The 54,149-nt window shown below is 51.7% G+C and overlaps 3 protein-coding genes and 1 pseudogene across 8 annotated transcripts; 2 read left to right on the top strand and 2 right to left on the bottom strand.

Moving 5' to 3' along the window:
- The first annotated feature begins 4,334 nt into the window (after window positions 1-4,334).
- Window positions 4,335-12,182, top strand: IL27 (interleukin 27). Its single transcript, XM_003281917.4, has 5 exons — window positions 4,335-4,365; window positions 7,421-7,593; window positions 7,678-7,776; window positions 9,047-9,205; window positions 11,232-12,182. Exons 1-5 carry the CDS (start codon window positions 4,335-4,337, stop codon window positions 11,490-11,492), a joined length of 723 nt encoding a protein of 240 aa, XP_003281965.1. The 3' UTR covers window positions 11,493-12,182.
- Window positions 12,182-17,343, bottom strand: APOBR (apolipoprotein B receptor). The gene is made up of 4 exons (XM_030798963.1): window positions 16,533-17,343; window positions 13,156-16,185; window positions 12,803-13,071; window positions 12,182-12,716 (listed from the first exon to the last, which is right to left on the bottom strand). The coding sequence occupies exons 1-4, from the start codon at window positions 16,776-16,778 to the stop codon at window positions 12,647-12,649; spliced, it is 3,615 nt and encodes a 1,204-aa protein (XP_030654823.1). The 5' UTR covers window positions 16,779-17,343; the 3' UTR covers window positions 12,182-12,646.
- On the top strand, window positions 16,093-34,995 carry CLN3 (CLN3 lysosomal/endosomal transmembrane protein, battenin). 6 transcript variants are annotated; one of them, XM_030798982.1, is made up of 17 exons: window positions 17,586-17,769; window positions 18,946-19,120; window positions 19,297-19,406; window positions 19,560-19,638; window positions 22,599-22,695; window positions 23,323-23,394; window positions 24,239-24,318; window positions 24,439-24,524; window positions 25,332-25,404; window positions 25,492-25,635; window positions 27,851-27,963; window positions 29,303-29,349; window positions 29,430-29,498; window positions 29,593-29,648; window positions 29,777-29,870; window positions 34,398-34,538; window positions 34,640-34,995. In XM_030798982.1, exons 3-17 carry the CDS (start codon window positions 19,361-19,363, stop codon window positions 34,757-34,759), a joined length of 1,317 nt encoding a protein of 438 aa, XP_030654842.1. In that variant the 5' UTR covers window positions 17,586-17,769; window positions 18,946-19,120; window positions 19,297-19,360; the 3' UTR covers window positions 34,760-34,995. The 6 variants fall into 6 exon arrangements, with proteins under 6 accessions (XP_030654838.1, XP_030654842.1, XP_030654829.1 ...); XM_030798978.1 differs by lacking the exon at window positions 17,586-17,769 and adding an exon at window positions 16,093-16,158 and having other exon boundaries at window positions 19,297-19,638; XM_030798969.1 differs by having other exon boundaries at window positions 19,297-19,638.
- Window positions 34,996-43,377: 8,382 nt separating this feature from the next.
- Window positions 43,378-44,628, bottom strand: LOC115831286 (annotated as a pseudogene).
- Window positions 44,629-54,149: the final 9,521 nt, after the last annotated feature.

Genomic DNA, 54,149 nt, shown 5'->3' on the forward strand with positions numbered 1-54,149 from the left:
CATGAGCCACCATGCCCAGCCTGCTCTCAGTTTTCAATGAGGAAAATGAAGTCCAGAGCAGGCCAGTGACTCCCCTGGGGTGACCAGAAGGGGCGGCTACACGCAAGTGTCTACATCCCAGGCTTCCCAATTTCCCTTCTGTCTATCCTTACCCCTCACTGCCTTCCTTCCATTTCCTGCTGGCACTAACCCAAGACTCAGCCCATCAGCCAAGACCCTCTCGGCTTGTGGAACCTGTATTCTAATGAATGGAGACAGACAAAAAAGTAAATGGGGCCAGGCGTGTTGGCTGACGCCTTGAATCCCAGCACTTTGGGAAGCCCAAGGCAGGAGGATTGCTTGAGGCCAGGAGTTCGAGACCACCCTGGGCAACATAGGAAGCCCCTATCTCTACAAAAAGTTTAAAAAATAGCCAGGTGTGATGGCGCACACCTGTATCCCAGCTACTCAGGAGGCTGAGGTGGAAGGATTGCTTGAGCCCTCAGTGAGTCGTGATTGCACCACTGCCTCCAGCTTGGGCGACAGAGCAAGACTCAGTCTCTACAAAAATAAACAAATAATTTTTTAAATTGATAAAATGTAAAAGTGAAAAAAGTTTAAAAATGTAAAAAAATGTAAAAGTGAAATGTTCATTTGAGACAAGAATTATGGCAGGAAAGGATAGCCATTCAGTGGGGCAGCCAGAGACGAAGAGTATGGTACAGGGATTGGGGAGAGGGAACTCCAGGCAGAGAGAAGAGCTTGCACAAGAGCCAGGAAGTACCAGATGGCTCATCACCTTCACACAAGCAGCAAGTTGCTGGAGCTGGCATAGGCTGAGAATGAGGCATGAGGCTGGAGGCACTGGCTGAAGCCAGGTTAAGAGGAGAAGAGGAGGCCAGGCGTGATGGCTCACGCCTGTAATCCCAGCACTTTGGGAGGCCAAGGTGGGCGGATCGCTTGAGGTTAGGAGCTCGAGACCAGCCTGGCCAACATGGTGAAACCCCGTCTCTACTAAAAATACAGACCAAGCTCGGTGGCTCATACCTGTAATCCCAGCACTTTGGAAGGTTGAGTCCGGCAGATCACTTGAAGCCAGGAGTTCGAGACCAGCCTGGCCAAAATGGTAAAATCTCGTCTCTACTAAAAATACAAAAATCAGCCAGGCGCGGTGTTGCATGCCTGTAGTCCCAGCTACTCGGGAGGTTGAGGCACAAGAATCACTTGAACCTAGGAGGCGGAGGTTGCAGTGAGCCAACATCATGCCACTGAACTCCAGTCTGAGTGACAGAGCAAGACCCTGTCTCAAAAAATAATAATAATAAAATAAAAATAAAAATAAGGCCGGGTGCAGTGGCTCACGCCTGTAATCCCAGCACTTTGGGAGGCGAAGGCTGGCGGATCATGAGGTCAGGAGATCAAGACCATCCTGGCTAACACAGTGAAACCCTGTCTTTAATAAAAATACAAAAAATTGGCCTGGTGTACTGGCGGGCGCCTGTTGTCCCGGCTACTCGAGAGGCTGAGGCAGGAGAATGGCGTGAACCTGGGAGGTGGAGCTTGCAGTCCAGCCTTGGCAACAGAGCCAGACTCCGTCTCAAAAAAAATAAAAATAAAAAAAAATTAGTCAGGCACGGTGGCACACACCTATAATCCCAGCTATTCGGGAGGCTGAGGCAGGAGGATCGCTTGAACCTAGGAGTCAAAGATTGCAGTGAGCTGAGATCACACCACTGCACTCCAGGCTGGGCGATAGAGAGAGAGACTCCATCTCAAAAAAAAAAAGAAGCACAAAGGAGCAGCAAGGGATTGGGGTGTGTCAGGGAGCCCTAAGAGAAGATGGGGTTCAATTTTTTTTTTTTTTTTGAGATGGAATCTCGCTCTGTCGCTCAGACTGGAGTGCAATGGCCTGACTTCGGCTCACTGCAACTCCACCTGCCAGGTTCAAGCAATTCTCCCGCCTCAGCCTCCTGAGTAGCTGGGACTACAGGCGCATGACACCATGCCTGGCTAATTTTCTTATATTTTTAGTACAGACGGGGTTTCATCATGCTGGCCAGGCTGGTCTCGAACTCCTGACCTCATTATCTGCCTTTCTTGGCTTCCTAAAGTGTTGGGATTACAGCCATGAGCCACCGCACCCAGCCTAAGATTTTTTTGTAATTAGAGAAGGGGGTCTCACTATGTTGCCCAGGCTGACTTTGAACTCCTGGGCTTAAATGATCCTCCTGCCTCAGCTTCCCATAGTGATAGGATTACCAGCATGAGCCACAGCACCCAGCCAACTGCCCCCTACCCTTTCTTTTTCTTTTCTTTTCTTCTTCTTCTTTTTTTTTTTTTTTGAAACAGTGTCTTGCTCTGTTGCCCAGGATGGAGGGCAATGGCGCGATCTTGGCTCACTGCAACCTCCATCTCCCAGGTTCAAGTGATTCTCCTGCCTCAGCCTCCTAAGTAGCTGGGACTACAGGTGCCCGCCACCATGCCTGGTTAGTTTTTGTATTTTTAGTAGAGACGGGATTTCACCATGTTGGCCAGGCTGGTCTCAAACTCCTGACCTCAAGTGATCCACCCGCCTTGGCCTCCCAAAGTGCTGGAATTACAGGCGTAAGCCACCTCTCCTGGCCTTGTTTTATTGTGTTTTTAATAGCAACGGGGTCTTGCTATTTTGCCCAAGCTGGTCTGCCCAAACTCCTGGCCTCAAGGGATCCTCTCACCTCAGTTTCCCAAAGTGCTGAGATTACAGGTGAGAGCCGAGTCACCCAGCCAGGGTTCAAGATGTGAGAGGTAAGGCAGTTCTGGGTGACAGTAGAGGTTGGGAGGGGCCATGGAGAGAGCCGAAGCGAGGCCCCATGTGGTCAAGGGGGTGAGCAGGTGGCATGCCTCCAGGACCCGCTGTGGGGAGCCCCAGCTGCATGGGCTGCCAGGGAGTGAGCTGCCACCACTGGGGGGTGCTGCAGGGAAAACAGGGGCTGGACTCCAGCCCCGGTTCCCTGTTCGTCTCCAGTGCCCGTGGGGCTGCTCCCTCTGCAGATGTTGGTATTTCCCTGGTGCACTTGTTCCCACGTGGCCTGGTGGGCAGTGCCCAGGCAGGCCGAGGAGGCAGAGAGCAGGAAGGGGAAGCCCCCCCTGGTTTCTATCTCACACCAGGGACCTGGCAGGGAAACCCCACAGGTCCTAAAAAGAAAGTGGCAGCAGTTGTTCTCGGGGAAGACCAAGAAACCCCATCCTCTCCCTGAAGATGGGAAATCCAGGGCAGGGCTGAGGGTGGGGCTGTGCTGGAAGGGAGATCTGTGGTCCATGTGGCCCAGCCCTGACCATGGCCTCTACAGAGCAGAAAAACCAAGATTATTCTTGGACCTGGTTGAGCCCTGATCCTGACCTCACGCAGCTCGAGCCTGGCCACAGGCTGAGCCCTAATCCTGGTCATTGACTGAGCTCTCATCCCAGCCCAAGCCTGGACCCCCTGCTGCGTCCCAGTCCCAGTCAGCACCTTGGCCAAAGACCAAGCTCTAGACCCAACCCTATAGGCCACAAGCAAAGCCCCAGGTCACCAATAGCTCTGACCCTAAACACAGACACAGCCGAGACATTGGCCTGGGACTAGGCTGTGAGTTCAGCTGTACACTGAGTCCTGATCTTGATTATAAACTGAAATCAAATCCTATATCTGACTCAGGTTAAAGATAGAGACAGAGCCCTTGGCCCTGGAAAAAGCCCTAACCCTGGTCCCAGATATGGCCTCGGACCTGGTTTTATCCAGCCCTGACCCTAGTTGCAAAGTGAGCTCCAGTCCCGCCATCATGCTGAGCCTCTGCCTGGCCCCATGCAAAGGTGCATCCCAGCCACCCATTGAGCACTGACTCTCTTTGCGCCACCTCCCTCAGCCATCTGGTAAACCATAAGGGAGTAAGATGACTCAAAACCCCGAATCCCCTGGGGTGGGCAATCCCCTTACCTGGCCATCCATCTTTGGAAAGACAGTAGACCCTAGGATGGTGGTGGCAGAGCCGAGAATCAGGAGGGGGTTTGGGACTCTGGGATCAACCAGTGAATAGGGCTGGATGGCTCACCCAAGCATGGGGCATTGAGGACAGGGCTGGACGTGGGAGCTTAGCAGTGAGTCTGGAGCTTGGATGTCCCGAAACCCCAGCTTCCCGTCACCCCCCATCATACCTCCCACCCCCTCCGGGAAGGGAAATTACATTTCCCCATTTTAGCAAGGGGTGGCGAGAGGGAAGAGTGAGTGAACACAAAGTTGAAAGTACAAGTAGGACGGAAAGTGAAACCGGGCACAGCCCCCAGTATAAGACCCCCCCTACCCAGGAGATGGCTGACCAAAAAGGCTGGGCCCCGCCATGGGCCAGACGGCAGGCGACCTTGGCTGGCGTGAGTTTGAAGCCGGGGTGGGGGGCTTGGTTGAGTTTGGGCAGAGGATGGACGAGCTTGGCTGGTGCAGATGGGGGTCGAGAGCTGAGAGCAGCAACTTGGCCAAGACTGAGGACTCGGCTGGCTGCTGGATGGGAAGGGAGGCTGGCATGACTGGGTGGGGGCCTGGGGCAGTGGGATGGTGATTTGACCCAGGGCTGGGCAGAGGATGAGAAGAAGATGATTCTCGCCTTGGCTAGCGGGAATGGGGAGGGTTGGGCCAGCAATTTGACAAGGACCAGGTCTAGGCAGATAAATGAAGAGTTTGGAGTGAATAAGCAGAAGCCAAACAGCTTGGCTAAGACTGAGAATGGGGCCGGCTGGAGGAAGAGCAGAACGAGGTGCTGGCACAAGTGGGGCGTTGGGACCAAGACGTCAGCAGCCTCACTGGGTCAGAGGTCTTTAGTTTGATGTTGGAAGGAGGTCCAATCTGCAGCTGGTGGCTGCAGAACTCAGGGGCTAGAACCAGAGCAGTAGGCAGAGGAGAAGGTAACATGCCACGTAGGGCAGGTAGGGACCAAAGGCTGGAGGATGGAGACAGAGCCTTCAAAGGCCAGAGCCAATGACCCAGGATCGGCTGCAAAGGGTAAGGAGGGGGTCTGGGGGCTCCAGAGCTCAGGTTGGAGGTGGCACAGCTCACTTACAGTTGGGCTTGATCCACCAGGGCCTGGGGGCACCCACCCCGTCCCCAACATTGAGCTAGGAAGAACCCCACTCTGCCTTAAGTCTCCAGGATGTCAGAGGGTCCGAGTGGCCCCAAAACCAGGGAGTCTGAATGCCAGAGATGTTAGGTTAGGCATTGCCCACCACATCTGGAAGTCCACAAGGGAGGTAGATGTCCTTAGAAGCTCCCCTTCACCTTTATCAGGGGACATTTCGAAGAGCAGAGCCCAGGGCTTAGAGATTGAGAGAGGACAGGGAAGAGGCAGGGAGGGAAGGGAGAACAGGATGGACTTCGGGCCAGTTTTGGTTTGTGTTTCGAGGAGAATTGTGTAACTCTTGTGCTTGCTAGATTTCCTCTCCCTGAGGGGGAAATTGATGAATGCTGCCCTCTTCCTAGAGCGCCCATCCACTGCCCCTCTTTCCAGGAAAACATAGGTCAAGAAGCACATTCAGAATTCAGCCATTCTGGGTGGGCGCAGTGGCTGATGTCTGTAATCCCAGCACTCTGGGAGGCCAAGGCAGGCGGATCATCTGAGGTCAGGAGTTGGAGACCAGCCTAGCCAACACGGCAAAACCCCTGTCTACTAAAAATAATAACAATTAGCCAGGCGTGGTGGCACATGGCTGTACTCCCAGCTACTCAGGAGGCTGAGGCAGGAGAATTGCTTTAACCTGGGAGGTGAAGGTTGCAGTGAGCCGAGATTGCGCCACTGCACTCCAGCCTGGGTGACAGAGTGAGACTCTGTCTTAAAAAAAAAAAAAAGCTCCCACACTGTGGATTCGCCCCAGGCAAGTTACCCTGCCAGGATCCACCTGCCGTGGTGGAAACTGGACCAACCTGTCCTTTTGACTCTCTGGAATAGAGCCTCTGGCATTGCCAGCCCATCCCTGGGGACCTCATGGCCAGTTCAAGCCATCAGAGCCGCTTGGCTGAGCCCAAAGAATCCTTGGCAGAACATGGTGTGCCCACTCCTGGGGCAGGTGGCTGCCTCCCTCTGCATTCTCTGAGGAAAACCCATGGGCTCTGCATTTGGAAAAATCTGGAATCCAGTCCTGGCTTCCCACCTTCTGGCTATTTGACCTTGGGCAAGTCAACCTCACTGAGCCTCATCTGCAAATTGGGGAGAACAATAGCACTGAGGCTGCCACATGTGGTTGTGCAGGTTGCTCACTGAAAAAGGCATTTGGCCAAGGGAGTTTATGGGGGTCAAAATCCAGCCTCTGCCCCAGCACAGTGGCTCATGCCTGTGATCCCAGCAGTTTGGGAGGCTGAGGCGGGAAGATCTCTTGAGGCCAGGAGTTCAAGACCAGCCTGGGCAACATAGTGAGACCCTGTCTCTACAAAAAAATAGAAACAGGCGGCCGGGCGCAGTGGCTTACGCTTGTAATCCCAGCATTTTGGGAGGCCGAGGCGGGCACATCACGAGGTCAGGAGATCGAGACCACGGTGAAACCCTGTCTCTACTAAAAATACAAAAAATTAGCCGGGCGTGGTGGTGGGCGCCTGTAGTCCCAGCTACTCGGAGAGGCTGAGGCAGGGGAATGGCGTGAACCCGGGAGGCGGAGTTTGCAGTGAGCCGAGATCGCGCCACTGCACCCCAGCCAGGGGGGTGACAGAGCAAGACTCCGTCTCAAAAAAAAAAAGAAAGAAAGAAATAGGCACAGTGGTGTGTCCCTGTGATCCCAGCTACTCGGGAGGCTGAGGTGAGAGGATCACTTGAGCCTAGGAGTTCAAGGCTACAGTGAGTTGTGATCACACCACTATACTCCAGCCTGGGTGATAGAACAGAACTCTGTTTCAAAAAAAAAAACGATCAGGCTTCTGGTCTTTTTGCAAAAGTGGGCACGCCATGCGGAGATGCCATATGGGGGCCGTGCTGGCTGCATTGTGGGGTTTTGTTTTGTTTTGTTGTGTTTTTTGGAGACGGAGTCTGGCTCTGTCGCCCAGGCTGGAGTGCAGTGGTGTTAGCTCACTGCAGCCTCTGCCTCCCAGGTTCAAGTGATTCTCCTGCCTCAACCTCCTGAGTAGCTGGGATTACAGGCATGCACCATCACGCCGGACTAATTTTTGTATTTTTAGTAGAGACAGGGTTTCACCATGTTGGCCAGGCTGGTCTTGAACTCCTGGCCTCAGGTGATCCGCCCGCCTCGGCCTCCTAAATTGTTGGGATTACAGGTGTGAGTCACCGCACCCAGCCTCCTTTGTGGTTTTGAGGAGGCAGAGGAATGATGCTGGTGAAAGTGCCTGCACCGTGCTCACAGCTAGCACAGGCTCAGAAAAGGCATGTTCCCTTTCTTCTCCCGAGTTCTCAAGCTCTCTCCCTGTCTTGCCACCCTCTCCCCATCTCTCCAGGGCTCAGCCTGTTGCTGCTTCCCTTGCTGCTGGTTCAAGCTGGTGTCTGGGGATTCCCAAGGCCCCCAGGGAGGCCCCAGCTGAGCCTGCAGGAGCTGCAGAGGGAGTTCACAGTCAGCCTGCATCTCGCCAGGAAGCTGCTCTCCGAGGTTCGGGGCCAGGCCCACCGCTTTGTAAGTCCCCCTAATGCAGCTGATGCTGGGGATGGGCAGACCCCCAATCCCTTCTGGCCACCATTAACAGACCTTGCCCCCCAGGCGGAATCTCACCTGCCGGGAGTGAACCTGTACCTCCTGCCCCTGGGAGAGCAGCTCCCTGATGTTTCCCTGACCTTCCAGGCCTGGCGCCGCCTCTCTGTGAGTGAGGGCTGGTGGAGTGGGGCGGGAAGCTTGTGATAGGCTGGGGCTAGGGTGCAAGATGAGGCTGGAGATTGAGCTGGAGATGCATTGGGGATAGAACCTGAATGAGGTTGAATATGTCATTGGACATAAAGATGAAAGACAGGTATGGTGACTTACACCTATAAACCCAGCACTTTGGGAGGCCCAGGTGGAAGGACTGCTTGAGGCCAGGAGTTCAAGACCAGCCTGGGCAACATAGCGAAACTTTGTCTCTACAAAAAAAATTTAAGTGGCTGGGCGCGGTGGCTCACACCTGTAATCCCAGCACTTTGGGAGGCTGAGGCGGGCGGATCACGAGGTCAGGAGATCGAGACCATCCTGGCTAACATGGTGAAACCCCGTCTCTAATAAAAATACAAAAAATTAGCCAGGCGAGGTGGCGGGCGCCTGTAGTCCCAGCTACACGGGAGGCTGAGGCAGGAGAATGGCGTGAACCCCGGGGGCGGAGCCTGCAGTGAGCCGAGATTGCGCCACTGCACTCCAGCCTGGGCAACAGAGGGAGACTCTATCTCAAAACAAACAAACAAACAAACAATAAAGATGAAGCTGGAATAAGGAAATGGGGTTGGGAAGAGGTAAGAGTGGAGCTGGGCATGGAACGCGGCAGGCATGGGACTGGAATGAGGCTGGAGAGCGATCACAGCAGCATGGAGGGTGGATGGAGGTGGCACTGCGGGTGAGAACGCGGATAGTTAGAGATGAGAAGGTAATGATGAGCGTGAACGTTAAGCAGGGGATGGAGAAGGGATGGGGGTTGCTGGTGGGGAAGGGAATGGAATGGGGTTGGGAATGAGGTTGGAGATGGGATGGAAAGATGGAAAGAGTGAGTCTGGGCACATGGAGGAAGGATGGAGTTGGGGTTAGGAATGGGAATGAGGCTGAAGATGGGATGGAAACACGTGGGCAGGAGGTATGATGGGATGGTGGAGGAGGGAAGGGAACAGGGCTGTGGATGGAGAGTGCTTCAGGGACTGAGAAAGGGTGGGTTAGAGAAGATCATGGGCATAGGAGTGAAAAGGAGGCTGGAAAAGGAGATGGGACAAATGTCCTAGACAGTGGAGATGGAAGGAATGGGGACAGAGCTGGGCTGAGGTGGGGAAGAGCTACGGGGATGGACTGGAGGCTGGAACGTGGAATGGGAAGGAGACCCGGATAGGGAGGGGGTGGGTGTGATATGGCCATCCTTGGCCTGTGGGCCTTTCCTGACCATCTCCCTCCCCTTCAGGACCCGGAGCGTCTCTGCTTCATCTCCACCACGCTTCAGCCCTTCCATGCCCTGCTGGGAGGGCTGGGGACCCAGGGCCGCTGGACCAACATGGAGAGGATGCAGCTGTGGGCCATGAGGCTGGACCTCCGCGATCTGCAGCGACACCTCCGCTTCCAGGTAGAGCCCGGCCACTCTCTGCCACCCCAGACCACGTGGGAAAGAGGACTCCCTGGCTCATTCAGTGATCCCATGCTCTGAGTGTGTGTGAGTGTGAGAGTGTGAGTGTGACTGTGTGTGGGTCCATGAGTGTGAGAGTGAGTGTGACTGTGTGGGTCCGTGAGTGTGAGAGTGTGACTGTGAGAGTGTGTGTGTGTGGGTCTGTGAGTGTGAGAGTGTGTGGGTGTGACTGTGAGTGTGTGTGGGTCTGTATGAGTGTGAGCATGACTGTGTGTGAGGGTGTGGGTCCGTGAGTGTGAGAGTGTGTGTGTGGGTCTGTGTAAGTGTACCTGATTGTGAGAGTGTGGGTGTGACTGTGAGTGTGTGCGGGGGGGCTGTATGAGTGTGAGCGTGACTGTGTGTATGTGGGTCCGTGAGTGTGTGTGTGACTGTGAGTGTGTGTGTGGGTCTGTGTGAAAGTGTGTGACTGTGAGTGCGTGGGTGTGACTGTGAGTGTGTGTGGGTCTGTATGAGTGTGAGCGTGACCGTGTGTGAGTGTGTAGGTCCATGAGTGTGAGAGTGTGTGTGTATGGGACTGTGAGTGTAAGAGTGTGGGAGTGTGTGGGTGGGTGTGTGAATGCGAGTGTTGTGTGAAAGTGAGGTGTGTGGTTGAGAGTTTGGGTATACGTATGTCAGTGTGTGAGGATGAGTGTGAGTGTGAGAGTGTGTGGGTATGTGAACGAATTTTTTTTTTTTTTTCTGAGACTAAGTCTCACTCTGTCACCCAGGCTGGAGTGCAGTGGCACGATCTCAGCTCACTGTAACATCTGCCTCTCGCGTTCAAGCAATTCTCCTGCCTCAGCCTTCTGAGGAGCCAGGATTACAGGCATGCACCACCACGCCCAGCTAATTTTTTTGTGTTTTTAGTTTCACCATGTTGGCCAGGCTGGTCTCAAACTCCTGACCTCGTGCTCTGCCCCCCCTCAGCCTCCCAAAGTGCTAGGATTACAGGCATGAGCCACCGTGCCCAGCCATGAATGTGTTTTTTGTGAATGTGACTGCATGGGAATGAGTGTGGGTGCGTTGTGAGAATATGTTGTGTGAGTGTGTGCGTGTGTGTGCGCGCGCACACAGCCACACCAGGCCCTGGTGCCGCCCCTCAATCTTCGCATTCTCCTGGGGCTCCATCTTGAACAGGAGGCCAATGGGCTGTGAGGTCACTCAGGGTTTGTCCTAAGCACCCAGCACAGTGTCTGCCTCCTGTTTCCTTTCTCCCTCTGATTCTCTGATGTCACCCAGATCCTCCAGAACCTTTCAAAAGGAAATCAGAATTTTACACTTAATGAAATGAGAATGGAAAATGCAAGCAGCAGGGCCGGGTGTGGTGGCTCACGCCTGGAATCCCAGCACTTTGGGAGGCCAAGGTGGGTGAATCATTTGAGGTCAGGAGTTCGAGACCAGCCTGGCCGACATGGTAAAACCCCATCTCTACTAAAACTACAAAAATTAGTCGGGCGTGGTGGTGCACATCTGTAGTCCCAGCTACTAAGGAGGCTGAGGTAGGAGAATTGCTTGAACTGGGGAGACAGAGGTTGCAGTGAGCCGTGATCGCCCCACTGCACTCTAGCCTGGGCGACAGAGCGGGACTCCAAGAAAGAAAGAGAGAGAGAGAGAGAGAGAGAGAGAGAAAGGAATGGCAAGAAGCAGGGAATCTGAGCTATGTCACCCTCTGCCTGTTGCTGACCTAACCCAAGAGCAACCTTCACAGCAGAGAGAAATTCCCTGAACCCCACCCCTCGGGGCAGTCCTTGGGATGATCTAGCTCTGTGAGCATCCTCTTGCTCCTTGACTTCCATTTTCTCGAACCGAAAGATCAGGTGAGATGCGTTAGCAGGTGACATCATGGAAGATCAAGTAGGGAATGTCCGGGGAAATCATGACCTTGTGGTCACTGATGTCACTGGGAGCCGCTGGGCACGAATAGGGAATGAGGATTCTCTCAGGTTCTCGGCCTGGCCCCTCCCTGACCCATGGTCTCTCCTCACAGGTGCTGGCTGCAGGATTCAACCTCCCGAAGGAGGAGGAGGAAGAAGAGGAGGAGGAGGAGGAGAGGAAGGGGCTGCTCCCAGGGGCACTGGGCAGCGCCTCACAGGGGCCGGCCCAGGTGTCCTGGCCCCAGCTCCTCTCCACCTACCGCCTGCTGCACTCCTTGGAGCTCGTCTTATCTCGGGCCGTGCGGGAGTTGCTGCTGCTGTCCAAGGCCGGGCACTCAGTCTGGCCCTTGGGGTTCCCAACATTGGGCCCCTAGCCCTGATCGGTGGCTTCTTAGCCCCCTGCCCCCCACCCTTTAGAACTTTAGGACTGGAGTCTTGGCATCAGGGCAGCCTCCGCATCATCAGCCTTGGACAAGGGAGGGCTCTTCCAGCCCCCTGCCCCAGGCCCTACCCAGTAACTGAAAGCCCCTCTGGTCCTCGCCAGCTATTTATTTCTTGGATATTTATTTATTGTTTAGGGAGATGATGGTTTATTTATTGTCTTGGGGCCTGCTGGTCCTCCTCGGGCCAAGCCCCCATGCTGGGTGCCCAATAAAGCACTCTCATCCACCCCTGGCCTCCGCTTCTCTTTGGGGAAGGGCTGCCTGACACCCAGAGGGCAGGGCATCCTGGAACGGGGTCAGCAACCTCCAGCCATCCTGAACCCCCCTCTGCTCCTACATTTTTGGGGTCCCTGGCCCACCTTCCCCTACTATGTCCTGCTCAGCCAGGCAGTTGCCATCGTAACCAGCGGCATCCTGAGGCTGAGCTACCGTTTTGGAAGCTCAAGGCAGCTCGTCTTTCATTCTGAACAGTGCTCCTTCAGCCCTCCTAACTGCCTTCCTTTGGCCTGGATGCAACTCTAGAGGTTTGTGTTATCCCCACCCAGTTCTGAGGGTCTTGGTGCAGGGAGTTGGGCTGGGAAGCGGAAGTCAGAGAGGAAGGCCTGTAAGGAGAATGGTCACTGTTCCCTCTCAGTCTTCTTTGCAGTCTTTATTTTTTTTATTTTGTTTTTAAAAGATGGGGGTCTTGCTATGCTGCCCAGGCTGGTCTCGAACTCCTGGTCTCAAGTGATCCTCCCACCTTGGCCTCCCAAAGCTCTGGGGTGACAGGTGTGAGGCCCTGTGCCCAGCCTCCTTGCAGTCCAGACAGCTGACTCAGGCTGGGGAGGAACCAGGGCAGGCACCCTGAGAGGTGGTCTCAGTGGGGTAGGTGGTCCACCAGCCTGTGTTGGAGAATCAGACTCCTTAAGTTCCAGGTCTTCCCAGACGTCTGTTGTTGCCTGCTCCATGAATGATATATCAAGACGCTGAGGCCCAGAGGGTGGAGAGGATGTGTCCACGGAGGCAGACGGAGCAGGGCTCAGCGGCGTTGGAGCAAGCCTTCTGGCCCCCACTCAGGGCCTGGCTCCCAGAGCACCGGGTCTCAGTCACTGGGGCTTAGGCCGGCTCAGACGGGCTTGCAGCTCCTGCATCATGCCAGGGTGCGTGAGGCCAAACCTGGAGGCGGAAGTCAGGTCCGTGAGAACGGGTTCCCAGGTGCCCGCAGTCTCTTCCCCACCCCAGCCGAGTTGCCCTGTGCCTACCCGTGTCCCAGGGGCCTTCTCCTGGCTGGCACCGGGGTCCCATCATGCCTCAGGGGGCTTGGCTCCAGGCGTTCCTCCAGCTGGAGGGGTCTCTGCTCAGGAGCTGACAGCTCCTCCTCAGGAGGATTGGGGGCTGGGGGCTCCTTCTGCTGCTCCCAGGCCGGAGTCCGACGAAAAGAGGGCCGGGAGCGACGCTGTGAGGAGCTTCTCGAGAGGTGCACGCGACTCCTTGGGACAGAGACATCTAGGAGGGACCCAGGGAGCGGGGCCTGCAGGAAAGGGGGCACAGAGGACCATGGAGCTGGCTTTGGGATTCCACTCGTTCCCCCCAAGACCCCACCAAGAGCCCTCACCTCACTCCAGCTGTTGGCAACAACTCCTCTGGCACTGCCCATGGCCTCAGCCGTCTTGGCTTCCCCGACTGACTCCGGCGCAGCTTCTGCAGGGGCCTGGTATGTTGGCCGCTCCTCCTGGCCCCTGACATCTTCCAGGCTTTCTGGCTCAGTCTCCTTGGCCTCTGCCCTCCAGTCCCCGGTCACCATTAGACCCTCTGCATCAAGGAGCCTTGGTGCCTCTCCCTCGGGGTGGTGGTCCCCACACCGCCCCTCACTGTCTTCCCTCTGTTCTCTTTCCTGCCGTCCAACAGCCTCTACTTCCAACAGCGTCCACTCTTCTAGAAGCCCCCCAGCCTCCACCATGGCTCCCATCCCCTCTGCCCTCACTGTCTGGGAGCCCGCGCGATCCAGCCCACAGTTGTCCTCTGCACCTGCAGATTCCTCGGCCTCTACCCGCCCTCCCCCAGGTCCTCCCTCCCTGGACTCAAAAGCCTCTACTTGGCCACCTCTGCCAGCCACCTTTTCCTCTGCTGAGCCCTCCAGGCCAAATTCTTGCCCACCTGCGTGCTCTCCTGCTGCTGCCTCTTCCTTTTCTTTCGAGTCCCAGCCTTGTCCAGGCGCCCCTTCCAAAGCTTCACTAGCACCAGCAGCGCTGACATCTAGGACCACCTCACCCCCCATAATCCCAGCAGCCACAGAGCCAATCTGTGCATCCTCACGGTCCTGGAGGCCCACAGCCACCGCTTGCAGCCTCCAGCCTCTCCTGGATGTTTTGTCAGCCTCCGCCTCCCCATCCTCAGTTTCTCTGGCATAGGCCTCTCCCAGTGAGGGGCAAGGCCCTGCGTCTGCCCCTGTGCTTCCGTCCAGCTTCTGGTTCTCTGAGACAGACACCTCTCCCTCCTCAATTCCACATCCCGCGTCCTGGGTTGTCGGCCCCTCCCCGCCTGCCTCTGGGACTTCTGATAGTTCAGACTCTCGGTCTCCTTCGGCCTCAGCCGCCGGGGTCTGGCCTCCCGCAGCCTCCTCCTCCCGCTGCTCGCCATCGGCCGCATCCTCCTGGGTATTTCTTCTCTCCATGTCCCTTCTCGTGCAGTTTTCCCAGGCTCCTGGGAAGGCCTTGGAGCCCTCAGGCTTTACAGACCCCGCATGCCTGGGACCTGCCTCCAGGCTCCTCTCCTGCTCCTCTTTGCTCAGGGCCAGAACTCCCATGAGCTCCACCTCCCCTGCCTCCCTTTCCTCGGGTTGCTTAGTTGGGGTCTGGGTGCCCCCCATCAGCTCAGGTCCCTGGCCTTTGGTGACCCTGTGTGTGAGGCCACCCCATTCCACCCCCAGTGGGCCACAGCTAGTCTGGGCCACCTCACTCTCCTCCCCTGTGAGCTCCTCCTCAGGCCTGGCCTCTGGAGTTGCCTCCAAGTCGACAGCGCCTTCAGCCTCTCCATCTGAGGGCAGCTCAGCCGCTGGATCCCTGCTGCTCCTTCTCTCCTCCTGGGCCTCCTCTGCCTGTACCAGCTCCTCCAGCCTGGCCTGGTCGGCCCTGATCTCCAAGTCCCGCCTCATCTCAGCCTCCTTACCACACAGGTCTGCCTGGCCCTCAAAGCTCTCCCCTGCTTCCTGGCCTCCCACAGCCTCCCTCCCTGCTGTCTGGCTCTCAGCAGCCTCTTCTGTTCTCTCAGTGCTCAGGACCTGGGCCTGTTTAGGGAAAGGGCTCACCTCAGCCTCTCTCCCCTCATCCCCCTCCTCCTCTAGGACCCAGACTTTTCCAGTAGCCTCCAGGAGCCTTTCTCCTGGGACTGCTCCATATTCTGTCTGTCTGACTCCCGGGAGGTCAGCCTCCTCTTTGCCTGAGGTTGTCCAGGCCTCGTCCCCTCCTGAGGCTGTCCCGGCCTCCTCGTCTCCTGAGGCTGTCCCAGCCTCCCCGCTTGAGGCTGTCCTGGCCTCCTCCCCTCCCGAGGCTGTCCCGGCCTCCCTGCCTGAGGTTGTCCAGGCCTCGTCCCCTCCTGAAGCTGTCCCGGCCTCCTCCCCTCCTGAGGCTGTCCCCGCCTCTCCGCCTGAGGCTGTCCCCGCCTCCTCCCCTCCCGAGGCTGTCCCGGCCTCCCCCCATCCCGAGGCTGTCCCAGCCTCCTCCCCTTCCAAGGCTGTCCCAGCCACCTCCCTGCCTGAGGCTGTCTCAGCCTCCTCCTCACCTGAGATTGTCCTGGCTTCCTCCCCATCTAAAATTGTCCTGGCCTCTTCCCTACCTGGGGTTGTCCCGGCCTCCTCTCTACCTAAGATTCCCCAGTCCTCAGGCTCTGCCCCTGGGCCCCACGTCCCCCATGCCCTAGTGCTTTCACAGGCCTTCTCCACCACCACCACCTCTTCTCCTTTCCCAGCGCCTTCAGCCCCGGCCTCCTCAGTTTCCCCTGCATCTGCCTCCCTGACCCCCTGCTCCGTCTCCCAGTTGTCCCCCGCCGCCTTTGGCCCTCCAGCACCAGCCTTCCCCTCCCACTCCCCATGCCAGGTCCACTCTGACTCTGCCCCTCTGGCCATCCCTGGCTCTCTTGCCCTGACCTCTTCCTCCTTCTCCTCCTCCTCCTTTCCCCAGCTTCTCAGCCTCTCCTCTCTGTTCACTTCCTGCTCATCGGGCTCCTGCCTCTCCTGGGCTTGGCCACTGCTGTCTTGGCAAGCCCCAGACCATGCCTTGGATTTCTTTCTGGCCTCCAAGGGGGCGCTTGGCTCCTGGCACCTGGCAGCCTTGGCTGTCTCCCCAGCCCCACTGTCCTGCCTCTCTGCTTGGGACCCATGGGAGCTGCCATCTCCCCAGTCCCAGGTCTGTTCTACAGCTGAGCTCCCCGCTTCACGTCTTCTGTCATCTCCAGGCCCTCTCAGCCCTCCAGCCCCCTGGCTTTGGCTGCCTCTAAGGCCCTCCAGGGCCTCCTGGGCTTCCTCCTCTGCAATCTTCCCTGTCCTTCCCACCGCCACCGCCCTCAGTTCCTCAGCTGCCTGCGCCTCCCGCTCTACAGTGGGGACTGCATCTCCCAGGAGGTAGGAGACAAAGGTGCCGAGGGAATCCTAGGAAAAAAGAGGGAGGGGAGAGGCACTGAGGGGAGTCCCAGCCCTTTCCCTGGTGGCCCTGGCTGGAGGAGCCCAGGTTAAGGAAGAGGGTACTGGGATCTGAGAGAAGAGGATTTGCAGAAGGAGCCAGAAAGGGCATCGATTAGGGGTACGAGGACGCATGGTTGGAAGTGGGGACTGAAATTCAGAAAATATTAGGCCAGGAGTCTGCCTGAACCTGAGAAAGCAATCTCCAGTCTGAGGAGATGAGGAGGAGGGGAAAGGTGAGGCCTCAGGGGAGGTGCCTGGAGGTGAGGCCTCAGGGAATGGGGTGCAAGTCTCTGGCAGCTGTCTACCCTTCTCACCAGTGCCCCCCTCAAGGCCTGGTGCAGCCCAGGGAGGTGTAGCCGGAGGAAGTCCATCCCGTCTGTCTCTGTGTGTCCAGAAAGCTGATAATGACCGTCCCCACCCACCAAGACAAGCCAATCTTCCCCAGGACCAAAGGCACTTCCTCTTCCCGTGTCTCCCTGATGCGTCCCCGCCCCAGGCCCTGCCCACGGCCCCTGATGCCCACAGCAGCCCCCACTGCAGCCCGGGAAATGGGTGTACATCACACAGGGGACTCAGGTGCACATTTGGAAATAAAGGGCAAGCAAGAGGCCAGAAAGGACAAAGTGGGAGCAGGAGACCTTAGAACTGGGGAGGGGGAGAAGGAGGGGACTTGTGGCAACAGCAGCTCAAGTGACTCAGGTCTTGTATCCGCACCTCAGCCATTTCCGCCTCCCCTACAAGCCACAGCCACTCTGTGAGAGGAAGCTGGGGTTTGTGGTTCCTGTTTTGCCTGGGAAGAAAGAGTAGCAGTGAAGAGGGAGCTGGTGGGAGCTCTGACACATTTCAGCATCATTAATGCTTCCCCCAGGGGTGGAAGGGGCTGAATTGGTGGCTCTGGGGTGCATCCCCTCATCTATGATTAGGCTTGCAAAAGAAAACTTGGCTAAACTTTATATTGTGGCTATCTGTGTCTTCCTCCCACCTTCCTGTGACTTCCTTGATGGCAGATGCCATGTATGAAACGCTGCTGAATTTCTAGAGCCCTGCATGTTAGTAGGATTCCATTTCCCATCAGCTGAGTGACCTGGGAGGCACACTAGAGAAGGCACATTTCTTTTCTGTTTTTTTTTTTTTTTTGAGACAGTCTCACTCTGTCACCCAGGCTGGAGTGTAGTGGCGCAATCTCGGCTTACTGCAACCTCTGCCTCCCAGGTTCAAGTGATTCTCCTGCCTCAGCCTCCCAAGTAGCTGGGATTACAGGTGCGCACCACCACGCCTGGCTAATTTTTGTATCTTTAGTAGAGACAGGGTTTCACCATGTTAGCCAGGCTGGTTTCGAACTCCTGACCTCAGGTGACCTGCCCACCTCGGCCTCCCAAAGTGCTGGGATGACAGGTATGAGCCACCACGCCCAGACAAGAGGGCACATTTCAAACCGCATTCTGAAGGGCTGGTGGTGAGAAAGAGCATATAGAGGTGGCACAGCCCATAGCAGAGATGAGGCCAAGGACAAGAAGAGAATGCAGGATGCCGCTTTCCACCTAGAAGAAGGTAAGGGTATGATTCCTTATTTGGAACTACATAAAGTGACCTTGCTCTACTTCTCTTCCATACCCTCCTTCTCCCCTCCCCAGCCCCACTTTCCTATTCCAATTGGGGCAATTCGATGAAATCACAGCATCAGAATCTTAGGCCTTAAAATCATTTAGTCTGGCCAGGTGCAGTGGCTCACACCTGTAGTCCTAGCACTTTGGGAAGCCAAGGTGTGTGGATTGCTTGAGCTCAGGAGTTTTTCCAAGGTACCTGTGACTACAGGCATGCACCACCATGCCCGGCTAATTTTTGTTTTATATGTATGTGTATATATATATATATATTTGTACCTTGGTTTGTATATATACATATATATATATGTATACATATATATATATTTGTACCTTGGTTTTCTCATCTGTAACACCAGGGGTTGAAGTGCTGTGATATTTTTTAGTTCTAGGATAATTTGGAAGTAGGGATCTCTTAACATCTTGGATACTGCCAATAGATCATCCACAAAATCCCCTTAGATGAGTGTTATGTTTATTTAGGTCTCTAAAACAATTTGTAAGGTCAACAGATGGGGATAAGAATGACCTGAAGGTGGTCGTCTTTGTTCGCAACCAGAAACAGTCCTGCCTCAAAAAAAAAAAAAAAAAAAAAAAAAGGGAGTAGGCAGGTGGCCATATTTGTTTCTGGCAAGTGAGTGCTGAAGGAAAGGAGCTGAAGCCTCCCACAGCCATAACTGGTGCTGGCAGGATACCGTCTCGGTCTTGGGCTCCACTGATCTAAGGTCACGGCTCTGCTTGCTGCTCCCACCCACTCCAGTTTAAAACCTGCGGTTCCGGCCGGGCGCGGTGGCTCACGCCTGTAATCCCAGCACTTTGGGAGGCCGAGGCGGGCGGATCACACTAGGTCAGGAGATCGAGACCATCTTGGCTAACACGGTGAGACCCCCGTCTCTACTAAAAATACAAAAAATTAGCTGGGCGTGGTGGTGGGCGCCTGTAATCCCAGCTACTCAGGAGGCTGAGGCAGGAGAATGGCGTGAACCCGGGAGGCGGAGCTTGCAGTGAGCCGAGGTAGCGCCACTGCACTCCGGCCTGGGCGAAAGAGAGAGACTCCTTCTCAAAAAATAAAAATAAATAAATAAATAAATAAATAAATAAAAAATAAAACCTGCGGTTCCAGGGTTCTCCGGCCCCTCCCTTTCTCACGCTCCGAAGCCGAGAAGGCCCAAAGCGAAGACAGAGAGGACCCGGAAGTAGGGAAACCTCTGAGCACGTGATGCGGGAACACGCGGGTGCTGTCACGTGATCCGACAACCTGCCTCTGCTTAGTGCAGAACATTCTGCTGCTCTTAAAGGTACAGGCCTCAGGGTCCCTGCTGTAGACGGGGCGGGGGCAGAGTACGATAGGTGGGGCGTGGTGGGTCGTAGGGCGCTCGAGATGGAGCCCCCAGCTTCCTTGATGGCGCGAGTGCCCTAGACAAGCCGGAGCTGAAACCGGCAATCGGGCGTTGATCCTTGTCACCTGTCGCAGACCCTCATCCCTCCCTTTGGACACTCTATGACCCTGGACCCTCGGGGGACCTGAACTTGATGCGATGGGAGGCTGTGCGGGCTCGCGGCGGCGCTTTTCGGATTCCGAGGGTGAGTATTCCCGCCCACCCTCATGGAGCGACCACCTCTGGCTCGCAGCCCACCTGAGGGGAGTGAGAGCTGACTCGGCCCCGGGAGGACACTCATGGAGCCGTCGTGCACCTGAGAGTGGGTGGGGGTCATGCCCTCTTCTCGCTCTCCCAGGGGAGGAGACCGCCTCGGAGCCACGGCTCCCTCTGTTGGACCATCAGGGCGCGCATTGGAAGAACGCGGTGGGCTTCTGGTGAGTGGCCTGAGAGTTCAGCAAGTGACAATGGCATGAGAAGAGGGAAGTGACAGGAGGAAAGGGGGAGTTAAGCTGCGCAAAGGAGCTGAACCCACAAATATTTACTGAATCTACTGGTTTGCCCCGGGGGAAGCATGTAAAATTTCCAAACTTCACTCCTTATCACCTTCCGGATTTAGCAAGATCCTCATACCACCTGTAAATATTTACTTTTTTCCTCCAGTCAATTCAGCCTTGAACGTTTTTTAATGCACATATTTTTAAAAAGAAAACTTTAAATCACGACTCCACATGGAAAACCAGCGTTTTCCTAATGAACGTTTAAATAAATGCATCACTACTAAAACTTTTTATTTTTTAAATTTTTTTATCTTTTTTTTTTTCTTTTTGAGACAGGGTCTTGCTCTGTTGCCCAGGTTGGAATGTAGTGGTGCAATCACAGCTCCCTGCAGCCTGGAACTCCTGGGTTCAAGTGATTCTCCCACCTCAGCCTCCAAGTAGCTGTGACTACAGGCGTGCACCACCGCATCTGGCTAATTTTTAAATTTTTTTATAGAGATGGAGTCTCACTATGGGACCTGGGCTGGTCTCAAACTCGTGGCCTCAAGTGATCCACCTACCTCAATCTTCCAAAGTGCTGAGATGAGCCACCATGCCGGGCCTGAACCTTTTTTTTTTTTTTGAGATGGAGTCTCTCTGTCGCCCAGGCTGGAGTGCAGTGGCGCAATCTTGGCTCACTGCAAACTCCACCTCCCAGGTTCACACCATTCTCCTGCCTCAGCCTCCCGAGTAGCTGGGACTACAGGCACCTGCCACCACGCCCGGCTATTTTTTTGTATTTTTAGTAGAGATGGGGTTTCACTGTGTTATCCAGGATGATCTTGATCTCCTGACCTTGTGATCTGCCCGCCTCGGCCTCCCAAAGTGCTGGGATTACAGGTGTGAGCCACCGCGCCCGGCTTTTTTTTCTTTTTTTTTAAATTTTATTTTATTTTTGAGACAGAGTCTCACTCTGTCACCCAGGCTGGAGAGCAGTGGCACGATCTCGGCTCACCGAAACCTCCGCCTCCCGGGTTCAAACGATTCTCCTGTCTCAGCCCCCCCCGAGTAGCTGGGATTACAGGCGCGCGCCACCAGACACAGCTAATTTCTTGTATTTTTAGTAGAGACTGGATTTCACCATGTTGGTCAGGCTGGTCTGGAACTCCTGACCTTAGGTGATCCGCTTGCCTCCACCTCCCAAAGTGCTGGGATTACAGGCGTGAGCCACCTTGCCCCGCCCTGAAACTTTTTAAAAGGTCATCCACATAGCTTCTAAAATCATTCAAATACCAAGCCTCGGGAAATACTTCTAGCATTAACCTAAACATTGAGGACTTGGATCCTCAACCCACTTCCAGATTGGGTTGAAAATGGCTTCCCTTGTACTATTTGGAAGAGTCACTTAACCTCTCTGACCCTGGTTCCTCTACAGTCAAATAGGAAGAGTAGTATTGTAGTTCATGGGAAGAGTAGTATTGTAGTTCTACTTGAAAGGCTTGTGAAAAGGCCCCTGATGAAATCTCTGGCACCCGACCCAGATTCCCTCCCATCACTGAATGCAGCTCTGGGAGATGAGAGTAAACAAACGGAACTCTTCCTGTATCCTAAAGGCCTTTGGTCTTATCTTGTTTTGATCTGTACAGCATTCTGTTGGGGGGGATAGTCGGGAGAGAAATTTGTATGCCCATTTTACACATGAGTAGACTGAGACTACTAAACAGCAGACTTGGGGCTTGAACACAATCCTTTTGGTTTCGAGCCCCAGGATTTTTTTCTTTTCTTTTTTTTTCTTTTTTTGAGACAGAGTTTCGAAAAAGTGTGATCTTGGCTTACTGCAACCTCCGCCTCCCAATTCAGGCGATTCTTGTGCCTCGCCCTCCAAAGTAGCTGGGATTACAGGCGGGAGCCACCACGCCCAACTGATTTTTGTATTTTTAGTAGAGAAGGGGTTTTGTCATCTTGGCCAGGATGGTCTCGAACTCCTGGCCTCACGATCCACCCGCCTCGGCCTCCCAAAGTGCTGGGATTACAGGTGTGAGCCACTGCGCCCGGCTGCCCCAGGAATTTTTTTTTTTTTTTTTTTTAATTGTACCACAGTGCATCAGAGGATGAGAAATGCCCCAGGAACTGAGTCACAATGGGAGCTCAGAGGAGAGAGTGGTCACAGGGAGTTTCTGGGAGAGGCCTTGGAGGCTGGAAGTGAATCCAAGTCTGTGATCCCAAAGCCCCTATTTCTTTCTTTTTTTTTTTTTTTTTGAGATAGAGTCTCGCTCTTGTAGCCCAGGCTGGAGTGCAATGGCGCAATCTCAGCTTACCGCAACCTCCGCCTTTCGAGTTCAAGTGGTTCTCCTGCCTCAGCCTCCTGAGTAGCTAGGATTACAGGCATGTGCAACTTCGCCCGGCTAATTTTGTATTTTTTAGTGGAGATGGGGTTTCTCCATATTGGTCAGGCTGGTCTCGAACTCCCGACCTCAGGTGATCCACCTGCCTCAGCCCCTCAAAGTGCTGGAATTACAGGTGTGAGCCACTGCACCCGGCCTCTTCCTTTTTGTGACAGGGTCTTGCTCTGTCACCCAGGCTGGAGTGCAGTGGCATGATTACAGTTCACTGCAGCCTCTGACTCCTGGACTCAAGCAATCTCCCACCTCAGCCTCCCAAGTAGCTGGGACTACAGCGTGAGCCACCACACCTGGCGAATTTTTAAATTTTTTGTAGAGATGGGGGTCTCACTATCTTCCCCAAGCACCAAAGCCTGTATTTTTGACCCCAGCATTGAATGAAGGTGGGATCTGGTGATAGAGGAAAAAAAAAAAGAGGGAGCTGATTGAAGGGCACAGGTAAGGGGAGGTTTAGCACAAAGGCTACAGATGGCTGCAGGATGAGGAGGGAGTTGAGACCTGTCCTGCTCCTTCCAGGCTGCTGGGCCTTTGCAACAACTTCTCTTATGTGGTGATGCTGAGTGCCGCCCATGACATCCTTAGCCACGAGAGGACATCAGGAAACCAGAGCCACGTAAGTGACTCTCTACCACCACCACCATGGTTAGTCCCTGTGGGAAGATGAGGGGGTGGGACAAGGGGGAGTAAAGTTGCCAGTCTCTGGCTGGGTGCAGTGGCTCACACCTGTAATCCCAGCAGTTTGGGAGGCTGAGGCGGGCGGATCACTTGAAGTCAGGAGTTTGAGACCAGCCTGGCCAACATGGTGAAACTCTGACTCTACTAAAAATGCAAAAACTAGCTGGGTGTGGTGGCACACACCTGTAGTCTGAGCTACTCAGGAGGCTGAGGCAGGAGAATTGCTTGAAGCCAGGAGGCGGAAGTTGCAATGAGCCAAGGGTCACACCACTGCACTCTAGCTTGGGCAACAGAGTGAGACTCCATCTCAAAAAAAAAGAAAACTCTTGAATGTTATCTAAACAAAGTCCATTTACAGGGCCATCTGTGGCCTGTGGTCTAGTAGGGTGAGACTCATATGGAAACCCCCTCTTCATTGTGCATGCAGAGACGCTGAGGTCCTGAGAAGCCAGTCACTGCTGACCCAAAGCCATCCTTCAAGTGAAGGCAGAGCTGGGACGGGAGCTAGGCTCTGTGTGTCTATCCCTCTGCCTCCAGGGTGAAAGACATGCTTTTCTCCCATTAGGTGGACCCAGGCCCAACGCCGATCCCCCACAACAGCTCATCACGATTTGACTGCAACTCTGTCTCTACGGCTGTGCGTACTCATCTCACCTGGTCCTTGCCTGACCCAGGGCCCCTGGGTCTACAGACCCCTCTCCCAGCCCTTCACTACCCAGCTGGGCCTGTCATGATTAAAACAGTTGAGACCTGGGCTGGGCGCATTGGCTCACACCTATAATCCCAGCACTTTGGGAGACCAAGGTGGGAGGATCACTTGAACCTAGGAGTTTGAGACCAGCCTGGGCAGTATAGTGAGACCCTACCTTAAGGAAAAAAATTAAAATATATATATATGTAATAATTGAGACCTTAATATAATTTCTGAAGCTGAGGCGGATGGATCACTTGAGGCCAGAAGTTCGAGACCAGCCTGGCCAACATGGTGAAACCCCATCTGTACTAAAAATACAAAAATTAGCCAGGCGTGGTGGTGCGTGCCTGTAATCCCAGCTACTCGGGAGGCTGAGGCAGGAGAATCACTTGAACCTGGGAGGTGGAGGTCGTAGTGAGCTGAGATCGAGCCACTACACTCCAGCCTGGGTGGCAGAATGAGACTCAGTCTCAAAATGTATATATAAAGTTTATGAGTCCTTTCTGTCTATACCATATATTAGCTCATTTAATCCACACAGTAGTCCTGTGAGCTAGGCACTATGATATTCCCGTTTTCCAGATGAGGAAACTGAAGCTCAGAGAATATAAACTCTTGACACACAGCTAAGGAGTGGCAGAGCTGAGACTTGAACCCAGGTGTGCCTGACTCCAGAGCCTGTGTTTGTAGCAGGCCTCTTTGACCAGCTCCTGCCTCTCCTTGGCGACTTGGTTGGGAGGGTTGTCCCCTGGAAGCTCTGGGGTCTCACTCTATTCTCCTGTCCCAGGCCGTGCTCCTGGCGGACATCCTCCCCACACTCGTCATCAAATTTTTGGCTCCTCTTGGCCTTCACCTGCTGCCCTACAGGTCTGGGTGGGGGTAGCGGGAGGCAGGGTGGGCAGGAGCTGAGAAAGGGGAGGCCAGGAGGGCTGAGATGCTGAGAGTAGACACTGACCTTCCCCCTCCCTTCCCTTCTCACCCCCTCAGCCCCCGGGTTCTCATCAGTGGGATTTGTGCTGCTGGAAGCTTCATCCTGGTTGCCTTTTCTCATTCCGTGGGGACCAGCCTGTGTGGTGAGTGTGTGGTTCTGTGTCAGATGGGGGGCCCCGAGGAACCGCATCAAAGCATTTGTGGGAAGAGTTTCCCCAGCCTCCCAGAGGAAAGGGATTCATTCTGTCACCTTTAGAAGCCTGCTAGGGCTATCAGCAGTAGGAGATGGGAGACTGGGACAATTTGGAGGGGTAGGCAGTGGAGGAGATGGGAGAAAATGGATGAATTAGACAGAGATTGAGGTGAACAAAGTCAAGACTCTTTGATGGGCCGGGCACAGTGACTCATGCCTGTAATCCCAGCACTTTGGAAAGCCGAGGCAGGCGCATCACCTGAGGTCAGGAGTTCGAAACCAGCCTGGCCAACATGGAGAAACCCCGTCTCTACCAAAAATACAAAAATTAGCTGGGTGTGGTGGCACGAGCCTGTAATCCCAGCTACTCGGGAGGCCGAGGCAGGAGAATAATCTCTTGAACCTGGGAGGCAGAGGTTGCAGTGAGCCAAGATCACGCCACTATACTCCAGCCTGGGTGACAGGGCGAGACTCCATCTCCAAAAAGAAAAGAAAAGAAAAAGACGGATGAAGGGGCAGAGACATCAAGGGTGCATGTCTGCCCCTGGTCTGATAACTGGGTGGATGGAGGTACCATTCTCCATGAAGGGACACGCAGGGGAGTAGGCCTTGCTTCAGACCTGGAACCTGGCCTATGCATGGGATCTGTTGGAGCCTCTATGAGCTGATACTGAGGAGGCCATGGCCAGACACATTAGGGGCCCGGGCAATGTGGCAAGGCAAGGTGTGACCATCCCAGTGCTTGTCCTTCCCCCAGGTGTGGTCTTCGCTAGCATCTCATCAGGCCTCGGGGAGGTCACCTTCCTCTCCCTCACTGCCTTCTACCCCAGGTAAGCAGGTGGAGCAGGGAGTGTGGGGAGAGGCTGTCCCATGGTCAGCCTTGGTCCTCCTGAATGTTCCTGTGTTCTCCTTCCCAGGGCCGTGATCTCCTGGTGGTCCTCAGGGACTGGGGGAGCTGGGCTGCTGGGGGCCCTGTCCTACCTGGGGCTCACCCAGGCCGGCCTCTCCCCACAGCAGACCCTGCTGTCCATGCTGGGTATCCCTGCCCTGCTGCTGGCCAGGTGAGCTGCCCTGAGCCGGGAGGGAGAGGGGTCCAAGTAGAGAAAACTTGGCCATGGCCGGGCGTGGTGGCTTATGCCTGTAATCCCAGCACTTTGGGAGGGCAAGGAGGGTGGATCGCCTAAGGTCAGGAAACCAGCCTGGCCAACATGGTGAAACCCCATCTCTACTAAAAATACAAAAATTAGCCAGGTGTGGTGGCAGGTGCCTGTAGTCCCAACTACTCAGGAGGCTGAGGCAGGAGAATCGCTTGAACCCTGGAGGCAGTGGTGGCAGTGAGCCGAGATCACGCCATTGCACTCCAGCCCGGGCGACAGAGTGAGACTCTGTCTAAGGGAAAAAAAAAAAGAAAAGAAAACTTGATTGTGATTGCCATCTTCAAGTCCCTACCTTGCTCTGAAGGGAGGTGGAATCCGGACTCTGATAGCCCTGGGTGTGAGTCCTGGAGCTGCCACTTTTTAGCTTTGTAGCATTGAACAAGTTACTCCACCTCTCTGAACCCTCAGTTTCCCCATATCTCAAATGGCAGTCATTCTTGCTTTCTTTGGAGGTGATGAGGGTAATGCATTCAACACAGTGTGGTTCCCAAGGTGATTAGAAGTAGGATGAGGATGGACTTTATTTTATTAGTTCCTTTTTTTTTTTTTTTTTTTTTAAATCAGTGTTGACGAGGTTGGCCTTGAATGTGTAGCCTCACCTCCCTGAGTGCCAGGGCAACCAGCCTGGCGGCTCCCTTTTTTTTTTTTTTTTTTTTTTTCTTTGAGACGGAGTCTCGTTATGTCACTCAGGCTGGAGTGCAGTGGCTGGTGTGATCTCAGCTCACTGCAGCCTTGGCCTCCCAGGCTTTAGTGATTCTCCTGCCTCAGCCTCCTGAGTAGCTGGGACTACAGGCCCATGCCACCATGCCTGGCTAATTTTTTATATTTTTAGTAGAGATGGAGTTTCACTGTGTTGGCCAGGCTGGTGTCAAACTCCTGACCTCAAGTGATCCGCCTACCTTGGCCTCCCATAATGCTGGGAACACAGGCGTGAGCCACCGCGCCCGGCCTGATTAGTTCTGTGTATTTTCATGCATATTACAAAACACTTTGGCCGGGCATGGTGGTTCACGCCTGTAATCCCAGCACTTTGGGACACTGAGGCGGGTGGATCACGAGGTCAGGAGTTTGAGACCAGCCTGGCCAATATGGTGAAACCGTGTCTCTACTAAAAATACAAAAATTAGCCAGGCTTGGTGGCACTTGCCTGTAGTCCCAGCTACTCAGGAGGCTGAGGAGAAGAATCGCTTGAACCCAGGAGGCAGAGGTTGCAGTGAGCTGCGATCATGCCACTGCACTCCAGGCTGGGCAACAGAGCAAGGCTCCGTCTAAAAAAAAAAAAAAAAACCACACACTTTGAACTAGCCAGTCACACCTGGCCCTTCACCAGATTAGTGCTTAGGACAAGTCTAGGTAGAAAAACTGAGTCCATTTAAAGAAAAAATATTAAGTAAAAATAGATATATACAGGAGGAATATGGATATGGCAAATAACATGAAGCCAGAACCCAAGTGACTAAAATCGAGGAAGTTCTGGCCTAGCACAGAGTGAACGTATAATTAATGGGAGCTAGAGCAACCATTAGAATAATAATGGCCAGAAAACAGAACTGACTCGCTAGGTATGAGCCAGCAGTCCAAACGAGGGCCTGCTGAGCACAGTGGCTCACAGCTGTATTCCCAGTGCTTTAGGAGGCTGAGGCTGGAGGACCACTAGAGGCGAGAAATTTGAGACCAGCCTGGGCAACATAGCGAGACTCCATTTAAACAAAAAATGGAAAATATGAGGCGGGCTTGGTGGCACATGCCTGTAGTCCCAGCTACTTGGGATGCTGAGGCGGGAGGATTGCTTGAGCCTGTGAGGTCGCAGCTGCAGTGAGTTATGATTGCACCACTGCATTCCAGCCTGGGTGATGGAGAAAGACCCTGTCTCTGAAAAAAATCAAAACAAAGGCCCATGAATAGGAACAACAAGGAGATAAATTCAGCTCCAAAGAAGGAAGCCTTTGTCCACAATTGGAGCTCTCCAGCACAGCGTAGGCGCCTTAGAGGCAGTGAGCTACCCATCTTTGGAAGTGTTCAAAGGTAGACGTGTTCCCTGGGAAAAGTGGCCTAGACGGTCCCTGGGGACCTTCTCAGCCAGTAGGGTTTTCTGACCCTGCCTTCATCCTACTCCTAGCTATTTCTTGTTGCTCACATCTCCTGAGGCCCAGGACCCTGGAGGGGACAAAGAGGCAGAGAGCGCAGCCCGGCAGCCCCTCATAAGAACCGAGGCCCCGGAGTCAAAGCCAGGTAGGAGACACAGACCCTCAGAGAGGTCACTTTCTTTCTCTCTGGGTTTGGCCTTTTCCTCTCTGCAATAGGCAAAGTTAAGAGGGGAAAGAGAGTGAGTGTACTGGTTATGGGAAAAGCCTTTGTCTATTTGAGAAATGCTTGTTGAGGCCGAGCACAGTGGCTGATGCCTGTAATATCCCAGCACTTTGGGAGGCTGAGGCAGGAGGACCGCTTGAGCTCAGGAGTTTGAGTCCAGCCTGGGCAACAGAGCAAGACCTTGTCGCAAAAAAAAAAAAAAAAAAAAAAGAAAGAAAGAAAAGAAAGGAAGGAAGGGAGGGAGAGAAGGAGGGGTATTAATTGAGTACTTACCATGTGCCGGGCATTCCAATCACAAGTGCTGAGGCCCTGCGGTGGGGATAAGCTGGGATGTTCTAGAACCAGAGAATGGCCAGTGAGACTGGGCAGGGTGGGCCAATGGCCAGCTGTGGAGCTGTACAAGAGACATTGGCCGGGGGTGGTGGCTCACACCTGTAATCCCAGCACTTTGGGAGGCCGAGGCAGATGGATCATCTGAGATCAAGAGTTTGACACCAGTCTGGCCAACATGGTGAAACCCCATCTCTACTAAAAATACAAAAATTAGCCAGGCATGGTGGTGCATGCCTGTAGTCCCAGCTACTTGGGAAGCTGAAGCACGAGAATCACTTGAACCCGGGAGGCGGAGGCTGCAGTGAGCCAAGATTGCACCATTGCACTGCAGCCTGGGCAACTGAGTGAGACTCTGTCTCAAAAAATAAAAAAAATTAAAAATCAAAGAGACATGAAGAGGTCTCATCTGGTTAGCTTTTTTTTTTCATCATGGTAAAGTATGTATATTACTCGAAGTTTACCATTTTATTTATTTTTTATCTTATTTTATTTTTTTGAGACGGAGTTTCACTCTTGTTTCCCAGGCTGGAGTGCAATGGCGCAATCTCAGCTCACTACAACCTCCGCCTCCCGGGTTCAAGTGATTCTCCTGCCTCAGCCACCCGAGTAGCTGGGATTACAGGCACCTGCCACCACACATGGCTAATTTTTGTATTTTTAGTAGAGATGGGGTTTCTCCATGTTGGCCAGGGTGGTCCTGAACTCCTGACCTCAGGTGATCCGCTCGCCTCAATCTCTCAGGGTGCTGGGATTACAAGCATGAGCCACTGCGCCCAGCCATTTTAACCATTTTTAAGTGTCCAACCCAGTGGCATGTAAGTGAGTTCCCACTGTTGTGTGGTCTAGTTAATTCTGTCACATCGGCGCCTCTTTGCCGAGTCTTCAGTGTGAAAACTTTATCTGCCCTTCTCTCTCTGTTCCCCTGCAGGCTCCAGCTCCAGCCTCTCCCTTCGGGAAAGGTGGACAGTGTTCAAGGTTCGGATGATGGCTGGGGTGTGTCCCTGTGGGGGTTGCTCACCTCCGGGCCCCCCGCTTATATCTTCCGCCTTTTCCAGGGTCTGCTGTGGTACATTGTCCCCTTGGTCGTGGTTTACTTCGCCGAGTATTTCATCAACCAGGGACTCGTGAGTGAGGGGTGCTGGGAGGGGTGTGGAGGTGGCGACTGGGGCTGGGACCCACAGGGCCCCATCCATCTCCCCTGTCTGGTGTTTGCTGCAGTTTGAACTCCTCTTTTTCCGGAACACTTCCCTGAGTCATGCTCAGCAATACCGCTGGTAAGAGGAGAGAAGGCAGTGGGCTGGGAGGGCGCCGTGGTGATGCGGCTGCCCTGCCCAGTAGGCACCCGGGGGAGCAGGATGTTCCCTGGAGGAGTCTCCTCTCCTACCCCCTACCCTAACCTCAGGTACCAGATGCTGTACCAGGCTGGCGTCTTTGCCTCCCGCTCTTCTCTCCGCTGCTGTCGCATCCGTTTCACCTGGGCCCTGGCCCTGATGCAGGTACCAAACCCCTGCCCCTCACTCCACTCCCACCTTGGCTCCCAGCTTCCCCAAACCCCTCTGCTTCCCACTATCAGTGAGAAGTGTAATTTTTTTTTTTTTTTTTTTTTTTTTTTTTGAGACAGAATCTTGCTCTGTCGTCCAGGCTGGAGTGCAGTGGCGTAATCTTGGCTCACTGAAACCTCTGCCTCCCGGGTTCAAGTGATTCTCCTGCCTCAGTCTCCCAAGTAGCTGGGATTACAAGCGCCCGCCACCATACCTGGCTAATTTTTGTATTTTTAGTAGAGATGGGGTTTTGCCATATTGGCTGGTCCTGACCTCAGGTGATCTGCCGGCCTCAGCCTCCCAAAATGCTGGGATTACAGGGAAGTGTAAATTGTACACTATCATTTCTTAGTACAGGGAACCAAAGTCCAGCAGGGCTCCATGTAAAATGTATAGCCTCAGGAGCCAAGCAAAACCGAGCTTCAGTACTCAGCCACTGTGTGACTAAGGGCAGGTCTCAGAACCTCTCTGAGCCTCAATTTCCTCATGTATAAGTTGAGTGTGGCCAATACCTATTTTTCAGGGTAGTTGTAAGAAATAGAGATGAGAGAAAGAATCGAAGAACAAGGTTTTGTAGTGTGTGTGTGTGTGTGTGTGTGTGTGTGTGTGTGTGTGTGTTTTAAGCATTGGGATTGGGCCGGGCCATGTGGCTCATGCCTGTAATCCCAGCACTTTGGGAGGCTGAGGCAGGTGGATCATTTGAGCCTGGTAGTTCAAGTCCAGCCTGGGCAACATGGCAAAATCACATCTCTACAAAAATTAGCCAGGTGTAGTGGCGCACACCTGTAGTCTTACGTAGTCTTAGCTACTGGGAAGCTGAGGTGGGAGGATCACTTGAGCCCATGAGGTCAAGGCTGCAGTGAACCAAGGTCATGCCACTGCACTCCAGCCTAGGCAACAGAGCGAGACCCTGTCTCCCAGAAAAAGTAAAAAGAAAGAAAAAGTCAGGACCTTCCTCTGTCGCCCAGGCTGGAGTACAGTGGCATGATCATAGGTCACTTAACTCATGCAAAGAGGCAGGCTTTCAAATAATGTTTCTAACTATAAGAAAATGTACAGTTCCTTTATTCCAGATAGTTAATTATAATAGAATTGGTGACTTTGTAGTCAATGGGTTATTTATCTTAAGAGTGGTGAGCAAATTCAACTGCCCTTGACAAACAGTAGTTTACAGCTTTAAGGGCACAAACACCCTTCCTTACAACAGTCTAATAAAAGGAGTTTCATATAACCAGCATTCATTGTTTCAAGGCTAGAAATCCACAGCCCCTGCAGGTAACTGTTGCAATAAACTGTCAACTGTGACAGGAAAGTCCTCTGCCCTTGAAATTTAGGAACTTGGCCAGTCCTGGTGGCTCACACCTGTAATCCCAGCACTTTGGGAGGCCAAGGCAGGTGAATCACCTGAGGTCAGGATCAGGAGTTCGAGACCAGTCTGGCCAACACAGTGAAACCCCATCTCTACTAAAAATACAAAAATTAGTCAGGTGTGCTGGCACCTGCCTGTCATCCCAGCTACTCGCTAGGCTGAGGCAGGAGAATTGCTTGAACCCGGGAGATGGAGGTTGCAGTGAGCTGAGATCGCAGTACTGTACTCCAGCCTGGGCCACAGAGCAAGACTCCATCTCCAAAAAAAAAAAAAAAGGACTTAGGAACTCAATTCTGTGATAGCAAAATACAGAAATAGAGATTATACTTCAGGCCAGGTATTGTGGCTCACAACTGTAATCCCAATGCTTTTGGAGGCTAGGGTGAGAGGATCACTTGAAGCCAGGAGCTTGAGACCAGACTGGGCAACATAGTGAGACCCCATCTCTACAAAAAATTTTTAAAAAAAATAAGCCAGGCGGGAGAATTGCTTGAGCCCAGGAGTTTGAGAGAGCAGCCTGGGTAACATCACGAGACTTCATCTCTACAAAAAACAACAACAGGGTGTGGTAACATTCACCTGTAATCCCAGCTACTCGGGAGGCTGAGGCTGGAGGATCGCTTTAGCCCAGGAGTTCCAGGCTGCAGTGAGCCATACTCATGCCACTGTACCCCAGCCTGGGTGAGACCCTATCTCAAAAAAAAAAAGATTACACTTTAATATTATGGCAAAAGCATGTAAATATCCTCCAGCCTCCTTCCTTATTTATCTGAGCTGCAAGCCCAGGGTTTGTACCCACAAAACCCCAAATTTATAACTCAGGGTGCTTCTAGATACCACTGAAACATGTAGCTTATGGTTTTAAGCTACATGTTTTTAGCTATAATGTTTTTTGTTTTGTTTTGTTTTGTTTTTTGAGATGAAGTCTCGCTCTGTTGCCCAGGCTGGAATGTAGCGGTGCAATCTTGGCTCACTGCAACCTCTGCCTGCCAGATTCAAGCGATTCTCAAGCCTCAGCCTTTCGAGTAGCTGGGATTACAGGTGTGCGCCACCACGCCCAGCAAATTTTTTGTTTTGTTTTGTTTTGTTTTTTAGAGACAGAGTTTCACTCTTGTAGCTCAGGCTGGAGTACAATGGTGTGATCTTGGCTCACTGCAACCTCCGCCTCCCGGGTTCAAGTGATTCTTCTGCCTCAGCCTTCTGAGTAGCTGGGATTACAGGCGCGTGCCACCACACCTGGCTAATTTTTGTATTTTTTAGTAGAGATGGGGTTTTGCCATGTTGGCCAGGCTGGTCTTGAACTCCTGACCTCAGGTGATCCACCCGCGTTGGCCTTCCAAAGTGCTGGGATTACAGGCATGAGCCACCACACCTGGCTAGAGGTATGTCCTTTTTAATGCTCATCTTTAAGTCCACCTCAGATTTAATGAATTAGGACCTCTAGGGTAAGCCCCGCTTGGGGCATTTGTACCTAGATCCCCAGGCGATTCTTAGATATACGGAAAGTATGAACCGCCAGGAGGAGGCCTACACACTGCACAAGAGGCAATGTGGCATGATCAGGGCTGGGAGAATGGCACCTCCCTGAGAGACTGGGGCACAGAGGCGGGACCTACACCCTGGAGTGGGGATCAAGGAGGCTTCCTGGCCAGGTGCAGTGGCTCCTGCCTATAATCCCAGCACTTTGGGAGGCTGAGGCAGGGGGGCAGCGACTGCTTGAGGCCAGGAGTTCGAGCCCAGCTGAATAGGATGCCCGGCTACTCCCACCTTGTTTTACCATAGTGAACCAGCGGTTTTTCAAACGGGGGCAATTTTGCTGCCCCGGGGATGTTTGGCAACGTCTGCAGGCATTCTTTGGTTGTCACAACTGAGGGATGCTATGGGCATCTAGCGAGCAGAGGCCAGGGATGCTGCTAAATGTGCTGCCATACACAGGACAGCCCTCACCATGCACAACAACCAGCACCAAATGCCAAGAGTGTTGCAATTGAGAAATCCTGGTTTTGATGGTCCCACTTCCTTTAAGAAGCCTTTTTTTTTTTTTTTTTTTTCTTTCTTGAGACAGGATCTTGCTCTGTCACCCAGGCTGGAGTGCAGTGGCAAAATCATAGCTTACTGCAGCGGCACAATCATAGCTTACTGCAGCCTCCACCTCCTGGGTTCAAGCAATCCTCCTGTCTCAGACTCCCGAGTAGCTGGGACTGCAGGTGCGTGCCACCATGCTCAACTAATTTTTTTTTTTTTTGAGACGGAGTCTTGCTCTGTCGCCCAGGCTGGAGTGCAGTGGCTCAATCTCGGCTCACTGCAAGCTCCACCTCCCGGGTTCACGCCATTCTCCTGCCTCAGCCTCTCCGAGTAGCTGGGACTACAGGCACCCACCACCACGCCCGGCTAATTTTTTGTATTTTTAGTAGAGACGGGGTTTCACCGTGGTCTCAATCTCCTGACCTCGTGATCCACCCACCTCGGCCTCCCAAAGTGCTAGGATTACAAGCGTGAGCCACCGCGCCCGGCTTTCAACTAATTTTTAAATTTTTTGTAGAGACGGAGTTTTGTTATGTTGCCCAGGCTGGTCTCGAACTCCTGGCCTCAAGTGATCATCCCACCTTGGTCTCCCAATGTGCTGGTATTACATGCATGAGCCACCGCACCAGGCTGAGGTTAAGAATTTTTTTTTGTGTGTGGGGGGATGGAGTCTTTCTCTGTTGCCCAGGCTGGAGTGCAGTGCTGCAATCTTGGCTCACTGCAGCCTCTGCCTCCTAGGTTCAAGCAATTCTCCTGCCTCAGCCTCCCAAGTAGCTGGGACTACAGGACCACTACACCCAGCTAATTTTTGTATTTTTAGTTGAGATGGGGTTTTACCATGTTTAGTAGAGACCAGGCCAGGCTGGTCTCAAAATCCTGACCTCAGGTGATCTGCCCACCTCAGCCTCCCAAAGTGCTGGGATTACAGATGTGAGCCACCACACTGGGCTGGTGTTGAGATTTTATCTAGACCTGGCAGCCCTCTCCTTCACCAGTATCTCCTAGAACCAGGGGCCCCTGGAGGGGAGGCTCCCTCTGCCTGCCTGCCCTGCCCTGGTCCCAGGCTCAGCCTCTCCCTCTGCTCACAGTGCCTCAACCTGGTGTTCCTGCTGGCGGACGTGTGGTTCGGCTTTCTGCCAAGCATCTACCTCGTCTTCCTGATCATTCTGTATGAGGGGCTCCTGGGAGGTGCAGCCTACGTGAACACCTTCCACAACATCGCCCTGGAGGTCAGCACTGGCCGGGCAAGGGCTATGGGTGGCCTGTCCAGGGACACCCAGGGCAGGGATGTCTGGGACTGAAGCCTCGCCCCTGCTCTCTGCCCTCCCAGACCAGTGATGAGCACCGGGAGTTTGCAATGGCGGCCACCTGCATCTCTGACACGCTGGGGATCTCCCTTTCGGGGCTCCTGGCTTTGCCTCTGCACGACTTCCTCTGCCAGCTCTCCTGATACTCAGGATCCTCGGGACGCAGATCACATTCACCTGTGGGCAGAGGGACAGGTCATATACCCAGGGCCACCACAGAGACCCTCCACGAACTGTGCTCCCGGCCTTCCCAGCAGTCTGGGAGTAGGGAAAGGCTGAGGCCTTGTTCCCCTTGCAGGGGGGCCAGCCATTGTCTCCCACTCGGGGAGTTTCTTCCTGGCATCATGCCCTCTGAATAAATGCCGATTTTATCCGTGGACTTCTTGTGCCATTTTTGTCTCTAAAAAGAAAGTTTTATTATGAAAGTAATACATGCCCACTTTCCTATATATAGACAGCATAGAGAAGGTACGTCAGCAGCTTTCTCCCTTTTTTTGTTTTTTTTTGTTGTTGTTGTTTGTTTGTTTTGACAGAGTCTCGCTCTGTCACCCAGGCTGGAGTGCAATGGCATGATCTTGGCTCACTGCAACCTCCACTTCCCGGTTCAAGCAATTCTGCCTCAGCCTCCCGAGTAGCTGGGATTACAGGTGGGCACCACCATGTCTGGCTAATTTTTATATTTTTAGTACAGACGGCATTTTGCCATGTTGGCCAAGCTGGTCTCAAACTCATGACCTCAGGTGATCCACCCACCTTGGCCTCCCAAAGTGCTGAGATTACAGGTGTGAGCCACTGTGCCTGGCCTCTGCCGTCTTTGAGGCCTTACGTATTCATTCATTCATGCATTCATTGTTTGGGACAATCTGTAAACAACCATGTTGGACATTCTTTCCAGCATGAAAGTTTTCAGAGAAGTGGAAAGAATTGTGCAATGAATCATCCTGAGTATGCACCACCCTGTTCTATGTTAACATTTTGTTACAGTTGCTTTATCATGTAGTCCAGCCCCCATCAAATCTGTCTACTCACCGTTCCATCAGTGAGTAGATAGAGCTAGTGAATGGCAGGGTTGGCACCTGAGGCATTTTATTTTATTTTTTTTTTTATTTTTAGAGACAGGTTGCACTCTGTCACCCAGGCTGAAGTGCAGTGGCACAGTCATGGCTCACTGTAGCCTTGACCTCCTAGACTCAAACAATCCTCATACCTTGGCCTCCCAAGTAGCTGGGACTACAAGTGCATACCACCAAGCCCAGCTATTTTTTTTTTTTTTTTTTTTTGTAGAGACGTGATCTTCCTATGTTACCCAGGCTGTCTTGAACTCTTGAGCTCAAGCAGTCTTGCCTCGGCCTCCCAAAGTACTGAGATTACAAGCATGAGCCACTGCTCCTGGCCTATAGTCCTGTTATTTAGGTACAGTTTATATACACAGTAAAATGTATAAATTGTTACATATTTTTATATTAAACTGAGTCTGGGCCAGGCGCCGTGGCTCATGCCTGTAATCCCAGCACTTTGGGAGGCTGAGGCGGGCGGATCACCTGAGGTCAAGAGTTTGAGACCAGCCTGGACAACGTGACAAAACCCCGTCTCTACTAAAAATATAAAAAATTAGCCAGGTGTGGTGGCACGCACCTGTAGTCCCAGCTACTTGGAAGGCTGAGGCACAAGAATTGCTTGAACCCAGGAGGCGGAGGTTGTGGTGAGCTGAAATTGTGCCACTGCACTCCAGCCTGGGCAACAGAGCAAGACTCTGTCTCAAAAAAAAAAAACAACTGAGTCTGGCTTAGTGTTTCTCATACTTCATTGTTACCCCTTCTACTATATTTGCCATATCCGAACCTAACAGTACTTTTATTTACTTAATATTTTTCATTAAAGCAACTAACCTTTAATATAAATTCAGTTATTTTAAAGGGAAACATTAAAATCATGAGTTTGAGGTGATATATATGTATTTTCTACTATAAATAGTTATGTAACTATTGGAGTTTAAAATGAACATACAAGTTCCCCCTGAGACTACTCCATCATGACTAGTGATGTTTGTGGGCCCGGATCTAGGAAATGCTGACCCACTGGTTAATAGCATGGGCTTTGGGGGCAGAAGGAACTGACTTTCAGGTGCCAACCCTGCCATTCACTAGCTCTATGACCTTGGGCAAGTCACTTCACCTCTCTGCACCTCAGTTTCCTGATCTGTCCAATGGGATAATAATAGCACCAGCACTTCATAAGGTGCTTTTGGAAACTACATGAGATCGTGTCAACACTCAGTAAACATCAGCTCTGATCATGCTATGATATGACTCCTGTCTCTCACCTTTGCATTGCATTATACCCGTGTTTCTCAAAACTTAGTGTGCACTGGAGGCCTTGTTTTTTGTTTTTGTTTTCTTGGAGACCAAGAGTCTTGCTCTGTCACCCAGGCTGGAGTATAGTGGCATGATCATAGCTCACTGCAGTCTCAACCTCCTGGGCTCAAGGGGTCCTCCTGCTTCAGCCTCCTGAGTATCTAAGACTGCAGGCAAGCACCACCATACCTGACTAATTTTTATATTTTTGGTAGAGATGGGGTTTCACCATGTTGTCCAGGATGGTCTTGCACTCCAGAGCTCAAGTGATCCACCCACCTTGGCCTCCCAAAGTGCCAGGATCACAAGTGTGAGCCACTGCACCCGGCCCTGCCTGGCTAATTTTTAATTTTTTTTCTGTAGAGACGAGGTCTTGCTTTGTTGCTCAGGCTGGACTGGAACTCCTCGCCTTAAGCGATCCACCTGCCTCAGCCTCCCAAAGGGCTGGGATTATTACCCATGTGCCACCACACCCAACCACAGTATTTTATTTATCCATTTGTTAGTTGATGGATATTTGGTTTTCAATTTTTTAACTTACTATGAATCATGCTGCTATAAATGTTTGTGTAAAGTTTTTGTGTGGACACATGTTTTCCATTTCTCTTGGATAATATCAGGGAGTGGAATTGCTGGGTTGATGGTAATTTTGTTTGATCCTTTGAAGAACTACCCGACTGTTTCCCAAAGTGGCTGCAATTTTACATTCCACTGGCAGTGTACGAGGACTCTAATTTCTCCACGTCCCCACCAATGCTTGCTGTTTTCCATTCTTTTTCCACCACAACCTCCGCCTTCCCGGTTCAAGTGATTCTCCCGCCTCAGCCTCCTTTTTTTTTTTTTTTTTTTTTTGAGACAGTCTCACTCTGTTGCCCAGGATGGAGTGCAGTGGTGCTATCTCGGCTCACTGCAACCTCAGTCTCCTGAGTTCAAGTGATTCTCCCACCTCAGTCTCCCAAGTAGCTGGGATTACAGGCATGCACCACTACACCTGGCTAATTCTTGTTTTTTGTTTTTTTGTTTTTGTTTTGTTTTTTTCAGACGGAGTCTTGCTCTGTCATCAGGCTGGAGTGCAGTGACGCGATCTCTGCTCACTGCAGCCTCCACTTCCCGGGTTCAAGCTATTCTCCTGCCTCAGCCTCCCAAGTAGCTGGGATTACAAGCACCCACCACCACACCTGGCTAATTTTTGTTTTTTTTATGGAGACAGGGTCTCGCCATGTTGGCCAGGCTGGTCTCCAACTCCTAAACGCAGGTGATCCGCTGTCCTCGGCCTCCCAGAGTGCTGGGATTACAGGCATAAGCCACTGTGCCTAGCCTCTTTTCCATTTTTGTTTTTTTTTTCCTTTGGTTGGCTGGTTTGGTTTTTATTACAGCCTTTCTAGTGAGTGTGAAGTGGTATCTCATTGTGGTTTTGATTTGCATGTCCCTGGTGACTAATGATGCTGAGCATCTTTTCATGTCCTTATTGACTGTACATATAGTCCTTTGAGAAATGTCTACTCAGATCCTTTGCCCATTTTTAAATGGGATTGTCTTTTTTTTTTTTTTTTTTTTTTTTGAGACAGAGTCTTGCTCTGTCGCCCAGGCTGGAGTGCAGTGGCGTGATCTTGGCTCACTGCAAGCTCCGCCTCCCGGGCTCACGCTATTCTCCTGCCTCAGCCTCCCGAGTAGCTGGGACAACAGGCGCCCGCCACCACGCCTGGCTAATTTTTTTTTGTATTTTTAGTAGAGACGGGGTTTCACCAGTTAGCCAGGACGGTCTTGATCTCCTGACCTCACGATCCGCCCTCCTCGGCCTCCCAAAGTGCTGGGATTACAGACGTGAGCCACTGCACCTGGCCTGTCTTTTTTTATTAAAGAGCCAGAGATCTGAAGTCTTTTTGAGTTGTAAGATTTCTTCATATATTCTAGACAGAAGTCCCTTATAAGATACATGATTTGCAAATATTTTCTCCCATTCTGTGTTGTCTTTTTACTTTTTTGATATTGTCTTTTGGTACGGAAAGACACTTATTTTGATGAAGTCCAATTTATCTATTTTTTGTTTGGTTGCTTGTGCTTCTGGTAACATATCTAAGTGGGAGCCAGGTGCAGTGGCTCATGCCTGTAATCCCAGCACTTTGGGAGGCCAAGGCGGGAGGTTTGCTTGAGACCAGGAGTTCAAGACCAGCATGAGCAACATAGCAAGGTTCTATCTCTGTAAAAAATTAAGATAAGGATAAAATGAGGCCGGGCGTGGTGGCTCACGCCTATAGTCCCAGCATTCTGGGAGGCAGGAGGACAACTTGGGTCATGAGTTCAAGACCAGTCTGGGCAACATGGCAAAAACCTGTCTCTACCAAAAAAAAAAAAAAAAAGAAAAGAAAAGAAAAAAGAAAAAATAATTATCCTGGCAAGGTATGCCTGTAGTCCCAGCTACTTGGGAGGCTGAGGCAGGATAATTGCTTGAGCCCGAGAGGTGGAGGTTGCAGTGAGCTGAGATTGAACCATTGCACTCCAGCCTGGGTGACAGGAATGAAACCCTGTCTCAAAAAATAAAAATAAAATTAGCCAGGTGTAGTGGTGCATGCCTGTACTCCCAGCTACTCAGGAGGCTAAAGTGGGAGGAGGAGGCTAAATTGGGAGGATCACTTCAGCCTAGGAATTCGAGGCTGCAGTGAGCTATGATTATACCACTGCACCCCAATGTGGGCACAAAGCAATACCCTGTCTCTTAAAAAACAGAGGGGCCAGGCGTGGGGGCTCATGCCTGTAATCCCAGCACTTTGGGAGGTCGAGGCAGGCAGATCATGAGATCAGGAGATCGAGACCATCCTGGCTAACATGGTGAAACCCCATCTCTTTTTTTTTTTTGAAACAGAGTTTCATTCTTTTTGCCCAGGCTAGAGTGCAATAGCATGATCTCGGCTCACCACAACCTCTGCCTCCCGGGTTCAAGCAATTCTCCTGCCTCAGCCTCCTGAGTAGCTGGGATTACAGGCATGTGCCACCATGCTCGGCTAATTTTTTTGTATTTTTAGTAGAGATGGGGTTTCTTTATGTTGGTCAGGCTGGTCTCGAACTCCCAACCTCAAGTGATCCGCCCGCCTCAGCCTCCCAAAGTGCTGGGATTACAGGTGTGAGCCACCGTGCCCGGCCAAAACTCCATCTCTACTAAAAATACAAAAAATTAGCCAGGCATGGTGGCAGGTGCCTGTAGTCCCAGCTACTTGGGAGGCTGAGGCAGGAGTATGGTGTGAACCCAGGAGACGGGGCTTGCGGTGAGCCGAGATTATGCCACTGCACTCCAGCCTGGGCGACAGAGCGAGACTCAGTATCAAAAAAAAAAAAACAACAAAGAAATAAACCCCACACATATCTAAGAAACTGTTGACAAATCCAAGCTCATGAGGATTTACTCCTGTATTTTATTTTTTCTTTCTTTTTTTTTTGAGGCGGAGTTTCACTCTTGTTGCCCAGGCTGGAGTACAATGGTGCAATCTCGGCTCACTGCAACCTCCGCCTCCCGGGTTCAAGCGATTCTCCTGCCTCAGCCTCCTGAGTAGCGGGGATTACAAGGGTGTGCCACCACACTCGGCTAATTTTTTATATTTTTAGTAGAGGTGGGGTTTCACCATGTTGGCCAGGCTGGCCTCAAGCTCCTGACCTCAAGTGATCCGCCCACCTCAGCCTCCCAAAGTGCTGGGATTACAGGCATGAACCACCTCGCCCAGCCTCCTATATTTTCTTCTAAGAGTTTTATAGTTTTAGCTCTTACATTTAGGTCTTGTTTTCATTTTGAATTAACTTTTTTGCAGGTGGTGTGATATAGCGGTCTGTGCAGAAAAAAGTTAACATAGTAGACCCTAACTGCTAACTTTATTTTTATTTTTTTATTTTTTATTTTTTTTAGAGACGGGGTTTTTGTCACCCAGGATGGAGTGAAGTGGCATGATCATAGGTCACTGTAACCTTGAACTTCTGGGCTCCTCTGCCTCAGCCTCCCAATTAGCCACCACACCCAGCTAGTTTTTGTACATTTTTTTGGTAGAGACGATGTCTCACTGTGTTGCCCAGTCTGGTCTCAAACTCCTCGGCTCAAACGATCTGCCCACCTTGGCCTCCAGAGGTACTGGGATTACAGGCGTGGGCCACTGCACCAGGCCCAGGTTTATTCTTACACCAATATAACACTGTCTTGATTACTGTAGCTTTGTAGTGAGCTTTTGTAGTGAGCTTTTGAAAATAGGAAATGTGGGCCGGGCACGGTGGCTCAAGCCTGTAATCCCAGCACTTTGGGAGGCCGAGGCGGGCGGATCACGAGGTCAGGAGATCGAGACCATCCTGGCTAACACGGTGAAACCCCATCCCTACTAAAAATTCAAAAAATTAGCCGGGCGTGTTGGCGGGCGCCTGAAGTCCCAGCTACTCGGGAGGCTGAGGCAGGAGAATGGCGTGAACCCGGGAGGCAGAGCTTGCAGTGAGCCAAGACCGCGCCACTGCACTCCAGCCTGGGAGACAGAGAAAGACTCCGTCTCAAAAAAAAAAAAAAAAAAGAAAATCGGAAATGTGAATCCTCCAACTTTTTTTTTTTTTTTTTTTTTTTTTGGAGACAGAGTTTTGCTCTGTTGCTCAGACTGGAGTGCAGTGGCACAATCTCAGCTCACTGCAAACTCCATCTTCCAGGTTGAAGTGATTCTCCTGCCTCAGCCTACCAATTATCTGGGACTACAGGCACGTGCCACCATGCCCGGCTAACTTTTGTATTTTTAGTAGAAATGGGGTTTCATACCGTCTGGGAAGTGAGGAGCGCCTCTGCCCAGCCACCCACCGTCTGGGAAGTGAGGAGCGCCTCTGCCCGGCCACCCACCGTCTGGGAAGTGAGGAGCGCCTCTGCCCGGCCACCCACCGTCTGGGAAGTGAGGAGCGCCTCTGCCCGGCCACCCCGTCTGGGAAGTGAGGAGCGCCTCTGCCCGGCCGCCCCGTCCGGGAAGAAGTGAGGAGCGCCTCTGCCCGGCCGCCCCGTCCGGGAAGAAGTGAGGAGCGCCTCTGCCCGGCCGCCCCGTCCGGGAAGAAGTGAGGAGCGCCTCTGCCCGGCCGCCCCGTCTGGGAAGTGAGGAGCGCCTCGGCCCGGCCGCCCCGTCTGGGAAGTGAGGAGCGCCTCTGCCCGGCCGCCCCGTCTGGGAAGTGAGGAGCGCCTCTGCCCGGCCACCTATCGTCTGGGAAGAAGTGAGAAGCGTCTCTGCCTGGCCGCCCCGTCTGGGAAGTGAGGAGCTCCTCTGCCCGGCCGCCCCGTGTCTGGGAAGAAGTGAGGAGCGCCTCTGCCCGGCCGCTCCGTCTGGGAGGTCTACAATGGAGGCCAGAAGCAATGTGGGGGCTGGACGTGGTGGCTCACGCCTGTGGTCCCGGCACTCTGGGGGGCGAGGCGGGTTGATCACTTCGGGCTAGGAGTTCGAGACCAGTCTGGCCAACTTGGCGAAACATGAAAAATACAACAGACAAACCAACCAACCAACTCAGTGACAACAAAACAGGTCTACCCTGGAGTCATACTCTAATTTTTTTTATTTTCCTCCCTTTCTGATCCTTTATCCCACTTTCTTTTTCTTCCTCTTCCTTCTCCCTCTTCTTTGTCAAATAGAGGATTGAGTTATTATCACTGATCCACATAAAGTCCCTCTCTACCTTATTTTAACTCCCACCCCCCATTTCTATTCCCCGACTTCCCATGTGTAACCTTCCTAATATGTTTGATACGCATCTTTTTGTTTGTATGTATTTTTAGAAAATGTTTATTGTTTTTGTGTGCAAAAAAATTAATAAAAAAAAAAGAATGTAAAAAAAAAAAAAAAAAAAAAAAAGAAATGGGGTTTCACCATGTTGGCCAGGCTGGTCTTGAACTTCTGGCCTCAAGTGATCCACCCTCCTCAGCCTCCCAACGTGCTGGGATTACCGGTGTGAGCCACCTCATCCAGCCTCTCTTTTTTTTCTTTTAATATCTAAAATACTTTTTAGAACATCATTGCCGTTTGCCATTAGAAGGCACAGACAGCAGATGAACAGTGGAAACAGAACCCAGTGACCTGAGCCGCCTAGTGGCTGGGGACCCTCCCCTCTACCTGGTGGACCAGGCTGGTGACCTCTGCCCCTCACTGGGCCCCTGGGCCTTTGGCATGATGCTGATGGGGCGCTGTGGGCAGTGAAGTCCCTTGACTCAAAGCAGAGACTTGAATGGCTGCTGGAGAGTGGGGACAGTGGAGAGGGTGGGGAAGGGGAGAGGGCAGGGAAGGTCTGGCAGGCCCCCAGGGCTAAGGGGAGCAGCGGAAGTGGAGGAAGCCAGAAGCTGGTGAGATGGTGTCTATTTTTGTTTTCTGAAAAGGGGCGCGTAGGGCCTGCAAGCAGGTGGCAGCTGCAGCTGGGGTGGGTCACACGCTGACGTCCCCACCTGTCTCGGGAACAGCTTCCAGCAGCGGGTCCCTGGACACTCCTCCTCTCCCTCCTTGGCCTTGCTGACCTCAGAGTTGGGGACCTGGAGGCCGGCGTCGATACACTGCTGCATGGGGAACTTGGCCTTGGTGGGGTCCATCTTGCTGCATTTACATGTCCTTCACATTGAAGCTCTTTTGGAGTTCCTCGGGGAGGGACTCGTTGCCTCCATGGGGTCCAGGCCGCCGGGGCCAAGCTGCTTCTTGAACTCCTCCTCCTGGTACTTCTGCACCACCTGCCTTCTAGATGAGCAGCTTGGCGCAGCTCTGTGCAGGCTCTGTGGAGGCTTCCAACTCATCCTTGAAGCTCTCCATGCAGTGGCAGTCAGCCGTCTGAATCTCAGTGAAGAACTGCCAGAAGCAGGCCCAGGGGACCCCCTTCTGGCTCCTGGCCAACCCCAGGTTGAACTGTGTGACAATTGCCTAGTGGACCACCTGCTCCATGGAGGGCGCATTTCTCCTGCACCTCTAGAGCAGCACACCAGATGACCAGGTAATTGGCCGTCTTCTCATCAGGCTTGGTGTTCACCATGCTCCTGCTGAAGCCGTCTTCTTTTTTTTTTTTTGAGACGGAGTCTTGCTTTGTCACCCAGGCTGGTGTGCAATGGTATGATCTTGGCTCACTGCTGCAGCCTCCACCTCCCGGGTTCAAGCGATTCTCCCGCCTCAGCCTCCCGAACAGCTGGGATTACAGATGCCTACCACCACGCCCAGCTAATTTTTGTATTTTCATAGAGATGGGGTTTCACCACATTGGTCAGGCTGGTCTCAAACCCCTGACCTCAAGTGATCATCCTGCATCGGCCTCCCAAAGTGCTGGGATTACAGGCTTGAGCCACCGCACCCGGCCTGAAGCCGCCTTTGCTGAGCGTGTCCGCGTTCCAGACCATGCTCTTCTTCTTGGGCATCTCCTCCAGCTTCTGCTCCCAGCTCAGCTCCTCATGTAGCCACTCCACCTACCCCCTGGTGCCCTCTGACACCTCCAGCTCCTTCAGCTTCCTCTGGCACTCGGCCATCTTGCACTTGTACTCCCAGCAGCCCCTGTCCAGTTCGTCCTTCTCCTTCTGGAACTGCTCCATGAGCTCCACCCAGGTTTGGTGCTGCCAGCAGAAGAGGTTAGCCCTGTGGATGTTGGGATGCCTCTCCTCTTCATCATCACTCAGTGTGGCCCCACACGCTGTAGTCCACCATCTTGCCTCTGCAACTCAGCCGACTCCCTGAACAGTGGTTCTCAGTGGGGTAGTACTGCCCCCTAGGGTCATTTTGGAAGCTTGTTTGTGGGTGCTTTGATCTCACTGTGAATGTGACAACATCCTTAGAGGGAGAGAGCAAAGCCACCCTGCCATGCACAGTATGGTCCTGGATGAAGAGAGATTCTTCTACATTTGAATGGTTTTTTTAATATCCCCCCCAGACATCCAACAATATGTGCTAAGAATCTAACTTCATTTTACATATTAACCCAAAGTTGTTTTTTTGTTTTGTTTTGTTTTGTTTTGTTTTGTTTTCGATACAGAGTCTTGCTTGGTCACTCAAGCTGGAGTGCAGTGGCGCAATCTCAGCTCACCGCAACCTCTGCCTCCCAGGTTCAAGCAACTCTCCTGCCTCTGCCTCTTGAATAGCTGGGATTACAGGCATGCACCACCACACCTAGCTAATTTTTGTATTTTTAGTAGAGATGGGGTTTCACCATGTTGGCCAGGCTGGTCTCAAACTCCTGACCTCAGGTGATCCGCCAATCTTAGCCTCCCAAAGTGCTGGGATTACAGGCATGAGCCACTGCGCCCAGCCTAAACCCAAAGTATTTCTTGCTTGGTTTTAATATACACTGAATTTTTCAAGAATTCGACTATCGTGTATTAGTATGAACTAAATGTTTGTGTTCTCCTGCCAAATGCATCTGTTGAAGCCCTAATCCCCAACGTGGATCTGAAGGTGAGAAGGTGAGGCCCTTGGAAGGTAATTGGGGCTAGATTACATCATGAGGGTGGGAGACTTCATGATGGTATTAATGCCCTCACAGAAAGAGAACGAGACAAGCAATCTCTTTCTCCACCAAGTGGGAATATAGCAAGAAGGCAGCTGTCAGCAAACCAGAAACAGAGCCCTCACCAGAAACCAAATCGATTTTGCCAGCACCTTAATCTTGGACTTCCCAGCCTCCAAAACTGTGAAAAATAAATGGTTTTTTTTTTTGTTTTTTTGTTTTTTTTTTAAGACAGAGTCTCGCTGTCGCCCAGGCTGGAGGTGCAATGGCGCGATCTCGGCTCACTGCAGGCTCCGCCCCCTGGAGTTCACGCCATTCTCCTGCCTCAGCCTCCCAAGTAGCTGGGACTACAGGCGCCCGCCACCTCGCCCGGCTAATTTTTTGTATTTTTAGTAGAGATGGGGTTTCACTGTGTTAGCCAGGATGGTCTCGATCTCCTGACCTCGTGATCCGCCCACCTCGGCCTCCCAAAGTGCTGGGATTACAGGCGTGAGCCACTGCGCCCGGCCAAAAAATAAATGTTTTTTAAGCCACCCTGTTTATGGTATTTTGTTATAGCAGCCTGAGCTGACTAAAATCTCAGGTCGTTGAAGGAAGATGTATTTTGCTTCGTTGGGATCTTTACCAAGAGCTGTACTTGGACAATTCCTTTACTGAAGGCAACACACACAGTAAAATCCATTGCTTACCAGCTGCACTGCAGTGCCTCAGTCACCATGATTCTAAGTATAAAAATGCTAAGTATAGGCCAGATGCAGTATCTCACGCCTGTAATTTCACCACTTTGGGAGGCTGAGGCACTCAGATCACTTGAGATCAGGAGTTCGATTCCAGCCTGGCCAACATGGTGAAACCCTGTCTCTACTAAAGATACAAAAATTAGCTTAGCACGATGGTGTGTGCCCGTAATCCCAGCTACTTGGGAGGCCGAGGCAGGAGAATTGCTTGAACCTGGGAGGCAGAGGTTGCGGTGAGCTGAGATTGCACCATTGCACTCCAGCCTGGGCAACAAGAGTGAAACTCCATCTCAAAAAAAAAAAAAAAATCTAGCTACTAGCTATATGCTATTTCAAGGTGTATATAAATATCATTATTATACAGAAATATTGAAAAGCAATTAATAAAAAAATACATCAGGCCAAAACCAACTAAAATGAAGTTGGAAAAGCTATATTAGTATCAGAAAAAATAGACTCACACAAAAAGTATTACTGCAGATGAAGAGTGTCATCTCATAATAATAAAATAGTCCCAGCCTGGCCAACATGGCGAAACCCTGTTTCTACTAAAAAAATACAAAAATCAGCTGGGTGTGGTGCCACGTGCCTGTAATCCCAGCTACTTGAAAGGCTGAGGCAGGAGAATTGCTTGAACCTAGGAGGTGGAGGTTACAGTGAGCCAAGATTGTGCCAGTGCACTCCAGCCTGGGTGACAGAGTGAGACTCCATCTCAAAAAATAAACAAAAAATAAAATAAAATATTCAATTTAACAGGGATGTATAACAAAAACTACTCTGTACCTAATAATAAAAATTTAAAACATATGATGTAAATATTGAAAAAAATGTTGATACAAGCTTTATTTATAATATGGCCCGGCATGGTGGCTCACACCTGTAATCCCAGCACTTTGGGAGGCCAAGGTGGGAGGATCACCTGAGGTCAGAATTTTAAGACCAGCCTGGCCTGGTCTCTACTAAACATGGTGAAACTCCATCTCTACTAAAAATACAAAAATTAGCCAGGCGTGATGGTGCACACCTGTAATCCAAGCTAATCAGGAGACTGAGGTACGAGAACCTCTTGAACCTGGGAGGCAGAGGTTGCAGTGAGCCAAGATCGTGCTGCTGCACTTCATCATGGAGCACACAGTGAGACTCCATGAAAAAAAAACAATCTACAGAACAATGAATACATTGTGGTATCGATCATCATTCAGTTGAAAACCATTCACGAATTTAAAAAGAATGACTGGGCCGGGCGTGGTGCCTCACACCTGTAATTCCAGCACTTTGGGAGGCCGAGGTGGGTGGATCACCTGAGGTCAGTAGTTGGAGACCAGCCTGACCAACACGGAGAAACCCCATCTCTACTAAAAATGTAAAATTAGTGGGGTGTGGTGGTGCATGCCTGTAACCCCAGCTACTCATGAGGCTGAGGCAGGAGAATCGCTTAAACCCGGGAGGCAGAGGTCGCAGTGAGCCAAGATCGCACCATTGCACTCCAGCCTGGACAACAAAAGCAAAACTCCGTCTCAAAAAACAAGAAAACAAACAAAAAAGAATGTCCTACCATACTGGTGCACTTAACACGGATGAATCTCATAAGTATTATGGTCAACCATAGAAGCCAGGTACAAAAGAGGATATGCCTTATGATTCTATATGAAGCTGAAGAACCGGCAAAACTGGCCAGGCGTGGTGGTTCACGCTTGTAATCCCAGTGCTTTGGGAGGCTGAGGCAGGATGATTGCTTGAGGCCAGGAGTTCGACACAAGCCTGAGAATATAGTGAGGCCCCCATCTCTACAAAAAACAAAAACCCCACAAAAAACATTAGCTGAACTCGGTGGTGTACACCTGTGGCTCCCGCTACTTGGGAGGCTGAGATAGGAGGATCCCTTAAACCCAGGAGTTCAAGGCTGCAGTGAGCTGGGATCTTGCAATTGCACACCAGCCTGGGCAAGAGAGTGAGATCTTGTCTCTAGTAAAAAAAAAAAAAAAAAAAAAAAATCAAAAAACAGGCAAAACTAATAGATGATGATAGACACCAAACCAGTGATTGATTAGTGCAGCTGGTTCATTTAGCTATATGTAGGTTGTCTTTCAATAATTACAATAATAGGCAGGGTGTGGTGGCTCATGCCTGTAATCCCAGCATCTTGAGAGGCCGAGGCAGGCGGATCACTTGAGGCTAGGGGTTTGAGACCAGCCTGGCCAACATGGTGAAACCCTGTCTCTACTAAAAATATAAAAATTAGTTGGGTGTGGTGGTGCATGCCTGTAATCCCAGCTACTCCAGTGGCTGAGACAGGAAAATTGCTTGAGCCTTGGAGGCGGAGGTTGCAGTGAGCAGAAATCATGCCACTGCACTCACGCCTGGGCAACACAGCAAGGCTCTGTTTCCAAATGAAAAATTTATAATAATAATAGAAATATATCATTGAACATGTACGATGTGAAATGCACTGAGGGGGATACTAAGACATTCCTGTCTTCAGGGTACTCGAGGTCTATTTGAGAAAATTAAACACAAGCAAAATACAATAAAATTGTGTGTATCAGAAAGTTATACTATCTGTGAATTTCATAGTCTTTTTTTTCTCTTCTTTTTTTTTTTTTTTTTTTTTGAGATGGAGTCTAGCTCTGTCGCCAGGCTGGAGTGTAGTGGCGTGATCTCAGCTCACTGCAACCTCCGCCTCCCAGGTTCAAGCGATTCTCCTGCCTCAGCCTCCCAAGTAGCTGAGACTACAGGCATGCGCCACCATTCCCAGCTAATTTTTGTATTTTTAGTAGAGTCAGGGTTTCACCATGTTGGCCAGGATGGTCTCGATCTCTTGACTTTGTGATCCTCCCACCTCGGCCTCCCAAAGTGCTGGGATTACAGGCATGAGCCACTGTGCCCGGCCAGAATTTCATAGTCTTTTGAGATATTTATTTTAGAAAGGGGATATTGAAGCCAGGCACATTGGCTTACACCTGTAATTCCAACACTTTGGGAGGCCAAGGCAGGAGGATCACTTGAGCCCAGGAGTTTGAGACCAGCCTGGACAACATAGTGAGAATCCATCTCTAAAAAAAAAAAAAAATGAATCTCAGCCAGGCACAGTGGCTCACGCATGTAATCCCAGCACTTTGGGAGGCCAAGGTGTGTGGATCACTTGAGGTCAGGAGTTCAAGACCAGCCTGACCAACATGGTGAAACTCTGTCTCTACTAAAAATACAAAAATTAGTCGGACATGGTGGTGCATGCCTGAAATTCCAGCTACTCACAAGGCTGAGGCAGGAGAATCGTTTGAACCCAGGAGGTGGAGGGTGCAGTGAGCCGAGATCACACCACTGCACTCCAGCCTAGGCAACAGAGCAAAACTCTGTCTCAAAAAATAAAAAATAAAAATAAATAAGTCTTGTGTGGTGATGGGCGCCTGTAGTTCCAGGACAATGATTGTATCACTGCACTCCAGCCTGGGTGAAAGAGCAAGATCTTGTCTCAAAATAAATACATAAATAACAGTCCAACGTGGTGGTGTGCACCTGTAGTCCCAGCTCAGGAGGCTGATAAGGGAGGATCACTTGAGCTCAGGAGTTTGATGCTGCAGTGACTTATGATCACACCACTGCACTCCAGTCTGGGTGACAGAGTGACACCCTCTCTCAAATAGTAATAATAATAATTTTTAAGATTAAAAAAAGAAAGAAAAGGAAAAAATAAAAGAAAAAGGGGGGATATCAGTGGCTGGAGTTGTGTGAGTGAGTGGGAGTGTGGTACCCAGCATTTTGTCCCATAGAGGGTTTCCCATGGCACTCCCTCCCCTTTTCCCACGCTCTGTCCTCTCCTTCCGCTCAGTTCATTCCCCTTCTGCAATAAAATAATATACTTGGAAGCGTCTTCTGTGACCTGCGAGTTAGAGGACCTCGTTTCAGAATCTCATGCTGTCACAACAGAGCCCTCCCCTGCACTGCAGAGTCCTGCTTTTCTCATTTGTAAAATGAGGTTAATAATAGCTGCTTTTCCTGCCCACCTATAAGTTTTTAATGAGTTTCAAGTGCCTTTATGCATTTGAAATTGTTATTCAAATGCCATTATGGTTATCATCTTCCTGCTTGCTGGCTGTGTTATTACAGACACATGAAGAGAGTCAATCTGCTGTGAGAAATATTTACGCCTACATGAACTGGAGACACCAGACTGATCAAAGCTCTTTCAGGGTTTGGTTCCCACTCTGGGACCATTAAGGACCCCATCAGAATCTGAGTATTAACAAAATTCACCTATTAAATACACCCATGTTACATTTGTCTCCAGTCACAGAGCCTACTACACTCATAAAGGAAGAAATTATTAGGTAAATTACTAGGTTTTCTTTTCTTTTCTTTTTTTCTTTTTTTTTTTTTTTTTTTTTTGGCAACAAGGTCTTGCTCTGTCACCCAGGCTGGAGTGCAGTGGCAAGATCTTGGCTCACTGCAACCTCTGCCTCCCGGGTTCAAGCGATTCCCCTGCTTCAGCCTCCCAAGTAGCTGGGATTACAGGCATGCGCCACCATGCCCGGCTAATTTTTGCATTTTTAGTAGAGATGGGGTTTCACCAGGTCAGCCAGGCTGGTCTGGAGCTCCTGACCTCAGGTGATCCACCCGCCTCGGCCTCCCAAAGTGCTGGGATTACAGGTGTGAGCCACCATGCCCGACCTAGGATTTCTTTAAGTCAGCTGCCTTCTTTCCCATTTTTCCTATTTACAAGACTAAGTTGAGGCCAGGCACAGTGGCTCAGTCTTGTAATCCCAAAGCTTTGGGAGGCCAATGCTAGAGAATTGCTTGAGGCCAGGAGTTCAAGATCAGCCTGGGCAATATAGTGAGACCCTATCTCTATAAAAAGTAAAAATATTAATTGGGTGTAGTGGTGTGTGCCTGTAGTCTCAGCTACTCAGGAGGCTGAGGCAGGAGGATCACTCGAGGCCAGGAGTTTGAGGCTGCAGTGAGCCGTAATCACACCACTGCACTCCAGCCTGGGCAGCAGAAATTGCAAAAAAGAAAAAAAAAAAAAGAGAAAAAAAGGCCAGGCACGGTGGCTCACACCTGTAATCCCAGCACTTTGGGAGGCTGAGGCAGGCGGATCACGAGGTCAGGAGATCGAGACCATCCTGGCTAACACGGTGAAACCCCGTCTCTACTAAAAATACAAAAAATTAGCCGGGTGTGGTGGTGGGCGCCCGTAGTCCCAGCTACTCGGGAGGCTGAGGCAGGGGAATGGCGTGAACCCAGGAGGCGGAGCTTGCAGTGAGCCGAGATCGCACCACTGCACTCCAGCCTGGGCAACAGAGCGAGAATCCATCTCAAAAAAATAAATAAATAAAACTTGGCCAGGCGCAGTGGCTTACACCTGTAATCCTAGCACTTTGGGAGGCCAAAGTAGGCAGATCACTTAAGGCCAAGAGTTTGAGACCAGCCTAGCCAAAATGATGAAATCTCGTCTCTACTAAAAATACAAAAAAAATTAGCTGGGTGTGGTGGTGTGCACCTGTAGCCCCAGCTACTCAGGGAGGCTGAGGAGAAGAATCGCTTGAACCCAGGAAGTGGAGGTTGCAGTGAGCCAAGATCATGCCACTGCACTACGGCCTGGGCAATAGAGGGAGACTCCATCTCAAAAAAAATTAGATAAATAAATAAATAAATAAAACTTAAGAAGCCTGTTGGCTGGTGACCAAAGGGGGACACTGGCAGGGAGCTAGGCTAGGGGGACTGGCCACGTTTTGTTTCTTGATGTGGGCACTGGTTACACAGCTGTGCTTGTTTTGTGAAAACTCATCAAGCTGTGCAGTTATGATCTGTCACTCATCTGAATTTGTTATACTTAAAAAAAAAAAAAAAAACTTAGGCTGGGCGTGGTGGTTCACGCCTGCAATCCCATCACTTTGGGAAGCCGAGGCGGGCAGATCACCTGAGGTCAGGAGTTTGAGACCAGCTTGGCCAACATGGTGAAACCCTGTCTCTACTAAAAATACAAAAATTAGCTGGGCGTGGTGGGATGCACCTGTAGTCCCAGATACTTGGGAGGCTGAGGCAGGAGAATGGCATGAACCCAGGGCACAGAACTTGTAGTGAGCCGAGATCGCGCCACTGCACTCCAGCCTGGGTGACAGAGCAAGACTCTGTCTCAAAAAAAAAAAAAAAGAAAAAGAAAAAGCTTTACTTAAAAAAAGTCAGACAGACACAGTGGCTCACGCCTGTAATCCCAGCACTTTGGGAGGCCAAGGCAGGTGAATCACCTGAGGTCAGGAGTTTAAGACCAGCCTGGCCAACATAGCGAAACCCTATCTCTACTAAGAATTCAAAAATTAGCCAGGCGGCCGGGCACTGTGGCTCACGCCTGTAATCCCAGCACTTTGGGAGGCCGAGGTGGGTGGATCACGAAGTCAGGAGTTTGAGACCAGCCTGGCCAACATAGTGAAACCCATCTCTTACGAAAAATACAAAAATTAGCCAGGTGTGGTGGCACGTGCCTATAGTCCCAGCTACTCAGGAGGCTCAGGCAGGAGAATCTCTTCAACCCAGGAGGAGGAGGAGGTTGCAGTGAGCTGAGATCGCGCCATTACACTCCAGCCTGGGTGACAGAGTGAGACTCCGCCTCAAAAAAAAAAAAAAAAAAAATTAGCCGGGCATGCTGGTGCATGCCTGTAGTCCCAGTTACTCACTCAGGAGGCTGCGGCAGGAGAATCCCTTGAACCTGGGACGCGGAGGTTGCAGTGAGCCAAAATTATGCCATCCCACTCCAGCCGGGGCAACAAAGCAAGACTCTATCTCAAAAAGTAAAATAAATTAATTTATTTAAAAAAGAATTTGATATGACTTTTCCTTTGCAAAGGATCAGGGTTTGGGGAGTAACAGGAAACCACTCTAAAATCAAAAGCTTTTACTTTACTGTAAATTTGCACTTCTTCGTCTTCGTCTCACTCAACCTCCTTCATACTTTACCTCCGACTCCCTTGGCAATTTCAGTGCATTCAATTTCTGTGGAGAGGAGAGATGGGAGGAGGGGAAAGAGAGAGAGAGAAGAGAGGGAAGGAGGAGGACGGAAGAGGGAGAACAAGGGTTACAGCCAGGGTGTGTGCAGAGGCACTGCCACATTTTAACCCCAACAGACCAGCCACCGAATGTGCCCTGAACTTCAGTGCCTCCAAGATTTTGTCGATACTGTTCCCTCTACCGAAAATGGCCTCTTTCTTTCCTCTCAATCTGCTAATTCCCGCTATTCTTTCAGGAGAGCATTGTCCCTCCAGTGCTAAACAGCGCTAGACACGCAGCAAATGCCGAATGTATGAAACTGAAACGGAAAAAGTTCCTTCCCTATCCCCCTCGCAGGGCATGTGATGGGGGTGTGGTTGCTTCTTCAGTGCCCCGCTGCTCAAACCTCTAGGGGGAGCAGGCAGACAGGCAGGCTGTGGGGCTCTGACCTCACGGCAGTGTCTATGGGCGAATGCTTAAAGCTCTGAAGCCCCAGTGGGCGTGTGTTACAGGGTGCTCTTTTAGTTTTGCCGTTTGTAGGGTCCGTAGGCAGCTTGTGTTAGTGAGCTCAGTTAGACCCCCTGCCTTACCGGAAGGACAGAGGGCTTTCTGTATCCCAGGTTTCTTGCCTTGGTGTACCAGAAGAATCAGATCACGCGTAGGCTTGGAGAATGAGTGGAAGGTTTTGTTGAGTAGAAGTAGCTCTCAGCAGATGGGGGAGTCAGAGGGAGATGGAGTGGGAAGGTGGTATTCTCCTGGGGTCCGGCCACTCAGCGGCTCTCCTCCCACCTTCTGGCCAAACTCCGTATCATTCGGCTGGTGGATGGCCTGCTGGCCTGCCCATACCTGTCAGTGTGCTTTTATGCTGTCCAGCTGTTTGTGTGGGTGCCCGCTAGGGTCTTGGGTTGTGTGTGTGTTGTTTTTTTTTGTTTTTTTTTTTTTTTTTGAGACGAAGTCTTGCTCTGTACCCCAGGCTGGAGTGCAGTGGCGCAATCTCGGCTCACTGC

Source organism: Nomascus leucogenys, chromosome 2, assembly GCF_006542625.1.
Source record: "Nomascus leucogenys isolate Asia chromosome 2, Asia_NLE_v1, whole genome shotgun sequence".
Taxonomy (NCBI): domain Eukaryota; kingdom Metazoa; phylum Chordata; class Mammalia; order Primates; family Hylobatidae; genus Nomascus; species Nomascus leucogenys.

Excerpts from the sequence above, each read along its gene's own strand:
- CLN3 (XM_030798978.1), top strand. The coding sequence starts at position 19,361 with ATGGGAGGCTGTGCGGGCTCGCGGCGGCGCTTTTCGGATTCCGAGGGT. Across the intron at positions 25,636-27,850 it reads CCTGCCCTGCTGCTGGCCAG|CTATTTCTTGTTGCTCACAT; the intron begins GTGAGCTGCCCT and ends TCCTACTCCTAG. Across the intron at positions 29,871-34,397 it reads GGGCCCTGGCCCTGATGCAG|TGCCTCAACCTGGTGTTCCT; the intron begins GTACCAAACCCC and ends CTCTGCTCACAG.
- IL27 (XM_003281917.4), top strand. The coding sequence starts at position 4,335 with ATGGGCCAGACGGCAGGCGACCTTGGCTGGC. Across the intron at positions 7,594-7,677 it reads GGGGCCAGGCCCACCGCTTT|GCGGAATCTCACCTGCCGGG; the intron begins GTAAGTCCCCCT and ends CTTGCCCCCCAG. Across the intron at positions 9,206-11,231 it reads AGCGACACCTCCGCTTCCAG|GTGCTGGCTGCAGGATTCAA; the intron begins GTAGAGCCCGGC and ends CTCTCCTCACAG.
- APOBR (XM_030798963.1), bottom strand. The coding sequence starts at position 16,778 with ATGTACACCCATTTCCCGGGCTGCAGTGGGGGCTGCTGTGGGCATCAG. Across the intron at positions 16,186-16,532 it reads AGGCCTTGAGGGGGGCACTG|GATTCCCTCGGCACCTTTGT; the intron begins GTGAGAAGGGTA and ends CTTTTTTCCTAG. Across the intron at positions 13,072-13,155 it reads TTGCCAACAGCTGGAGTGAG|GCCCCGCTCCCTGGGTCCCT; the intron begins GTGAGGGCTCTT and ends CCTTTCCTGCAG.